Consider the following 72,089-nt stretch of genomic DNA (forward strand, 5'->3'; position numbering starts at 1 on the left):
ATAGGTTACAAGTTTAGGTTAAGGCTATAGGTTATAGGTCTAGGTTAAGGATTAGGTTCAGGTTTAGATTTAGGTTTTAGGTTTATGTTTAGGCTATAGGTTATAGGTTTAGGTTTAGGTTTAGGTTAAGGTATAGGTTTTGGTTTCGGTTTAGGTTATAAGCAATAGGTTTAGGGAATTGAGTATAGGTTAAGGTTTAGGTTTAGGAAATCGGGTTTGGGTTCAGGATCGGGTTTAGGTTTGGGTTATTAAGTTTAGGTTTAGGTTAAGGTTAGGGAGTTTAGATTAAGATTAGGTGTAGGTTTAGGTTTAGGGATTTGAGAATACATTAGGTTTTAAGTTTTGGTTTAGGTTATAGGTTATAGGTTTAGGTTTAGGTTTAGGTTTGGTTTTGGTTTTGATTTAGGTTATAGATTATAGGTTTAGGTTAAGGTTTAAGGAAAGGTGGTTTTGATTTAGGTTATATGTTATAGGTTTAGGTTAAGGTATAAGTTTAGCTTTCGGTTTAGGTTATAAGCAATTGGTCTAGGGAATTGAGAATAGGTTAAGGTTTAGGTTTAGGAAATCGGGTTCGGGTTCGGGATCGGGTTTAGGTTTTGGTTTTCAAGTTTAGGTTTAGGTTTAGGTGAGGGAGTTGAGATTAGGATTAGGTGTAGGTTTAGGTTTAATGATTTGAGAATACATTTAGGTTTTAGGTTTAGATTATAAGTGCAGGTAATAGGTTTAGGTTTAGGTTAGGTTATAGGTTAAGGTTTAGGTTTTAGGCTTAGGTTTTAGGTTTATGTTTAGGTTATAGGTTATAGGTTTAGGTTTAGGTTTAGGTTAAGGTATAGGTTTTGGTTTCGGTTTAGGTTATAAGCAATAGGTTTAGGGAATTGAGAATAGGTTAAGGTTTAGGTTTAGGAAATCGGGTTTGGGTTTAGGATCGGGTTTAGGTTTGGGTTATCAAGTTTAGGTTTAGGTTAAGGTTAGGGAGTTTAGATTAGGATTAGGTGTAGGTTTAGGTTTAGGGATTTGAGAATACATTAGGTTTTAAGTTTAGGTTTAGGTTATAGGTTATAGGTTTAGGTTTAGATTTAGGTTTGGTTTTGGTTTTGATTTAGGTTATAGATTATAGGTTTAGGTTTAGGTTAAGGTTTAGGAAAAGGTGGTTTTGATTTAGGTTATAGGTTATAGGTTTAGGTTAAGGTATAAGTTTAGCTTTCGGTTTAGGTTATAAGCAATTGGTTTAGGAAATTGAGAATAGGTTAAGGTTTAGGTTTAGGAAATCGGGTTCGGGTTCGAGATAGGGTTTAGGTTTTGGTTTTCAAGTTTAGGTTTAGGTTTAGGTGAGGGAGTTGAGATTAGGATTAGGTGTAGGTTTAGGTTTAGGGATTTGAGAATACATTTAGGTTTTAGGTTTAGGTTTAGGCTTAGGTTTAGGTTATAGGTTAAGGCTATTATAGGTTTAGGTTAAGGTTTAGGTTAAGGTTTAGATTTAGGTTTTAGGTTTATGTTTAGGCTATAGGTTATAGGTTTAGGTTTAGGTTTAGGTTAAGGTATAGGTTTTGGTTTCGGTTTAGGTTATAAGCAATAGGTTTAGGGAATTGAGTATAGGTTAAGGTTTAGGTTTAGGAAATCGGGTTTGGGTTCAGGATCGGGTTTAGGTTTGGGTTATTAAGTTTAGGTTTAGGTTAAGGTTAGGGAGTTTAGATTAAGATTAGGTGTAGGTTTAGGTTTAGGGATTTGAGAATACATTAGGTTTTAAGTTTTGGTTTAGGTTATAGGTTATTGGTTTAGGTTTAGGTTTAGGTTTGGTTTTGGTTTTGATTTAGGTTATAGATTATAGGTTTAGGTTAAGGTTTAGGAAAATGTGGTTTTGATTTAGGTTATAGGTTATAGGTTTAGGTTAAGGTATAAGTTTAGCTTTCGGTTTAGGTTATAAGCAATTGGTTTAGGGAATTGAGAATAGGTTAAGGTTTAGGTTTTAGAAATTGTGTTCGGGTTCGGGATCGGGTTTAGGTTTTGGTTTTCAAGTTTAGGTTTAGGTTTAGGTGAGGAAGTTGAGATTAGGATTAGGTGTAGGTTTAGGTTTAGGGATTTGAGAATACATTTATGTTTTAGGTTTAGGTTAAGGCTATAGGTTACAGGTTTAGGTTAAGGCTATAGGTTATAGGTTCGATTTAGGTTTAAGGATTTAGGTTAAGGTTTAGATTTATGTTTTAGTTTTATGTTTAGGATATAGGTTATAGGTTTAGGTTTAGGTTTAGGTTAAGGTATAGGTTTTGGTTTCGGTTTAGGTTATAAGCTATAGGTTTAGGGAATTGAGAATAGGTTAAGGTTTAGGTTTAGGAAATCGGGTTTGGGTTCGGGATCGGGTTTAGGTTTGGGTTATCAAGTTTAGGTTTAGGTTTAGGTTAGGGAGTTTAGATTAGGATTAGGTGTAGGTTTAGGTTTAGGGATTTGAGAATACATTAGGTTTTAGGTTTAGGTTTAGGTTATAGGTTATAGGTTTAGGTTTAGGTTTAGGTTTGGTTTTGGTTTTGATTTAGGTTATAGGTTATAGGTTTAGGTTAAGGTTTAAGGAAAGGTGGTTTTGATTTACGTTATAGGTTATAGGTTTTAGTTAATGTATAAGTTTAGCTTTCGGTTTAGGTTATAAGCAATTGGTTTAGGGAATTGAGAATAGGTTAAGGTTTCGGTTTAGGAAATCGGGTTTGGGTTCGGGATCGGGTTTAGGTTTGGGTTATCAAGTTTAGGTTTAGGTTTAGGGATTTGAGAATACATTTAGGTTTTAGGCTTAGGTTTAGGTTATAGGTTACATGTTTAGGTTAAGGCTATAGGTTATAGGTTTAGGTTAAGGTTTAGGTTAAGGTTTAGATTTAGGTTTAAGGATTTGAGAATACATTTAGGTTTTAGATTTATGTTTAGGTTATAGGTTATAGGTTTAGTTTAGGTTTAGGTTAAGGTATAGGTTTTAGTTTCGGTTTAGGTTATAAGCTATAGGTTTAGAGAATTGAGAGTAGGTTAAGGTTTAGGTGTAGGAAACTGGGTTTGGGTTCAGGATCAGGTTTAGGTTTGGGTTATCAAGTTTAGGTCTAGGTTTAGGTTAGGGAGTTTAGATTAGGATTAGGTGTAGGTTTAGGTTTAGGGATTTGAGAATACATTAGGTTATAGGTTTAGGTTTAGGTTTAGGTTTGGTTTTGGTTTTAATTTAGGTTATAGGTTATAAGTTTAGGTTAACGTTTAGGGAAATGTGGTTTTGATTTAGGTTATAGGTTATAAGTTTAGGTTTTAGGTTTAGGTTTAGGTTTTGATTTATGTTATAGGTTATAGGTTTAGGTTAAGGTTTAGGTTTAGGTTATAGGTTTTGGGATTTGAGAATGAGTTCGGGTTTAGGTTATAAGTTTTGGTTTGGGTTTAGGTTTAGGTTATAGGTTTTTGGATTTGAGAATGGGTTATGGTTTAGGTTTGAGAAATCGAGTTCAGGTTCGGGATTGGGTTTAAGTTTGAGTTTTCAAGTTTATGTTTAGGTTTAGGTTAGGGAGTTGAGATTAAGATTAAGTGTAGTCTTATCTTTAGGGAATTGAGTTTAGCTTATAGGTTTAGGGAAAGCTTAAGTTTAGGTTATAGGTTTTGGGATTTGGGAATAGTTTTAGGCTATAAGTATAGGTTTAGGTTAGGTTATAAGTTAAGGTTTAGGGATTTGAGTTTAGGCTATAGGTTTAGGTTTAGGTTTAGGTTAAGGTTGAGGTTTAGGTTATAGGTTAAGGTTTTAGGTCATAGGTTTTGGTTTAGGTTAAGGGTATGGTCCCTGCAAATACAGATATAAACACGGCCATCCGACACAAATTGCCAGGCCCTTCCAATGCTGTCCATAAAAAATGGACAGCTTCATCATGGTCATAATAGCGGTTCCCTCTTTCCAGGGAACCCCGCTCTTCCGGATAGCTCCGACGCACATCCGGGTCTGCTCCATCAATTTCGAGTTAATACATAAACATGGCCTGTCCAAATGGTCAGGCCACTCCAATGCTGTCCATAGGAAATGGACAGCTTCATCATGGTCATAACAGCGGTTCCCACCTTCCAGGGACCCCCGCTCAACATCCGGATAGCTCCGACGCACATCCAGGTCTGCTCGATCAATTTGTATTAAATACATAAACATGGCCTGTCCAAATGGCCAAGCCACTCCAATGCTGTCCACAGGAAATGGATAGCTTTATCATGGTTATAACAGCGGTTCCCACCTTCCAGTGACCCCCGCTCAACATCTGGATAGCTCCGACGCACATCCGGGTCTGCTCCATCAATTTCAAGCTATTACATTTAAAAATAACATAATTATATCTAAAAGCATCTGAATACCTGGAGAAGGCCTTCCATATTCATATTATTGGTTACTCATCCCTTTGTCTATAAGCCACAATCGACCAACACTTTCTTTCGCTACTTGTACTCTGAAACCAACACAAATATAACTGGGAAACAATATAAGGAATAAGAAAAAATCAAGAAAACATTTACTAAATAAAAAATTTCCAATTTATCAGTAAGGTTCAATTTATTAGTCAGATACATCCAGCTAGACCAAATACTGCTTCTTTTTTTCTAGATTGAAACAGGGTAGATAGTTGATGATCTTTTCATATATAACCAATGTGACATATGGAGAGATTGCCTCACAATTATGCCATGTGCCTCACTCAGACATCTCCTAACAAATTTTCTTTCTAATACAACAAAAAAGCTCATCACTTGTCCATCCTCTGTTCATGAAACAAAATGAAGGTTCTTCTTGAAACAATGCTGGGTTTCAAAATCAATTTGAAAACACTATATATAAGCGTGTTTTGCATAAATGATAAAAGCCATATATATAAGATCTTGATGTCACCAAAAAATATATCAAAATCAATTTGAAGGCATTGTGGATAAGTGCATTTTGCAGATAAGTATGATAAAAGGGTGTGAAATACCTACAGAGACTGTCCAGACATCACACGAACATATCATGACAGTTTTACATTCAAATAAACCATTCCATTCATCCATCATATAGATGGATCTAGCAACTATAGCTAGTAATGAAGGCTTGCACATTCAGTTCCAAGTAATCATATACAACAAATGTATAGGAGACCATAGGTACCTGCATATAACATAGTGGTAAGAGTAATGGAAAAGAAGTAAAACTAGTAAGTAGCAATCCCATGAAATAGGACACCCTTCTACAACCTAAAAACTCACTTTCTTTTATAATAAAGTGTGTGTGAGATACAGAGATAGGATATACCCTAGAGAGCGAGAGAGAGATTTACCTTGACAACTGCTATAAACATCTCCCTTAAACTCTACTTCCTGAACCAACGGACACTCACACACCCTTCCACGGAATGTATCCTGAAGAAACAAAGCAACTATCAGCATACATGGAAACATCTTAACTTGTATGCTAGGCTAATTGTACCCTTTAATGTATAGTCTCTTGAATTAGTGCAAATCATAGCTAAATTATTGTACACATCATTTGATTTCCAACCTACCAAGGGAGTAGATTGATCAGATTGAACGGGCTGCTTCATTGCTTACTTCTTTCTCATCAACATCTGCACCTAGACATTCATTGCTTACTTCTTTTTCACTAGAAATAGTTCTTACCAAATGGACGAAATCATAGACATCATCCTAAAGGGTACAATCAAAGACCTATGGCATAAAAAAATAATCGTTGCATGGATTAACAATCAAAGAACAATGGTAAAGGGAAGAAAACTAACTTCTTTCTTGCTCCACATAATCTAGTTAGGGCGTCGTATTAGTTCATGTAAGATTCGCGGACACCATATGCATATAAATTAGTTCATGTAAGACCTGAGGACACCACATGCATATAAATACAATCATTAAAATCTAAAAAATATTAAAATCAATCAATGTGCATCAGATAACTAGAAAAAGCCTCTAATTACCTTAGTTCCAATCAAAACACCTGAAAACAAGTACCCGACATCCTCAACTCCCATTGATTTTCATCAAATAAACACAAACTTCAAAAACTAATAAACAGAAAAGTATCTACATGACCACTCCATTTTTTAGATAATCCAAGTATGAAGAACATTTGGGTCAATACATATGCATCAAATTGCTTGAGAACATCCCAAGTTCCCTTTATTTTGGTCCCAAAAAAAAAAAAAAAAATTCCCGGAAACAAGTACCCATCATCCTAAATTCCCATCAATTAATATAACATGATCATATAAACTTCAAAAACTGCCAAATGCAAAAGTACCCACATGAGCTTCGCTTACATGTAATATAAATGATGTGTACAACACTCCATTAATTATGCCAAGTCCAAATAACTTGAAAGTGTCACAAATTCCATTGGTTTCAGTCCAAGAACACCCAAAAGCAACTACTAATCATCAAAAACTCCCATTGATTCTCATCAAGTAATCCCACAAATTTTAAGAATTGATAAATGCAAAAGCACCCACACAAGATTCTATCATCTAAACCACAAAAAATTATAATAAATCTGCACAACACTTCATTTTTCAACCAATATGCATCAAACTGCTTAGGAACATCCCAAATTTCATTGGTTTTTCATCCCAAAACAATTGAAAACAGCCCACACATCATCCTAAAGTCACATTGATTTTCACCAAATCAAAGAAAGTTCAAAAGGAGAGATACCCATATGAGATTTCCTTCTTGACAATAGAAAAATTATTACAGTAGAATCCAAATGGATTCACATCAAATGATTACATAGACTTGAAGAACTGATAAATGCAAAAGCACTCAAATGAGATTCTGTTACATATAATAGAAAAAACCCACATAATACTCCTTTTTTAATCCAAATTTGATGAACATCGAAATCGAAAAATATGCATAAAATTGCTTCAAAACATCCCAAATTTCACTGATTTTCCAAAAAGGAAAAAAAAAACTACACATCTACTAAAATCAAATTGATTTTCACAAAAAAAAAAAAAAAATGGGCATGTAGAATTTTGTCAATCTTGTCTATACCCCTTGTAGGACCCTCAAAAGAGATGGAATATCAGTAGGCAAGTTGCTGCTACTCCAAAAAAGAAAATAAAAAAGGGAAGCAAGGAAGCAGATGGAGAATGCCACAGTTGAAGGGCACGTTTGGATGAACCTCCAAATCGGTATTGGATCAGCATCATTAGTGAAACCCATCCACTTTATGCTTGAGGTGACACAGAAAATGGAAACCGCATTAAGCAGGTTATCATCTCCAACGACTCCTAAATTAGTCCTACAAAGAAATGATGAACTATTCAATCCAGCAAACTGAGATGTGTAGAATCAAGATTTAGAAATGCATATGTTTAGGACTAATATCAGGAAAAATAAACAAATAAATAAACAAAAGAAAGAAAAATATAGAACCTCAAAAAAATCATGCTGGTCCACCCATATTTATCAGCATGATATCCCAGAAACCTTTTTAAAAAATACAAATCATTATAAAAACTATATAAAGAAGAAAGAAAAAGCTACTTGGAATCAATAGTAAAGCAACATAGGAAGGGAAAAATTAGCTTTGTTTCATGCATAAAACCTTTGTGATTGTCCAATTTCAGGCTTGGATATCATCTCCTGCAGTCAAATAGAACAAATGAAAATAAGGTTAAATAGATGTATCTAAAGAATCTCTTAGTTCCAACACAATTCAAAGCAAATAGGAAAAGGAGTAGATACCTCATGTATTGAGATTGAGAGATTGAGAGATCCCCAAATCCCTAAATCCCTAAATCCCCAAATCCCTAAATCCCCAAATCCCTAAATTCCCAAATCCCCAAATCCCTAAATCCCCAAATCGTTTCAATCGGTATTGAGATTGAGAGAGATTGAGAGAGAGAGAGAGATTGAGAGAGAGAGATACCTCGTGTGGATGCGTGAGAGAGAGAGAGCACCGAGAGAGACAGAGAAACAGAGAGAGGGCGCGGTGAAGAGAGGACCGAGAGAGAGAGAGAGAGAGAGAGAGAGAGAGAGAGAGAGAGAGAGAGAGAGGGCGGTGAGGGAGGGCAAGGGTGAGAGAGAGAGAGAGAGAGAGAGAGAGCAGAGGGAGGGCGGCGAGTGAGAGAATGGGGGGAGATTGGACGCGACTCTGTTTTGAGCGCGCACCCAATTTTGGACTGAGACTGTTGACGGTGCTCTGTGGGCCCTACCATGATGTATGTGTTTCATCCATTCCGTTCATCCATTTTTAAAGATCATTTTAAAGCTTTCTACCAAAAATTAGAGGAATATAAATCTCAGGTGGTCCACACCACATGAGAACAATAGTGATTGGATATCCATCATTAAAATACTCCAAAGGCCCACTGTACTGTTTATTTGACATCCAATCTGTTGATTTGGTCATACAGACCCAGATGAAGGGAAAAAACAAAAATCACCTTGATCCAAAACTTTTATGGCCACCAAAATATTTTTAATGGTTGACGCTCATTCAACACTGTTTCCTGTAATGTGGTCCACTTGAGATTGATATATATCTCATTTTTGGTCTCACTTTGTAAAATTATCTGGAAAAATATATGGACGGAATGGATGAAACACATACATCATGGTGGGGCCCACAGAGCACCCACCACCAGCCATTGGCTAGTGTATGGGGAGTAGCCAATCCGTTCCCAAGCATACTAAGTAAATCCTTTAGGGCCCACCATGATTTTTTCATTTTATCCACTCCATCCATCCATTTTAACATATAATTTTATTACATAAGCTCAAAAATGAAGCCTATAAAAATTTGAAGTGGACCACATCATAAAAAAATAATATAAACTAAACGTCTATCATTGAAAATTTTTGGGAGGCCACTGAAGTTTTGGATCAAGTTGATATTTTAGTTTTTCCCTTCATCTATGTATTTGTAAAAATACATCATGGTTGGGCCCACACACCACCAACCACAAGCCATTGGATGGTGTAGGGGAGGAGCCAATTCGTTCCCCTTATTTGTGATGTGGTCCATTTAATCTTTGGATATGATTCATTTTTTGGATAATTCTATAAAATGATCTCGAAAAATAGATGAACGGTGTGGGTTGATCCCAAAATTTCGGTAAATCCATAATTCAAGTGGACCATGCCACACAAAACGGTGTGGAATAATGATTTCCACCATTGATACCTTCCTTGGGCCCACGATAATGTTTATTTGTCATCCAACATGTTCATAATATCAAAAAAAATATGAATGAAGGGAAAACACAAACATCAACCTAAATGTGGGCCACACCACATAATATAATGGAGGGGTTTCCTTAGAACATTCATAATCATATATTGGGCCTACCTAAATGTGATTCACATATCCAACCCACTCATTATGTGTGTCCCACTTGGATGAGGGGTCAGACCAATTTTCAACTACATCCATGTCTGTATTAACTTATAAACAGGTTGGATCTCAAATAAACATCGCGGCGGGCCCTAAGAAGGTTTCAATAGTGGGTGTCACTATCCCACTCTTTTCTATGGTGGGTCCACTTGAACTTTGAATTTGTCCCGTCAGTCAGATGCACCATTCCATGGTGGCCACGACCTTAAAAATAAAGTCAATCCATGACTTGGGTGGGCCACACCACATACTATAGTTGAGAGGGTTACCCTCCCATTAAAACATTCATAATCATTTATTGGGCCCACCTAGATGTGGTTCATAGATCCAGCCCATTCATTATATACGTGTGTCCCACTTGGATAAGGAGTCAACCCAAGTTTCACACACATCCAAAACTCATGTGGGCCCCACCAATTGAATGTTTTTATATGTTTTAGTGATGTCTTCACATAGTTTTAGATGCTATGGCTCACCTGAGTTTTGTATACGACTGATTTTTGGACTTAAATGGGACACATCAAATGCATGGTGTTGATGTTCTACATACATCGTGGTGGGGCGCACATAGATTAACCTCATGGGAAGTTCCCAAGAGGTGACCTTATAGTACCATTTCACTATTTAGATAACTCCTTCATGGGTGTTATTCTAACCGTGTATGGCCCACCTTGATATATTTTATGTATATCGACATCGTCCATATATTTTTCCATCATATATTTAGGATGTGATTTCGAATCATAAGAACTCAATAATCTCAGGTGAGTCATGAAATCACTCTTATGATGATTTTTTCACCTTTGGATGTTGCTGTTTTGATGAGGCTGTATGTTGAATTATAGGGGTTGTAGGGTTTGATTTTGTTTTCTTGTTAAAGATTGTTCGATTCTACTAGTGGTGTTTGGAAACTAACCTCTGATATTAATTTGATTCCATTTGGGAAAAATTCTGTTTGTGTCATTGTCTTGTGTTTCTGCAAGTTCTAGGGTTTCTAGTGAGACTTATATATGTGTTGTGTTTTACTGTTTTGGAGTCCTTGGAGCTAATATGTGAGGGCCGATTGTGGATGGGTGGAGAGCAGGGAATGCCTTTCATGGAACAATCTCTGCAACCTGATTGGTGGACTTGGTACGATTGGATGGATGTCGGTCGTCTTTTTTTTTTTTTTTTTTGAAATTCCATTTGGCTTAAACTATATTTCAGTTCCTTTTTAATTAACAAGCAGCTTAAACTATATCTAAGCTGTGCAAGTTTACATCTCATTGCTTTTGAGACGAGTTAATAGCCGAAAAATGATAACATGAGAATGGCCTATACTAATGTATGCATTTGGTACCAATTCTTAATGTTGGCAACACCTGGCATACCTGTACCTCTCCAAAGGTCACACTGATTGGATGGTCTTAACTGTCTGAAATTGTCGTTGGATTAATTTGGACAATTTTCTTTTTGACTATCCTGATGAATAATATTGACTTGTACTATTCTTTTTAAACATCTATATGCTTCAATCTCCTTTGGTCTGCACTTGTTGAAGGGCACATCTATTCTGTTGGGTAGAACACTTATTTTAATATCACAATGATTGGATAATCTCAACCATCTGATATTACCGTTGAATTTAGGCCATTTTCTTTTTTACCAAGGTATTATATAAGGACCTTTGATTTGCACTCCTATTTTTTAAACATGTATATATATTTTTTTTTAACCTCAAGTTAACACTCTTTTTCTTCTTCTTCTTCTTCTTTTTTTTTTTTTTTCTTTTCATGTTTACATGTTTTTAATCCCACCTTGTGTATTGTAGGCCACATCCATTCAATTTGGTATAAATCCTTTTTTTTTTTTCAATTTTTCTTATCAAAATACAAAATCTAGTTTTCTTTTTTAAAATATATATATTTTTACATTTTTTTAATTTTTTCACAATTTTGTTTAATTTCGTATTTTTTTTTTCAAAATATCATTTTTTTATCAAAATCTTGTTATATAACTTTTTAATTTTTCTTTTCAAATTACAAAATCTAGTTTTCTTTATATATATATATATAATTTACAATTTGACAATTTTTTCACAAATTTGTTTAATTTTTTAAATTTTCTTTTTCAAAATATCACTTTTGTTATATAACGTTTTAATTTTTCTTGTCAAAATACAAAATCTACTTTTCTTTTTTTAAAATATATATTTTTTTACAATTTGTCAAAATTTTCACAATTTTGTTTAATTTTTTAAATTTTCTTTTTCAAAATATCATTTTTTAAATATCATTTTTGTTATATAACTTTTTAATTTTTCTTTTCAAAATACAAAATCAAGTTTTCCTTTTTAAAATATATATTTTTTTAGAATTTGTGAATTTTTTCACTATTTTGTTTAATGTTTTTAAATTTTCTTTTTTAAATATCACTTTTGTTATACAACTTTTTAATTTTTCTTTTCAAAATACAAAATTTAGTTTTTTTTTTTTTTAAATATATATATTTTTTTCAATTTGACAATTTTTTTACAATTTTGTTTAATTTTTAAAATTTTATTTTTTAAAATATCATTTTCTTATCGAATTTTTTTTTTTCAAAATTATCAACATTATTAAAAGTTCTTAATTTTTATTTCAAAATCTAGATTTTTATAAAATTACATTTTTTTTTTCAAAATCTAAATTTTTTTCTTAAATATTGTTAGTTATTTTTCTAAGTTATTTAACTTTTTTTTTTTTTCGTAATTCATAAATTTTTTTATTTTTAATGTTTTACTTGAGCATTAGAGATGGTTTACGACCGTCTCTAATAGAGACGGTCATTGACAGTCTCAAATAGAGACTGCTAACAGCAGTCCCTAACGTAGGCCTATTTTTACTGCTACAAAAAGACGGACATCAACCATCTATAATTGAGACGGTCCATGACAGTCTCTGATTACCAATATGAGACGGTCAATGACCGTCCCTAATAGAGACGGTCCTTGACAGTCTCAAACAGAGACAGCTAAGAACCGTCCCTAATACAGACTAAAGCTTAGCAGTCCCTGACTACAGGAAAAGACGGCCAACGACCGTCTCTAATTGAGACGGTCCTCGACAGTCTCAAATTACCAGTAAGAGATGGCCAATAACTCTCTAATAGGGATGGTCTTTAACCATCTCAAATTCTGGCATATAAGACGGTCCGGGACCGTCTCTTATTCCAGACGGTCAATGGCCGTCTTTTTTCTGCAGTTAACGACGGTTTTTGACCGTCTTAAATGATTTGTGGACGTTCAAATTTTTAAGACAATAATAAGGATGGCCAAGGGCCGTCTAAAAATTTAGAGACGGTTTACGGCCGTCTCTAAAGCGTCTTTAAACCAAGCAATTTTAGAGACGGTCCAAAACCGTCTCTAAATCCGTCATTTTTTCACATTTTTCACGTAACCTAAACCAAAACCAAAACTTATAACCTAAACCCAAACTCATTCTCAAATCCCAAAACCTATAACCTAAACTAAAACCAAAACCTATAACCTAAACCCGAACCCATTCTCAAATCCCAAAACCTATAACCTAAACCTAAACCTTAACCTAAACCTATAACCTATAACCAAAACCAAAACCTATAACCTAAACCAAAACCAAAACCTATAACCTAAGCCCGAACCCATTCTCAAATCCCAAAACCTATAACCTAAACCTAAACCTATAACCTAAACCAAAACCTATAACCCAAACCAAAACCAAAACCCAATACTTGAACTCATTCTCAAATCCCAAAACCTTTAACCTAAACCTAAACCTTAACATAAACCTATAACCTATAACCTAAATCAAAACTTATAACCTAAACCAAGACCAAAACCTATAACCTAAACCCAAACCCATTCTCAAATCTAAAAACATATAACTTAAACCAAAACCTATAACCTAAACCAAAACCAAAACCTATAACCTAAACCCGAACCCATTCTCAAATCCCAAAACCTATAACCTAAACCTAAACCGTAACCTAATCCTATAACCTAAACTCAAATCCCTAAACCTTAACCTATAACCTAACCTAAACCTATACTTATAACCTAAAACTATTCCTAAATCCCAAAACCTATAACCTAAACCTAACCTCTCCCTAAACCTATAACCTAAACTCAATTCCCTAAACCTAAACCTACACCTAATCCTAATATAAACCTAAACCTAAACTTGAAAACCCAAACTTAAACCCAATCCCGAACCTGAACCCGATTTCCTAAACCTAAACTATAACCCATTCTCAATTCCCTAAAGCTATAACCTATAACCTATAACCTAAACCTAACCTAAACTTATAACCTTTCCCTAAACCTTTAACTTAAACCTAAACTTAAAACCTAAATGTATTCTCAAATCCTTAAACCCAAACCTACACCTAATCCTAATCTCAACTCCTTAACCTAAACCTAAACTTGAAAACCCAAACCTAAACCCGATCCCGAACCCGAACCCGAACCCGATTTCCTAAACCTAAACCTTAACCTATAATCAAGTTCCCAAAAGCTATAACCTATAACCTAAACCTAAACCTATAACCTAAACCTAAACCTTAACCTAAACCTAAACCAAAATCTATAACCTAAACCTTAACCTATAACCTAAACTTAATTATAACCTATAGCCTAACCTTAACCTAAACCTATAACCTAAACCTAAACCAAAACTTATAATCATATGGTGAGACCATTTCTTTTGTGTCAATTTCATTCCTCTTTGAGTTTTTTTAATTCATTAAGAAAAAAAAAGTGGTTATACGTGATGCACTTCTTTCACTGTCTTTCTTTTCCCCAATGGCCATTCTAATTTATGAATGGCATGACTGTTTGTAGGATGATAGAATATATAAAGTTGTTGAAATTTCAGGGTGAAGTCGAGCACATTTCTCTAATGAAGCCAAAGATTTGTGTTTTCAGCATTATTGTAATTGTAACTGTAATTGATTGTAATTGAATGAATGAAGGATTGAATGATTGTAATTGAATGAATGAATGATTGTACAGGTGGTAATTGAATGAACAAATGATTTAATTTTTCAGTGTACAAAATAGCTACGGATATTGACCGTAGCCACTAATCAGACAGGTGTAGCCTTTTCAATTTTGGCATATTGCTACGGACTTTCAGCTACAAATAATATCCGTAGCTGTTTGAAGTTTTTGCTACAGATATAATTGCTACGGATTATATCTGTAGCTATTTAACCTATAGCTACGGATTAAATCCGTAGCCACTAATCAGATAGGTGTAGCCTTTTCAATTTTGGCCTATTGCTATGGACTTTCAGCTACAAATAATATCCGTAGTTGTTTGAAGTTTTTGCTATAGATATAATTGCTACGGATTATATCTGTAGCTATTTAACCTATAGCTACAGATTAAATCCTTAGCCACTAATCAGACGGTGTAGCAGCCCCTATGGCCCGAAGGAGCGACCTACAGCTTCTAAATTGGAGGGGTGTTCTCTCCTAACCATACGAGACTTTGTGGAGGAATCCAAAGAGACAGGACAAGTCTATGAATTGATTGTAAAGGGGAAAGAGGCAAAGTTGACTATCATTCTGGAGAAAGTAAAACCATTGCTGCTAGAATTTAAAGAATTTTGGCTTGATGCTCTTCCCGATAGGTTACCTCATATGCAGGATATTTAGTACCACATTAACGTTGTTGCAGCAGCTAGTTTGCCTAATCGGCCTCGTTATTGGATGAGCCTGAAGGAGTCGAGATTTTACAGGGACAAGTTGAGGAATTGATCCGTAAGAGTCTAGTACGAGAAATCATGAGTCCATGCGTTATTCCAGCCCTATTAACTCCTAAGAAAGATGGGAGTTGGCGCATGTGTATTGACAGCCGAGCAATCGACAAGATTACTATAAAGTACAAATTTGCCATATCACGGCTAGATGATATGTTGGACATGGTTGAGGGTGCAAAATTATTATCTAAGTTGGATTAAGGAGTGGCTACCATCAGATCAGAAAACAGTCGGGTGATGAGTGGAAGACAACTTTTAAGACTAATGAGGGGTTGTATGAATGGTTGGTCATGCCCTTCAGTCTTTCGAACGTGACCAGTACATTCATGAGGTTGATGAACCAAGTTATGAAACCATTCATTGGGCGGTTCGTGGTGGTCTACTTTGATGATATCCTTATATACAACCAAAATGAAGTAGACCATACGAAGCTTCTCAAACAGGTCATTCAAGTGTTCACTGAGAATAAGTCATATCAATTTCTAAAAATATAATTTTTTACTGATAGCCTGCTATTTTTGGGCTTTGTCGTGATGTCCACAGGCATCCGGGTGGATGACGAAAAGGTGAGAGCCATCAAAGAATGGACGGTTCTGAAAAACATATACGAAGTACGAAGTTTTCATAGGTTAATGACGTTCTATCGGCGGTTCGTGAAGAATTTCAGCACCATCATGGCATCGATTACAAATTGTATGAAGAATGGGTCACTTTAGTGGACTGATAAACCTGACTTGAGCTTTGCTGAAATCAAACATAAATTGTCCACGGCCCCAGTTCTTGTACTTCTCAGCTTTGATAAACTGTTTGAGGTCAAATGCGATGCTTCCTATGTCAGAATTGGGGGAGTTTTATCATAAGAAGGTAGGCCAATAGCCTTTTACAGCTATAAGCTCAGTGATGCCTGTAAAAAATGGTCAACGTATGAGCTCGAATTATACACAATAGTCAAAGCATTGCGACATTGGCGATATTACTTGATTCAATTGGAGTTTATTCTTTACACAAACCATTAAGCTCTTAAATTTATAAATAGACATGCTAATGTGAATCGTGTGCATACTAGGTGGATTTCAATCTTGTAGGTATTCACATTTGTGCTGAAGCATACGTTCGTGCAACAAAACAAGGTGGTTGATGTGCTTAGCTGACGTATAACCTTGTTGATCACCATGAGTAATGAGGTTGTTGGGTTCGATTGCCTCAAAAACCTATATGCCGATGATGATGACTTCAAGGGCGTGTGGATTAGATGCCAGGAAGTCAACCCAATGACCTCCATATTCATGATGGATTTCTTTTCAAAGGAAATCAATTGTGCATTCCATAGAGTTCGTTGTGAGATTGTATCATCCAAGAGCTACTTGGAGGTCACATCGACAGTCATCTAAGACGAGACAACATAATAGCTTTCCTAAAGGAACACTATTATTGGACACAACTGAAATGGGATGGAGGAAAACCGGTACAGCAGTGTCACACATGTCAGGCATTAAAGGGGCGATCACAACACAGTAAATTATACACTCTATTGCTTATCCTTGGCGGCCCTTGGTAGGATTTATCTATGAACTTCGTGATAGGTCTCTCATGGACCCAGTGTGGAGTGGATTCAGTATTCATTGTGGTCAACATATTCTCCAAGATAGCTCATCTCATACCATGCAAGAAGACTCATGACGCTACGCACATTACAAATCTATTTTTTCGAAAGGTTGTTGGACATGGGGTCCTAAAATCCATCACCTCTAATCATGACACTAAGTTCCTCAGTCACCTTTAGAGGACTTTGTGGCGAAAATTTAACACCAAGCTACAATTCAGTAGTGCATATCATCCACGGAGTGATGGGTAGACGGAGGTGGTGAATCGTATACTTGGGAACCTTATACGATGCATTTTGGGTGATAAGCCCAAACAGTGGGATTTGGCCTTGGCTCAGTCGGAATTCACATTCAATAAGATGCTGAACCGTTCCACTGGCAAGTCCCCGTTTGAAATTATATAAGGGCGAGTGCCCCGACATACTCTTGATTTGGTTCCTTTCCCAAACTTCTCGACATGAGCATTGCCGAAAAACATATGGTGAACCGAATCATGGACATTGACATTGATGTTCAAGCCAAGTGGTAAGCTTCAAATGGCAAATACAAGAGTTGGCTGACACATATCAGCGTCTGAAGGTCTTTGATGTGAGTGACAGAATGATGGTTCATCTGCACAAGGAAATATTTCTGAACGGGACGTATAATAAGCTGAAGAACAAGAATATTAGATTCGTACTCATCCTCCGTAAGATCAATGACATTGTTTATGTTGTTATCTTCCTGAAGACATAGAGATCTCACATACCTTCAACGTGGCGGACTTGTACGAGTATCATGAACTGAATCCAAAGAATGACTCGAGGACGAGTTCTTTTAAAGCGGAGGGGACTGATGTATAACAGGTCACAAATTTGTTCATGGTGATGATGGACCGAAGAAAAGAAGGTAAGAAGGATCGACAACAATCAACCTAGTTCGACCGGTCGATAGGTCAAAATTCTAATGGAATTACCAGAAATTCCAAAATTGTTGTTCAACGATTTCTGTTTGTTTCGACAGGTCGATAGATCTCATCGACCGTTCGAAATCCAATTCAACAAGTCGACAGATGTTATCGACCATTCGAAATCCAATTCAACAAGTCGAGTGATTAGGTCGATAGGTTAAAATTCACCAAATTTTCAATTTTATTCTTTGGAAGTTTTTTTACCATTTCAATTGATCGACTCGACCGATCGACGGGTGCATGAATTTGTGCATTTTTAAGTTTGTTTCCTTGTTTGAATATGACTGTTTTACTTACAATTTTAGGATTTATTTAGGGTTATTTAAGGCATGTTAAACTCATTTTTTAAGCATTCAATCAATTAAACTTTTTAGAAATTTATTTCTTTCTCATGGACTCGAGAGTTTTCTCTTGTGGATTCAAGAGTACCTTTTGGATTCAAGGTGTTTATTGATTGACGAAGACAGTGATCGACCTCATCACGACCTTCCCTTCGTCAAAGTTAAGTCCAATTGACCAAGTTGGCGTGCTGACTGGATGATCTTGCTGAGTAAAATATTGTCCAATCGAGTTAACTTAGTCAAATTTTAACAGGACTCATTGAGTTTTAAAACTATGATGTGGCCCACCTCACCTTATGTGATCTTATAATTGGTCACATGTCAAATGACCCTGATGTTTTCCAAAAGCAATATCGATTGTAATTACATTTTAGATTATTTTATAAAGAGATTTTTATTATTCTTAATAATTTTTTCTTTTTTTTTTAGAGTTTTTTTTTTTTTTTTTTTGTTACCATGTGGATTTTGGGCCTGTTTGGTTTTTCAATTACAACGGTAATTGACTACAAATGGATAATGATTAGTTATGGTGATATGATCACTAGCATTTAACTGTAATTATTACATTCTTCTATTGTTTATTTTGTAAAATAGTAATTTTATAATATAAAAATATAATGATTGCAATATCATTTGCCATTTATTTTATAAGGTGTAATTGACTTCACTTTTTGTGTCGTAATTCTCTCTTAAATAAACACTTGAAAGGATAATTATGGCTCATTTACTTTGAATTATACTGCAAATTAGAAAACCAAACACGCCCTTAAGATTTGAGGTTTACCAGGAAGAAGATAGTGATAACTTTCTCTTCCTTTCCACTACCCATCTGCAACATTATGTATAGTTTACGATAGCCTAAATTAGATCCATTTAAAAATTGAGCCGGGGTTGGGGTTTGGTTGGGTTGATTTTTAGAGGTTTCAATACTCAACCTATTTAGTAATTTAGATCAAAAGGAATCGGGCTCAATAGGCTTAAGCACCTTTCTTTAAGTTAAGATGGACTTAGGTTTGCCAAAAATTACTCCATTTTTCTCTATTTTATGTTGGTTGAATGTAGCCTACTTACTTAGGTGCACACTCTCCTCAAATGTATGAAGACCTACATAATCATATCATAGTGAGACCAAGACTCTCCATCTTTAAATAAGGGCTTTTGTTCTTAGGTGTAACATCCTGGATTTTCACTGTTTTGGATTTTCAAAAATCCTTAATTTTTTTTTTGTAATTAACTTATATTATCACTTACTGACCATTAACACTCAATGTTAGTTTATACACGGGTGATACCAGTAAAGAACCGCACAAGTCCGATTAATTAACCGTAGGAAGCCAACGAATCCACCCGATCATTCGAACATCAAGTTTAGCCCCATGATTTACTCACATAGGGCCCAAAATCTAACCAAACTATCACTAACTAATCAAGACAATCATAACTAAATTAAAGATCTAATTGAAGCCGAGTCAGATAAGGCCCGGATCTTGACTAATAGACCAAATCAACCCCGTTACTCTTTTAGCCTAAAACCAACGGTTTAGAGTAAACATGACCAAATCTCTACTTTCACAATTATAAATAGGCCACGCTATGAACATAATTAATCTAAACCCTAATCATTGCCCAAGAGAAATCTCAATACCTAATTTATTTTAGAAATACCCCGATTTTCTGAACAAGCTATAGACCGCTTGTTAGTGGGCTACTAGTTCCAAAAATATAGAATAATGTCTGTCTTACTGGGCTTGATGTCCATCGCGGGAGTCGGACCTGGGTACTGTCCAGAACTGCTCAACTTGAGCCAAAGGACGAGTGCATGAGAAGTGCAAATACCCTAAAGGAAGAAGCTGAAACTTAAGTGAATTGGGTCGTCCACTCTTATGCAAAGTTGAGGATTTCGGACCATCGGTTTACGACCAAACTTCACACGTGGAGTAAGATATATCCCTACTCATATCCATATAACCGCGGCCCTGATCGACTATCGCTGACCATTGAGCAAACTTCTAATCATATCTATCGATCGACGCATCCAAATGGCGGACCGATCATATCCATACGTAGATCATCGTTAGGGCTAACTATCCTACGGTGTATATCAATATGTATGCCCCATAGTGGGCCCTAGAGGTTAGAAAGACCCTCTCATAGGGCTAGTATAGTAAAAACCTAGCCCTTGGGGCCATTTACACCAAATCTGGCACTATATAAGGGTTTTATTTGGGCACCCCTCTCCCCATACGAATTTACCCTAGAAGAAAGAAAGGGAGAAAGGGAGAAGAGAAAGAGGAGAAAAGAGGAGAAAGAGAGAGGGAGAGCTTGGAAGCATGAGGGTTTGTGCACCTTCACCCTCTCATCTCCTCTATAGCAACATCGTCCTTCATTGGTGTCGATTCGGCGACGATTGAAGGTAAGTATGGAGTTATGTTTGTAGGTTTAGGTCTTGGGTTAAATTCCTTCCAATTCTTACAAGCTTGTATGCTTATTTAGACATTTCAACAATGATTTCCTAACACCATAACTCTACGAGTACTGTGGATTAAGCGGTTCGTCACAAGATGTGGACTATTATTCTTAGGTGGCCTAGCACCATTTTACTATGAGTTTAATGATTATCAATGTTAGGATGATGTGCTTAAGTAATCTAGAGAGAACCTAGCCAAGACCCTACATGATAGGTCCTCCTAAATTTCATGAAATGGTTAAGTATTATTTATTTGTTCTTCAACATGATTGGGTTTGATTTTGGTGTGGCATGTTCATCCCATATATGATTTTAATATAACTTTTAATGTGGCATGCACGATTGCGTTAATCTTTGTTGTATGTTTGTCTTATGAATGATGTATAGTTTTTGGTCTCTTTGGTAACCCTACTCAACACACACACATTAATGTCGTATTTTGTTAGTAGTTGCATTGTAGAAAAATCTAAATTTTTATGTTGGATGTATGAGTGCATGACTTTACTTGTGTTAGAAGACAAATCCGAAATTGTTGGAATATTATTAAATGTCATCAAACCCCTAGGTTGGCCAGGGAACTGAGGTGGGAGAAGGTGGTCCCGTTGGTAGGACCACCCTGGGCTAAACCAATGGATTTGGGCAGATGCGAATGGGTGACAGTAGTTGGACTACATGGGTCGCTTGTACTCGATGTCGTCCGTCACGTACTCGCCTGAACTCACACGGTCTAGTTCACTTACTGACCAACCATGTTTGTTAACCATGTCTGCTCACGCCTGTATGGAACCTGGAACACCCTTCAACCACTGAAGCCTATTAATAACCATTTGAAACCGATCTACTGACTTGAGAGTCAAGCATGATGGAATGGGACACTTTGTCTGACCTGTTGGCCTACGCTGGGGTGACGAGCCTCCCCGTAGTGACCGCGAGCGATCCCTCTTCTCAGCACTCCCCATGTGCTTGAAATCGGGGATGGGGAACCCGATGGGATCAAGGATCGCGGGGTCCTGGCCTCGCACGTTGAGGGGCCTTGGCCTCGCAACCAGTTGAGGGCAATGATACGTGGGGTGTACCAGTTTTCCCAATCTGCTGGATGAACGGAATTAATTAAAAACTCGGCTAACACGATCACGATCGCATCGCACTAGTTAGGTTGGCGACTCGGCAGTTGAGGTCGCAATGAGGGAGTGTTGGTCATGCGTGATCGTTAGACGAAGTCGCTCGAGGGAGTGTTGTTGTGAGGTCATGCATCATATCATAATACATGCATATGCATTAACAAGACTATTTAGGGATCTGTGAATGTATACATTTTATTAAATTCATCATATAATTAATGATTGTTGTAACTTAAGGTTAATAGTAACCACTGAATTAGCTACTCACTCCCACTCTGGGGTGGTGTTTTAAAACACCAACTAGACCCTTTAGTAGATTCAGGTGAGGAGGAGCTCGATGAGCCGAGCGATGTGAGCATGGATGAGGAAGAGGAGCTTCCTACTTCCAGCTTATGGGTAGATCACCATATACTGTGTGGGTTAATTATGGATTATTGAGCTGTGGATCTAACGCACCATTTCTTTTGGACATTTATTTTATAAATTTTTGAGCGATGCCTTGTGCGACCCGTTTGATATTCCTATAAACTTGTAGTTCTTAGTCGCATATATTTAAGTAGATTAGTTGCGGTCGTGGTTTATGTTCCAGCCGATTCCTTTATTGCTCATTTAAACTGATTTATGCACAAATCGCCATAATTAAGATATAAGCAACACCCAAAAATTTGGAGGCCGAGTTCCTACACGGCCCCCGAAAACCTAGAGTGTTACATTAGGTTTTTCACAACCTCAGAAAATTCTCTCCTCGTAATTTTCATTTCTGTTCTTTTCTCTAGGTGTGGGTAAACTCTCCACCTAGGATAACGCAACCAATCTATATATATGCCTTTGAATCCTGAATTCTAGCCCAAACCAAAATCCAAATCAAAATCCAATTCAAAGCTCAGTACAAGCCCAAACCAAGGCCCATGTAGCCTTAGGACCTTAATAAACCAGAGTGAGAAGCCTAGAGGACTACCTAGGTTTCACCATAAGCCTTCTGTGAAAACTGGGCCCCATCCACATGGCTAGTAGCGCATGATGTGTTGCCCGCCATGTGGAATATCATGAAATTTAATGATAGGGTATGTGAGGGAGAGAGAATTGTACCTCTTACCTGGAAAGTCCCGCTAGGATCGAAATGACCACTCTGCCCTAGTTTTTTTTATTCAAAATTACACTATTTACCACCCCTTGAACCAATAACAAGATGCCATATGGCATATCCATCATCTCAACCAATCACAACCTTCGTAGCCTTCTTTAGCTCCTAAACTTTCTAAAAACTATAAATGCCCCTTCTTTATTCACTTACCAAGACCACTCATCTTTAAGAAGAGAATGAGAGAAGGGGAGTGAGTTTAATTCATCCATCCACTAAGGAGAGAAGGAGAGTGCAAGAGAAGAGCTCTTCCAGCCCTAGGTTAGCCTAGCCAAGCCCAAATCCTAACCACCTAAGCCATCCGAAGGCCAATCCAAATTGCACTCCAATCATTGTGACAATTTGTCCACCCTTTTTCCCAGCTACAAATTAGTTGCATTCATCTTCATATGTACATTTTACATCATCATCACCCTTCTTAACCCCCTTCCTTTCTTGGTTTACCCAAGTGTATGCTCTATGGCTTGTCGGTCTCATAAATTCCACCCATCAAAAATTCGGATTGACTGGAATTTTCTAGTTATTTACCATCCCTTGTCAAGAAAACAGGTCATGTCGAATTACCTCGCCTATCCTTCACTCCCACTCCTAAGTTGTACATCGTACCACTCATTTACATTATAACAATATTTTAAGCATTTATGTCAGCATATCACCCCCCCCCCCCTCTATTACCCTAGTCTGTTTGAGTGTATGCACTATGACTCGCTGATTCCCTAGGATCATATCACACCAAAAACTCGGATCATCTGAAAAAAAAATTCCTTTCTTTATCATCTCTCTTTAAGTAAACAGGTCATGTTGGATTGCCTTTGTCAATCCCTCCCGCCCACTCCTGAGTTGGACATTATGCTATTACATCACAAACCGTCAATTTCATTGCATTGTTAGGATTCTAATCTACTTAAATCCTTTATAATTTATCGAGTCCTGTAAAGTAAGACAGCACGTTCGTGTGGGCAGAGAAGGTGCCTAACACCTTCCTTCTCTATTACCATGGTCCTTAATGTAGAATCCTTGGTTGAATATTAGGAATCATTTTAGAATAGAGAATCAACATATTCTCTTATTTAAAGATTTTACAAGGTCTAGCCAACTGTGGAAATCTAAGTTAATTGGTTAATGGTGACTTCAAGTCAAATATCTAATACCCCTTTGTCATAATCACACAAGTAAAGAAAAAGTCTAAAAAGGCCCCCCATGAGCGCAATCCGCGTGATTTTCAGCATTCACACAAAGTGGCAACTCCTTTGGGTACTTACTAGTTCCATTAGTCGTGACCCGACTTAAAAAAGTTGAACCCCATGAAATTTAAGGGATTATAGTTCTTACGTCTAGCATCTACATCTCTAGCATTCATTTCCACCCCAACCCCCACCAAATAAAAAAATAAAAAAAAAATCCAAAACCATTGTGCCTACTTGAGCAAGGTGCTCTCGATCAAATCTCGTAACACCCCATTGTATGCCAATCCGTACCGAGTCTCGAACGGATATGGCAACCCACAAAGAAGAAACTCTCCCTCTCCCAACTCTCGAGATGGTTGACCTCCCTCTCCCTCAAGCGAACCCAACAAAACTAATGCCAGTCCCTTACATCCAAGAACTAACACAAAGCATAAAGGTTAAGCAAGAATTGCTCTTATGTCTCATGTAAGACTGGAAGGAACAAAGCGCATAGGCCTTAGCATCCAACACTCAAGCAGAACCAACACCGCAACATCCGCAAGCCCTTGCACTCTTCCAACATCCAGTTCCATCCAATCTCAGCAATTGGGGTCCATATAAGACACTCAACACCCACCCAATGGAGGTTTCCAGCTAGCATAGCCCTTCACAACAAGGCATTTTTTTTTCAATACCAATAAATGGGAGTCAATTCCAGTCACATCCCGCAACCAGGATTTTTAATCAACTTCTAATGTTGGCTCCCCCGAAAGGAAGCTAGCGGAGGGTTTTGACAGATACCCTCAGCGGGGGCCAAATTCGAGTCCAACAAACTCCCCCTAATGGAAGCAATGAATAGGTAATGATGGATACTCACAATGGGGGTCACTTTCAAGTTTCTTAATCTCCCCATAACGGGAGCGTTAGCCAATTCCAATAATCTTCTACAACTAGGAGTCCATTTTCCTTTCAATAGCTTCCCCCTCACAAGAGTCATAGGGTCGAAGAAATAGACCATTATGGTAAAATATAGGTTAGGTCGTGCCACTAAGTGCGAAGCCCCCTTAAAAAAGTCGAATAAAAAAATGGAGAAGCTCTGAGAACAGCTCCAAGTGACGCAAAATCAATTGCAAAGGAAGTAGGGTGTGGACCTTTCATCCACTTTAAGGTGCCCAAGTTTAAAAGATACGATGGTAGTGGTTGTCCCACAACACATCTGAAAACTTTTTATGGAGAGTTTAAACGTATGCTCACTCAAAACAACTAATGCAGGACATGAAATTAAACATCCTTCTGACCCAACAATTTGAACGTGAGGGCATTTGATAACTCTCGGAGACAAGCAAAGGGAGAAATTGACATAAAAGAACAAATTTGTCTAGACATTTCAACCATCACCTTTCAGGTCCTGCACAACTTTACTTCTTTCAACCTCTTGATGGTAAGGCCATGACTCCACAAAGTCAGGGCCATTCCCTTCACCCTTCACCCTCCACCAAAGGGTTAAATATGTCTAAGGGAATCAAGTAATATCCATCCTAACTGAGCCAAAATTCATCCTCCCGACTAGTTTCACTGTTCCAGAGCAGAATATCCCAGTCATTGACATCCGGCATTCAGAGCAAGATATCCCATACCACAATTTCGTATTTGAAACTGTAAATTTCAATACCAATCCATCTCCTTTTAGTGCTAACTATGTCATCTCACCAGCCGAACATAGCGTGCTTCAATATCGCGCCAAGTTTCACACAAAATCACTAGTAATTGAGTTGCTTGTACACAAACGAAGGTGGGGGCTGGGATATCAACCATCATTTAACGAGTGAACAACCCACCACTAGAAAAAATAGAGGTTCAAGTGCTCGCCCAAACCCTTTGTCAAGTCGGGAACTCCTTGCAAAGACAAGGGTCCCATATTGGAGGAGCAGTTGAGGGAATTAATTGCAAAGAAATATTATAAACCTCCAATTCTGGCCTGAGAACCAATGTGGCCTCCAATTCAATAGGAGAAAATCCTAGGCCCATTAAAGGTCTCACAATGGGTAGAGATGACTGAGCCGACCACAAGAAAAGGAATGCCCCATAGGAGCAAGACTATGGGCAGATCTCATCTAAGTATGAGTCAATTAGGAGGTAGTGATATCCCTTACCCATACGATCCAAAGGCTAGGAGAGCTTAATATTGTCAAAGGTACTATGCGCTCCACCTCACGATAAACTCCCGTGAGGTCAAGCTGTGTGGGCCCCACCGTGATGCGTGTCGACCATCAACACCGTGCATTTGATGGGTCCCCTCTAAATTATGGGATATCCCAAAAATCAGCTGTATACGGAACTCAAGTGGGCCATACCATCTAAAATCATGTGAAGACACCGTTAAAACATATAAAAGCACTTGGTGGGGCCCACCTGAGTTTTGAATGCTGCTGAAACTTGGTCTGAACCCTCATCCAAGTGGGACACACATAATGGATGGGCTGGATTTGCAAACCACATCTCGGTGGGCCCAAAAATGATTATGAATGTTTTAATGGTGCACGACCCCTCCCCACTTCGTATGTGGTGTGGCCCACACAAGTCGCGGATTGACTTGATTTTTAGACCTAGGCCCATGATAGAATGGTGCATCTGATCTGATGGGGTAGATTTTCAAAACACATCACGGTGGGGCCCACACAGCTCAACCTCATGGGACGGACTCGTGAGGTCGAGCGCATAGTACCTTTTCCTATATATATATATATATATATATATATATATATATATATATATATATATATATTTTATGCATCAAATCAAGGTATGGCTATACAGGAAGCAAGACCAAATGGATGATGGTTGAGACTGTCTAATCACCTTGATGATGGCATGGTAGCCGATGAAATGTGTCCTACACACATAATGAACCGTTCGGATCAATTGATTGGACTGTGCAAGTGTTATCAAAGTACTGAAGCATTTAGTGGTAGACGGGGTGAAAGATATCTCGTTTTAGTCCTTGGAGGAGTAGCTATCAGCAAAGTGTGAATTGACAGTTGGTGTACTACTAACAAGCTAACAGAAATATATATATACTGAAGCATTATCAAAAATAAAACAAATACACCCTGTCTACTAAAATACCCATATCAGGCAATTAAAAACTGTATTTATCAAAGTACAATACCATGAAATCAAACCCAAATACACCCAACAAAACCATTAGAAAAAAAAAAATGCTCCACCAGCACAAAACCATACCACATCAGAAAATGGCCGTAACACCCTCAGTGGTGACTAAAAGCAGGGAAACATCCACTTAATTCTCTCTCAAAATCATCATCATTACCTTTAAGGCCCGTTTGGCCGGGTGGATTGGAAGGGATTGAATGGTAATAGGGTGGATGGCGTGGACTTCTAGGTAATGATGGCGTTGTCAGTGGATTGTCTGGAGATCCATGGGATTGCTATATCCCTGGATTGCTAAATCCGGTCTGTTTGGCACGCCCGGCTAATCCCGGGATTAAACCTTCTCATCCCTTCCAATCCCTCAAACCAAACACGTCCGGGGCAAATTTGAACGGTTTAGGGTGGATTGGATGGGATTTAAAGGTAATGATGGTGTTGTCAGTGGATTGTCTTAAGATCCATGGGATTGGGATCACACCACCGACTCTGTTTGGCACGCCCGGCCAATCCCGGGATTTAACTTCCAATCCCTTCCAATACCATCCAATCCCTTCCAATCCGACCGGCCAAACGGGCCCTTAGAGTTTTCGATAACTTTTTACTATTATTTTTTGCATATCTAGATATGAAATGGCACGCAGCATCCGCGACTAGAGATTGCGCGAACGATGGTAGAGGAATGGAGAACCATAATAGTATACGCCCTACAGCAGCCGATGCGATACGAGATGTGCAGCACGAGGTCAAAGAGCCTAAGCTCGGTAAGAGATTACCTACAAATGGAACGATAGCACGGAAAAAAGCCATATTGTTGCTCTATGTTGTTTGTAGCGGGTTCTGGGTGTATATGATTTGGGAACTCAGGATACAAAGGGGAGTTTGATTGGCTTAAATAGGAGAGCTTGTGAGGTTTAGAAGCGTGCAACTCATTTAATTAAGGGGCCTGCAATGAGAAGATTGTGGGGCCCAATGATGTGTTTGCAGAATCCACACCGTCCATATGATGGGTCATGCCTTTTGCCATCTAGATGCTACTTACTTGATTTGAAAGTAAATTCTATAGGCATCATTGATCTCACTCTGCCTTGGATTCTATATGTTTTTTGGTACGAAAAGCAACCTTCCATCATCCCACTGACATAAAAGTGTCTTTAAAGATCAAATCCTGATAACCATGCATGCGTAAAAAGGGTAGCGGATTGGATGGTGTACCACACACCACCGATGTGGCTGATGTGTTGACGTCACTAAGTTCTGTGGGTCCCATTATGAGGTATTTGTTATATCAAAACCGTCCGTACACTTGAAGATCTCTTCGTAGGCCTTGAACCGGAGAATAAGGCAGATTGAAAAATCAAGTGCACCACATTGCAAAAAGCAGTGGGAGATTGAACGCCTGCCATTGAAACGCTTTTGGGGCCACAGAAATTTTGGATCAATATGATATTTGTTTTTTTTATCTTCATCCAGGTCTGTTTAACCTTATAAACGGATTAGATGGAAAGTAAACATTAGGGTGGGCCCTACGAATATTTTAACGGTGAGAATCATTGTCGCCACTGGTATTTCTGGTGTGTTCCACTTGAGGATTAGAAATTACTCATTATTAGAGTTAAGATCTAAAATGATCTGGCTAAATGAATGAACGGTGTCGAAATGATAAAAACATCATCGTGGGCCCATGTAAGTTTTCATCTCATTTGAACCGTTAGTAAAACTTGGAGCTCGAGTAACCTCACCACCGATGGGCGCGGATTGGATAATGACAACGTCAGTAGCCAAGTCGCTACTGAAGTGACGTTACCAAGCTCTGTAGACCCTATCATGATGCATGTGAGGTCACCGATCGCATCTTCTCACGACACGTACCCACACAATCCTGGTCGGGTGGTGTACCACACACCACCTACCCAACGCGGATTTCCTGGGAACGGCTTTTGCTGGAAGTTCCTGCGCTGGGAACCTAGGTGGGGTCCATCGTGATGTTTGTGAAAAATCGAACCTGTCCATCCGTTTTTTTAACTCATTTTTAGGATACAAGAAGAAAAAATGAACCGTATCCAATACTCAAGTGAGCCTAAAACGTGAGGATTGAACTTCTACGGTTGAAATATTTGTGGGCTCATGGAAGTTTTGAATCAGGCTAATATTTGTGTGTTCAGTTCATCCCAATAGGAATGACGGTATTAACGGTGTGGATGGCATGAAAATATCACTGTCTATGCAGGGAGGTTTCAACGGTAGGAATTTCTTTATCCACCTTTTCCTTAATTGCGGCCCAGTTGAGTATTGGATCCTGTTCAATTTTCGATTCTAATCTAAATTGAGCTCATAAAACAGATGAACAGGGTGGATTTCTCGGGAAGGGATTGGCTACCCCCAGCCACCAGCCAATGGCTGGTGGTGGGTGCTCTGTGGGCCCCACAATGATGGATGTGTTTCATCCATGCCGTCCGTCTATTTTTCCATATCATTTTATGATATGAGACAAAAAATGAGGTATATCCCAATCTTAAGTGGACCACATTATAGGAAGTAGAGTTGAATGAGCGTCGACCATTAAAAACCTTTTTGGGGGCCATAAAAGTTTTGGATCAAGACGATTTTTGTTTTTTACCTTCATCTGGGCCTTCATGACCTAATCAACAGATTGGATGTCAATTAAACAGTACAGTGGGCTTTAGAAGGACTTTAATGATGGATATCCAATCACTATTGTTTTCCTGTGGTGTGGTCCATCTGAGATTTCTATCCATTTCATTTGTGGGATAAAGCCCTAAAATGATCTATAAAAATGGATTAACCGAATGGATGAAACATATACATCATGGTCAGGCCCACAAAGGACCGACCACCAGCCACCAGCCACATGGCTGGTAGCGGGGAGAGTAGCCAATTCGTTTCCGGATTTCTCACGGACATCACTTTGGGCACACCTAAATTTCCAGTGCTGGAGCTTTCTTCCAATGGCTTTTCGCAGGAAATCCGCGTCCCCACCTACCCGGCTAGTGTATTGTTGTCACCAAGTTCAGTGAGTCTCACCATGTGTTATATCTAAACCGTCCGTCCATTTGGAAAGCTCATCTTAAGGCTTTATCCAAAAAGTAACATAGATCCAAATATCAAGTAGACCACACTCAGAAAAGTAAGGGTATTCAACCTTTATCATTGAAAACCTTTTGGGGTAATATAAGTTTTAAAACATTATGAAATTTGTTTTTCCTTTTCATCAGGTGTGTGGTTTATGTGACCTTGTGAACAAATTGAATTGAAAATAAATATCATGGTGGGCGTTACAATGAAAATTGTTGTCCCTAATATTATTTGTGGTGTGGTCCACTTGAGCTTTGGATATAACTCATTTTTGTGCTCATACTCTAAAATATCTAGCCAAATAAATGAACAGCGTGGATATAATAAAACATCATTGTGCGGCCCAATGTAACTTTGATCTCCTTTGAACTGTTAGTACAAACTTGGTGCTTGAGGAGCGTCACCATTTGAAACGGATTGGCTACTCGCCCTGCGGACAGCCCATGGCTGATGGTCGGTGCTCTGTGGGTCTCACCATGATGTATGTGTTTTATCCATGCTGTCCATCTATTTTGCTAGATCATTTTAGGGTATTAGACAAAAAATTAGATATATCCCAATCTCAAGTGGACCACATTAGCGGAATAGTATTGAATGAATGTGGACTATTAAAAACCTTTTGAGGGCTATAAAAGTTTTGGATCAAGTTAATATTTGTTTCTTCCCTTCATCTGGGTCTTATGACCTACTCAACAAATTGGATGTCAAATAAACAGTACACTGGGCCTTAGGAGTATTTTAATGGTGGATATCCAATCACGATTGTTTTCTTGTGGTGTGGTCCACCTGATATTTATATCCCTCTCATTTTTGGGGATCAAGCCCAAAAATGATATGTAAAAATGGAAGAATGGAATGGATGAAACATATAGTGTTAGGGGGAGTAGCCAATCCGTTTCCGTCACAGTTAGTCTTCGCATGACATGTACCCAGACTGTCCAGGTCGGTGGTGTGTGGTACACCTAGGGCTGAAAGTTGGGTGGGTTCAACTCGACCGACCCATGACCGACTCGACATTGGGTTGGGCTTGGGCAGGATTTATTGGGTTTGGTCTCAGGCTTGGGCCATACAAACACCGTCCCATAAAACTTGGGTTGGGCTTGGGTTGAGATCTCGGGTTGCCCAACCCAACTTGAACCCAATCAATATATAAGTTCCTTATAAATTAGATATAATTGTGAGTGCGAGTTGTTTTTGTTGAAGGCACAGGAAATCCCAATCTCGTCGGGTTTCATTGGTCCACATCATTTTCGATGACTCAAGCTAACAAGATATGCTAGATTTCTCTATCCCAAATAGATTGCTTGATACACTATACCACTTTTAAACGAGTAGTTGTCCTATATTTTAGCTTTTTTGTTTAGAAAAATGAACTTCTTTACCATAAATAACTATATATATATAATTAATAAAATTATAGGTACAAAAAATAAGACGTGTATTGAAAATATAATAGACTAATGTAATCATGAAAATATTAGCATATATCTACCCGACCAAGCCCGCTTGGGTTGGGCTTGGGTTGAGAATTCCCAACCCGAGGTTGGGTTGGGTTGGGTTGGGTTGAGGTATAGGAACTTTGGGTTGGGCTTGGGTTGAGCACCAACTTGACCCAACCCGCCTGACTTTCAGCCCTAGGTACACTAGCCAATCCGCTTCGGTGGACCACAAAGTCATGGACTTCTAAGTCTTTCACATGAGTGTGTTTGTCCTATGAGAGAAACTTTCTAGAATAGATATGGTACATATCAATCCATGGGAGCATATGGTACACACATCTTTATATGGTATAATTAGCCAAGATATATCGCAATCGGGTCCATCTATCTGCTGCAATGTAATACTGAAAGATTATATGTTAAAAAGTTGACATATAACCTATTGATATGGTCAAACTAGCCTAGATGATGTTGAGACTCGCGGAATCATACATAATAGAATCAAGCAAAGTAATCACAATCGCACAAACAAACTCAACAAGAAGTCAATCCAAATTTTATGTTGAAAGATGGACGGGGTGTCTGTAGAAGAGACAAGGGAGAGTTCCTTTTTGCTTTCTCGGAAGGTTATGGGATTTGCTAAAAAATTCACGCTGAGCTTCAGGCGGTGCATGACAATCTGTCTATATGCTTCAATTTGGGATTATCCAAAGTGGTTGTGGAATCTAACTCCCAGCTCGTGGTTGGGTTTTTGAACGGGAGCGCCCTCCCGGGTTGGAAATGAGATTATTGGTTAGCTTGAATTAAGAGGTTTAAGCTCAGCGGTCAAGTGGATTTTGTTCATATCTTTAGGGAAGGAAATGCGCCTGCAGATGGTATGTCCCGCTTGGGTAGCGAGTCTCAATCTTCATCTATGGTTCGGCATGTCTCAGATCTCGCACTCCATGTCAGGGGTCTCCTCTTCCTGGATAAAGTGGGCCCGGGGGCTATCAGGCTTGTCTCTGGCAGAGACTATCAACGACCCAGGCTGGTGCCTAGGGAGATAGGCTTCAGCTGCATTTCCCTCATCTAGATGTTTTCTTTTTTAGTTTCTTTTCTTTTGTTTCCCTGCTTGCTTATGATAAGCTTCGCCCAGGTCCTTTTTTCCTGGGAAAGCCCAAATGTATATTGTCGTGTAAATTTTGCCCCAGGGATGAATGTAGGAAAGGTTTTTTTTTTTTTTTTAATTATGTTGAAAAACTCTTGTAAGAAAAAATCACAGTACAAAGCAACGAATAATGCACTATAAAAGAAAAACTACGAGAGATGGTAGATCTTACCCATTCGAACAACCCTCGAATCTCCTTTGAACCCTAGCTATATCCTTGAACCCTTTCAAAATCCTTAGAAAGCCTCAATTCTATCTCTAATCCTGATTATACTCACTATGATGGAAGACAGTTAGAGATGACGGCGGCAAAGGAATAATGAGGATTGAAGATTGAAGATATGGTGGAGATTATTGTCTAATTTCTTAAACCTCTCTGTAACAAGGTTTGTTGATGCCATCGACATACTACTCGAAGGAAGTTGCTATTCGATGGCATTGAAGGATCTCGATGTCATCGACTAGGCTTCGATGTTTGTCGATGCATTTGAAGGTTCCATCATTTGCGCACGTAGAGTTGCGTAAGTGCGTGATTTATTTCCTATTTTAGAGTTGCGTAAGTGCATAGAGTAACCAGAAGTCGTTCAAATGCCAAGATGTAGTCCTACGTACTTCGAATATATCGAAGTAATCATTTCACTTCATTCCAGTATTGCTTGCCAGGGTTAGACATGTATCTGTTAACAACACCCATCGCACGTGAAATACTTGGTCTCGTACAGACTATGACATACATCAAGGTACGAACTACACTCAAATAAGGCACATGAGATATAACTTGCTTTTCTTCATCTGTTTCAGAACAGTGTTCAGAAGAAAGCTTAAAATGAGCTGTGTGGGAAACACTAATTGACTTTTCCTTGTTCATTCTATACTTCACCAATACATTCTCAAAGTATTCTGCCTGAAATAATCATAGCTTGCTCCTTTTCATATTTTTGTGTATATCAATATCAAGAACCCTCTTTGCAACCCTTAAATCTTTCATATCAATAGATCTTTCATATCAAATATCCTTGATAGATGAGTCTTCATCATGTCGATCTCAGATATACTATAACTGGCGATAAGTATGTCATCAACATGCAATACTAAGATAATGAACTTTCCATTATGTAGTGTCTTGTAATAGACATAATAATCATACTCATTCCTCGTAAACCTCTGACTCACCATTAATGAATCAAATTTCATGTACCACTCCGTAGGCAACAATTTTAAGGCCCTAAAACGACCTCTTCAACCTACAAACCTTATTACTTGTCCATTATATTTCAAAATTTTCTTTTTTCTTTGTATAAATCTGCTCTTATAATTTCCCATGTAGGAAGGCAGTCTTTACATTCATGTAAATCTAATTACTTCTCAGTGAAGTCAACAGATTCTCTCTGAGTATATCTCTTAACTACCAGCCTTACCTTGTATCTATATTATTTCTTCTTGAAGATCCACTTGCACCTGATCGTTTTATGGCCAATGGAAAGTTACACCAGTTCTATCTTATTCTTATATAGAGAATCCATCTCATCATGCATTATTACTTTCCACTTTTCGGCATCTACATCATCAAGAGTCTCATAAAAAGTAGACGAATCCCCCTCATTTGTAATGAGGGTAAATGCAATATTTGAGTTGTCCCTGTATCTCGCCGGTAATGTATGATCCCTTAGCGGATTCCTTTTCACAGATGGTTACTCCACATGTTCTTGTACATCTGTCTACGTCTTAGTCTATGTCTCGTCTCTGTTTATCTGAACATCCATAATCTACTTTTCGTTCTCCTTATGTTCATCCTTACGGAACAAGGATCCTTCATCGAATATAACATCACAATTAAAGATGATTTTCTGTGTGAACCGGTCATATAACCTGTAACCCTTCACACCACTACCATAGTCGACAAATATATACTTTTTAAGCTTTTAGTCCAGCTTATCTCTTTCAATTGATGGTACATGAGAGTAAACAATGCAATCAAATACTCACAGTCATGAGTAGTCTACTTGGTAATCACTCCACACTTCTTCAGAAAATTTAAAATCTATAGCCATAGAATTGGATCGATTCACTAAATAACAAGTTGTGTTAACGACATCAGTGATCAACATTTCCTTACTTAACCTAACATTGTTCATCACACATCTGACCCTCTCTAAGAGAGTTCAATTCATCCGCTCAACACACCATTCTGATCAGATGTTTAGCATACTGTTGTGGCTCACAATCCCTTCATCCTTATAAAATCGATTGTATTCTCCGTAAGTGAAATCTCCACCATTATCTGTACAACACTTTAATTAATCTATCATCCTATCTATCTATTTTTGTTCGTACACTATCATTTAGGATTTTACTTTGTGCGGCCAATAATACAGTGATCCAAGCCATTAAAATGATGTAACCCACCGACAGTAAGTGCACCAAAATCTTAGCCATTAAAATAAGCCGGCCAAAAACTAGACAGGCAAGAAACACATCATCTCAATGGTTAGGCTCTTTGGTTAGGTGGGTTCCTTACCTCACTGTAGACTTCAAGGAGTTCCAAGAAGACGAGGTCCTGGGCTCGGTACCCATAGGTGGTGAAATCCCACTACGGGTGCGTGTGTTAAAATTAAAAAAAAATTAAAATGACGGTTTGGTCAGGTAAACCGTCAGCCCTGCATATGCAGACAGTTGTACAGTACAAAACCTCGGCCATAGTATTCTGTATGACGGTCTAGAGTCGTATGTTAGTATTGCACCTGATAAAAATGGCTCTGACTCTTCAAATGTACACAGAGTAGTTTTGCCGCAATCCAGACCGTCCAAAAGCTAACCCAACTGTGAAGAGGATGATATTAACGATCTGATCCAATTGCCTGTGTATCATCCAACACACCCTGCCAGAGTAACAAAGTATTTCTCTAAAACAAACCGTGGGCTGTGGCCCACCTGAGGCATGAATCGGCCTTTTTTTTTTTAGTGCAGAAGATCTAACCGGGCAGTGTAACATACCTGATGCCATGACCGATCTCGCACGTGTTACGTAAAGGCACGTGTGTCAGGACCTCCACCATCCATATAAACCACGAGGAAACACCAAACATATATATTGCAATCTTATTTATTACATTAAACGATGTCATCTAAAACTCAATCCATACACCATTACAAACCACACCATACATGCATACATAGAAATAACGATAAAAAAGTAGTATTATTAGAAACTGGTACGTATCGCCCGATACGTACCGGTATCGGGTGTATCGCCCCTATACGTATTCCATTCACTTCTTCTGCTTCTCATGCAGTCGACGGAAATAATCTGCTGGGTCGTCCTCGAAATCTTTCCTGGGTATTTCGACACCAGGCTGTCCCGGGGCTTTCATCATCGGACCCTGGTCCGACGATAAATGGCTGATGGCGCTGCATACTGCGAAGAGAGCCGTCCCCGCCGCGACTCCAACCGTCAGAGCCGTTTTCAACGTCTCGCTCCAACCCGTTTCGCTCCGTTTCGATTCTCTTTCGTCCGACATATCCTTTCGCTCGCGATATACCGAATTTCTATTCTTTGCTTGCAATGGGTGGAGGGTTTGGGGTTACATATAAGTCATTGATGCAGACTGGGATTCGCTAGTGACACCTACAGTACCGAAATCGGTACCGGTCAGTACTGAAAAAACTCTTCTCCCACGGCTATATACGTGTTTCATTCACGCGTCCATTATTTATTTATTTATTTTTTATTATTTTTTGGTTAAAGATCATTTTAAGGTATGAATCAAAAAATAAAGCAGATCTAAATATCAAGTGGAACATGCCGTTAAATAAAAGAAGAAGTGATGATTAAATGGCCACCGTTATAAACTTCTTAGGGGCTACAAGTTTTGGATTAAGTTGTTATTTATATTTTTCCTTTATACCGCTCTTTGTAACCTTCCTTTTTTTAAAATTTTTTTATTTTATTTTAATGCATGCACACACGCCCCCGCACACACTCGCACCGTGGTGGAATTTCACCATGGGTACTCAAACCCTTGACCCGGTCTACGTAACCTTATCAACAAATTAGATGAGAAATTAATATCAGACTGTAGTAAGTTTTTAAAGATGAGTATTCAATCACTAATTTTCTTGTGGTGTGGTCGACCTGACATTTCGGCATTATTTTTAGGCTGTTGCCCTAAAATGAGCTGTAAGTATGATGGGCGGTATTGATAAGACAAACTCATCATGATGAGCCCACGGAGCTTTTCCAGCATTGACCAGTACTGAGCTCGGTACTGGAGGGGTGACTACCGAAGCCGAGTACTGTTGATGCATGGGGAGTGCACTTTTTGAGGGAGAGAGAGCAAAACTTTAATACACTATGTAGAGTATGATGGAAGATACGCAGGCACTTAGAAAAGTCACACGTGGCATTCTAGTAATCGAATTAAACTGTTGAAATTATGTTATCGAGTGTAGATGTATCATGAACAAAAATATAAACTTATTTAAGTATCTGACCATCGGATTGATTGGCATAAACTGTACGGTTAAAATGGAAATTGGTCTTATTTCCAAGTACGAGTGTACGAGAATCAGAGGTTAGGATTGTCTCAACCAATCTGATCATGCGACTGTGACTCGTTCAAGAGGCATACGCGGCCTGAGTATCATAAGAAATGGAAGGTTGCCTGCGCGAGTAGCTACTTCATTTTTTAAAGTCTTGGACGAAGCCCGTGCCGAGTCGACTCAGACTCGGTCCGAATTAAACTCAGCCTAGTCGGGACTATTTACAGTTTTACACCCTACTGGAGTGAGTGGCGACTCAACTCGAGACTAGACGAGTCTTTTCTAACGAACTTGTTTGTACACTACGCTGTAACATGGGTCCACCACGTGTCTGGGTTATATCCACTCGGACTATCGGTTTCAATATTTCGTTTTAGTACCTGAGCTAAAACATGAGGGAAATCCAATACTCAAGTGGGCCACACCATATAAAAAAGTGGGGAAGAAAAAGCCCACCGTTGAAACCTTTGTGGGAATCAAAGTGGTGTTAATATGCTATCCAACGCGTTCACAAGGTGAGTCCACCTGTGTAAAAGGAATGGGCAAATAGCACCCGGATCGAATATTTCCTTGGCTTAAAATAAAATTTCGATGGCAGGCATTCCATCCTACTGTTTTTAGCTGTGTGGACCACTTGAGTTTAGGGAATTAAATGCCTATTGGTGAAACCTTCTTGAGTTCCACTTTAATGTTTATATGCTATCCTGGTCATTTTCACCTTGATGAAGTGAAAACACAGAAAATATTAGCTTTTATGGTCGTATGAATGTTTCAACTGTGCTTATCCAATTCCTACTGTTTTCTCTCATGAGGCCCACTTGAATTTTAGATCCAATTCATTTTTTTGTCACGCCTTAAAATAAGCTCGTAAAATGGATGGACTAGATGAATTTCTTACAAACATCACAGTGGGCCCCACATAGCATCCCAAGCAGGAACTTCCCGTAAATTTTGGTAGGAAATCTGCCTCTCAAGAAATAATCATTCATTTGAGGACATCCAATAATAAACAAACGCCAACTAAACCAATGATGGACTGGTCCAATCGATATGACTTATGGGTCGCGGATTGGTTAGTGACCCTGGCACTAGCTGATGGGTAGTGGTTGGTGCTCTGTGGGCCCCACTATAATATATGTATCTCATTAATGCTGTTAATCCATTTTTGCATATCATTTTATGGCATTAGTCTAAAAATAAGTTATATCAAAATATCAAGTGAACCGCATCATAGGAAAAAATGTTGACTGAACGCATACCATTAAAAACTTATTCAGGCCTAAGAAGTTTTTCAATGAAGTTCATATTTGATTTTTCACCTTTATCCTGGTTTGCATGACCTAATCAACAGTTTAGATGTCAAATAAACATTACAGTGGACCATAAGAGGATTTTAATAGTAGAAACTTGATCACTACTAATTTTCTATGGTGTGATATATCTACCAAATTTTTTAAATCAAGCACTAAAAAATATGATATAAAAAAAATTATATGGACAGTGTGAATAAACACATACAACATGATGGGCTCACAGACCAGTGACTACTAGCCACCTGGCTACCGGCCAGTAACTGTCTGCCACATATACAGATGATCTTACACCAGCATCTATGGCCGAATTGATGTACCCTCTCTATGACCTTAAGTCTTCATCCATCAATTTGCTTCACTGCTATTGCATTAACGTCCATTGATCTTATGGATAAGATCATATAATATGCATTATTTTTTAAATATAAGCTTTCTGGCCTATTAGATAGATGAATCTGATTGCCATACTATCCTACCTAAGTGTGCTAGGTAGAGATACATCTAATTAACGCTTTCACTCTTCAACAATACATGTACCGCATCTTCTTTGACTTGGTCAGGATCATCGGACAAACGAACGCACTCATGCTTGAGTGGGTTTGCTCCTTCTGTGATAGCGACTTAAAAAAAAAGGAAAAAGAAAGATGCGGTGCGCATGGCAGACGCACCAACATGGCTTCAAAAGGATGTATTTATTATATCCACCTTGTTCATCATTTGGAGAAATTATTTTAGGTCTTGATCCTAAAAAATGAGTCCTATCAAAAGCTTAAGTGGACCATACCATAGATAGGAGTGGGGACAATTATTCTCACCATTAAAACACTTGTCAGGCTCATCATAACATTTATTTTCCATCCAATATGTTTATTAGTCTCACAAACCTAGATAAAAAGGAAAAACAAATATAATCTTGATCCAAAACTCCGGTGACCCCAATGGGATTTCAATGGCAGATGTTTAATTTCCCACTGCCTTTTGCAATGTGGTCTACTTGATCTTTGCATCTGTCTAATTTTTGGCTAAAGCCTTACTACAAGCCCAATAAATGAATGGACAATTTAGATATAACACATACCTTATAATGGGACCCACGTAACTTAGTGACTTTAACACACTAGCCAAGTTGGTGGTGTGTGGTACACGCTAGCCAATCCACAATTCACTCTCGAAAACACTGGAATTGGACCGGCAGGTGTATCACACACCACCAATCAGCGATGAGCGCTAATGCTCATTGAGCTCCAAGTTGTACAAACAGTTTAAAGGAGATCAACCCAACAATTATGTTTTTATTATATCAACATTGTTCATCCATTTTTTGAGATTATTTTAAAGCATGAGCCCAAAACTAAATCATATCCAAAGCTCAATGGACCACACCACAAATAGCAGCGGCACAATGATTCTCATCGGTAAGAAATTCATAGGGTCCACCATAACCATCTAATTTACCCGTAATTAAGGTCACAAAGACCTGAGTAATTATATATATATATATATATCCAAAACTTTTGTGACCCTCAAAAGTGTTTCAATGGTAGATGTTCAATCCCCCACTACTTTTTGCAGTGTGGGTCACTGGATCTTTGGATCTGTCTTATTTTTCAACTCAAGCCTTATGACTAGTTGGCCAAATGGATGCACGTATTGGATATAACACATACTTTATGAAGGGACCCCCAAAATTTGGTGACGACAACACACTAGCTAAGTTGGTGGTGTGTGGTACACCAACCAAACCGTTTCAAAAAATACATGGTGTATTGACCATTAACATTTGAATAAAATTCTTTCTAATGGGAAAAACACTCTATCACATTAAGGTGTATTTGTTTTTCAATTCCTTTGTAAATGCATTTAAAGGGGTAATAATTAATTATCAATGTAATTCTCACTTTTTTCTATGTTCACCATAACAGCATGTTTTTATGGATGCTAAAATTGAAGAGGATGAGAATTTCATGAGTAACCCGCTGGTATATCCAAATCTCATGGGCTACATCATAGTAAATAATGTTGATTGAATGTGAGGCCAAAAGAATTTTGGATTAAGCTGATATTTGATTTTTACCTTTATCTAGGTTTGCATGACCTAATCAACATGGTTTTTGTGGCCCACAAGTTTAAATCAGTGATAACGGCTCTTAAGTATATGTCTTTATTCCTTTATCACAGGAATAGCAGCCACGCTCATCTTTCATGATTGGACCGAAATAAAGCATTCCGTAGCTTTTGACCAATGACTGCCATACAAGCATACATAAGTTATTATTTAATAGGAAATTTTAAAAATAACTACCTACTTGTTATAAATTTTACAAGGTATTTTGACCTAAGTATCCTTATGGAAATGCCAAATGCTCCAAAAATTGAGACTTAAAATAAAATAAAATAAAATAAACCCTAGATGGCCCCCTACAGTTTTTTAAACAAATTTGGGACGAAATTGCTCATACTTGTAGCCTAGTGTCCATATGGAACTTCTTCTTCCTTTGTTGTTTTCGAGTGACTCTTATTCTTTCTTTTCAATAGTAGGTTTTTGTGGCTCACAAGTTTAAATCAGTGATAACAGCTCTTAAGTTTGTCTTTATTCCTTTAGCATAGGAATAGCAGCCACACTCATCTTTCATGATTGGACCGAAATAAAGTATTCAGTAGCTTTTGACCGATGACTGCCACACACGCAGGCATAAGTTATTATTTAATATGAAATTTTAAAAATAACTATCTACTTGTTATAAATTTTACAAGGTATTTTGACCAAAGTATCCTTGTGGTAATGCCAAATGCTACAAAAATTGAGACTTCAAAAAAATAATTTTTTCTTTTTTTAAAAAAAAAAAACCTAGATGGCCCCCTAACAGTTTTTTAAACAAATTTGGGACGAAATTGCCCATACTTGCAGCCTAGTGTCCATATGGAACTTCTTCTTCCTTTGTTATTTTCCTGTGACTCTTATTCTTCCTTTTGAAAGATGTCTTTGGGAGTCCACCACCACCCCTTCCGACTGTATTTTTCAACGTATAGTTATCATCATCAACTTTTTTGGCGTATGGGCACCACCAACTTCTACGGCTCTAAAAACGAGTGTTGTTTTTGTTCCGACGACCACATTTCTTATAGATGGAAGCAACTGATAGGTAGACTACATTTTGAATGGAATTTTTATTTTATTATTTTGCATAATAACATTTTATTAGAGATGGAAGGCAGTTTTGGTTAGAGATAGAGAAGGATGGTTGTGGTTGTTGTCATGGAGAGAAGTGATTGTCGGAAGGAATTTGAGGTGGAGATAGATGGTTATGGTTGCCATATGAAAGACAATGAAAGATTTTAAGGTATTCGGATTTTATAATGTATTTCTTTAGAAGACAATGAACATATATCATTTGTAAAGAGTCGAAGTTGTCATGTATTAAGGGTTTGGGTCAAGGTTGTCATATGCTAAGGGTCGAAGTTGTCATGTGTTAAGGGTCCAAGTTGTGATTATCATGTGTTAAAGGTCGAGGTTGTCATGTGTTAAGGGTTTGAGTCATGCTTATCACGTGTTAAGGGTTCAGGTTTTCATATGTTAACGGTTGGGGGCCCACCATGGAATATGTCGAATCCATTTTGTCAATTGAATTCAGAATTTAATTTAATGTCATGAGCCAAAGAATGAGTTACATTAAAAAATTCTGTGGCTCCCAAGAAATTTTCAGTTGTAGGTTTTCAATCTCATTGTTTTCTATAGTGTGGTCCACGAGCCTTTTACACACCTCATTTTTTTTTTAATCTCATCCATTAAAATGATCTTTTAAAATGGATGGACAACATGGATCAAATATATACATCACAATGGGCCCCACAAGACCATTTGTCTTTAGATAGTTCTTGTTACCCAATCTACATCACGTTACATCATGTTGACATGGATTTTGAGCAAAAGCCTTTTGTTGAAAATTCTTGCCGTCAAAAGTTATGTTGGGCCCATCGTGATGTTTTTGGTAAATCCAATCTATCTATCCATTTTGAAAGATCATGTTAAGACATGAGACCAAATTTTATACATATCTGAAACTCAAGTGCGCCACACGATTAGAAATAATGGAAAGGAGTTACCTACCGTTCAAACCTTTCTAGGCTCCACCATGATGTTTATATGCAATCCAAACCCTACATAAAATGGCCCAAATGCTCATAGGGACCTTACCATAGGAATGAACTAAAAAAATAAAAATAATAGCCTAATCCAAAGCTTCTACAGCCCCATGAATGTTTCAACTGTGGACTTACGATCTCCAATGTTTTCTGTTGTGTGGCCCACTTGAGCCTTCGATCTACCTCATTTTTGGCATCATGTCATAAAATGAATTGGCAAAACATGTGAACCATGCGGATTTCTCATAAACACCATAGTGGGTCCCACAGTGTTTACCCCATCCCAATCACTCCCATCACCATGCCTTCATGGGCGTTGTGCTTAATGCAAAGGGCACTTATGTCCCTTTAAAATTTGAAAAAGGCTCTTGTATACACCCCACCCAAGCTAGCATCTTGAGAAGACAAAGACAACCGGGAATGTCACGCCCCAAAATTCAGGTACCCGAATAGGGTGTCCAGGACCTGAATTTCAGACCCGTGACCTATATATTAAAAAAATAAAAATAAAAAGATAAGGTATAATAATTTCATATGCATTTCATCTTCTTTTTTTTTTTTTTTCACATCATAGCCCAAAACTTTAAAATCCAAACACAAACTAAAATAACTAATTACATAATCTGTTATTACATCGATGCATAATTATTTAACTTAACTTGAAGTAAGAAAATCAAGTCAAACATTACTACATTCAGAGTTCTAAAATAAAATAAAATTTATCCTATGTAGAATAACATGCCACGTGCATCTAACCACATTCCATGCTCCACTACTAATAGTAGTACCTAGCATCTTCAAAATATTCATAACCTGAAATGGTTAAAACATAGTGAGTTGAGAACTCAATAGGATCACATCAATTCCGAGTTGAAAATCTCACAAATATTACCAAATTTAATCTCGACATATTAATCAAAATAAGACGAACATTAGATGTAAAATCATAGTAAATAATTTGACATTCATGAATATAAAATGAATAAATTGTTTAACATAGCTTTTCTAAAAATACTAAGATTTGGAGTGAGAAAAACACTCATGTGTGCTGATCCTTTTAGGGGATGACCCACGACAGAGCACCGGTGTTGATCCTTTCAGGGTATGACACTCGGCAGAACACCGGTATAACCTTTTAGGGATAAAAGCCCAGGGCAGTGCACCCGTGTGTACTGATCCTTTTAGGGACTCACCCAGGGCAGAGCACCCGTGCTGATCCTTTTGGGAATGACCCTGGGCAGAGCACCCGTGTCATGCTGATCATTTTGAGAATGACCCTGGGCAGAGCACCCGTAAGAATCATTGCATAAAAGAATAATTGTTCACATGTGATGCATCTAACTTATAAGGAAACATTGTAACAAATAATATCCGAGCACCCATAACAAATAATATGGTGATCCTTTTAAGGCAGAGCACCTGTGAGAATTATCGCATTTAAAAAAATTTGTTCACATAATAAATATTCATCATCACCACTAGATAATATTAAATGCAAATAATAATAATAATAATATTTGCATTGGTTCAGTAGTCAAATAAAGAATATCCTTCAATAGGGAATTACTTATGAATTTTTCAATGTCTAGATTATATAAGGCAATTTCTTATGAATCTTTCAATAGGGATTGATCACCTACCTGCTATGGAAAAATTATGTGATGGAAGGAAAATAATCTGAAGCGATGCTGATTTCTACATGTACTAACTTTGATTGATCAACTCTGAACTCGATGTGGAACCCTCACGGATACTCTCCCTTCTCCTGAGCTCTTTTTTTTCCTCACAGATTTTCTCTATGGTTTTCTCTCGATAACATGAGATGTCAGGTGAGTTGGTGGGTTTTGAGTTTAATGGGAGGTTTAGATTGAGGAGTGGGTCCCACCATGATGATATTATGCATGGTGGATGGGTTCACATCCGCAACCGTACCACGGAGAAGTGGGAAAGAGAGGGAGTTGTGGAGGAGAGGCCTGGTTTCATGGGGTGACGTGCGTCAGCATGTCACTTTGTGGTTTGATTTTTTTTTAGAGATTGGGCCCCACAAGTATCACATGATAAATCCACACCATTTATTAGTTTGGCCCATCAAAGTTAGGGCATGTGCCCAAAAATGAGGGTCATCCACAGTTCAGGTGGGCCACACTAAAGGCAATAGTGGAACCTACCGTTTAAAAAAATAGAGTATTATAGGGAAACCCTAATCAAACCCTAACCCTAGCCTGACCCCAGCCTGAACCTTAACCCTAGCCTAACCCCAGCCTGAACCCTAACTCTAGCCTAAACCTTAATCTAAACCCTGACCACCACCTAAGCTAGTGTTGACATGCAAATCAGTACAATTCCCAAAAATGCACCCAATTATTTTGAGCCAAAACTTCAAAAATAGACTTTGGACCGAACCAAAACATCGAAGGAAGCCCCTCGGCCAAAGCCCAAAGAGAACTCAGCCCGAGCGGTAATCAGACTAACGCAGGCGATAGTCGGACTATCACCAGCGGTAATTAGATTGTCGCTCCTTATACGACAGGTGTCCCCTCTGAGCACACAGTTGTCCCCCATCCAAAAGTCAACTTTCATATAGAATTACCCCTGAAGTTCAACCTATTTACCATTTTACCAAACCTCAAGAGCTTATAAGAGCATGCCATATGGCATTTCTCTCTCCTCAACCAATCACAAGCTGCTATGTTAGTTTTACCCTTCGCAAATCCAACAATTACCAAAATGCCAGCACAAAAGGCTATAAATAGCCTTCACCTCTCCTCATTTCACACAAAAACAATCACATTTTTCAAAATTTCTAAAGGGGAGAGTGAGAGAGAGAGAGAGAGGAAGAGAGTGAGGGTGAAAGGGAGCTCCAAGCCTTCAAGATCCGAGCTTTTAGCCACCCCTAACCTCCCCAAGCCATCCTCAATCCTACAATCCCAACCAGGTTGGTCATGGTACATTCCATGTCCTAACCATCTTAAGAGCAAGCCAAAGATCAACTCATTTTTCATTCAAGTATTCATCATATCATCTTCTCTCTTCTCAACCCCCTTGTTACTCTAGAACACTATTGAACGTATGTTTGTGACTTGCCGTATATCGGATCCTGTCACATTAGACACTCATGGTGATCTAGTCCGCTTTTTCTTTATTACTACATTAGCATCATTACATCCGTTTTTCTAGACACTCTTCAGACGTGTGCTTTGTAGCTTGCCAGAATCTCGGATCTTGCTACATCAAAAATTCGAGTGTGCCTAGTCCTACTCCGACTACATCATTTGTCCCTTAAGATTACTTACCACACAGAGTATAGACCATACACTTGTACGGGCAGAGAGGGTGCCTAACACCTTCTCTCTTTGTTACCGAGGTCCCTTACTTAGAATTCCGGATCGTAGACTAGGAGTCAACTTAAAGTAAGAGAGTCTTTGGATTCTATATCTTTACATATTCTGCAGGTTCTAGCTGTCTGTGAGATTTTGAGATCAAGTGGCTAGTGACAACTCCAAACCTATATTAATCAAGTCACCCCCACACACAAACACAAATCAAAAGAACACACCACATTCTTTCCAAATGCCAAAGCGTGGGCGCCGATTTCCCAGCGTTCATAGAATGACGACTCCACTGGGGAGTGCTAGAGCACACTAGCCGAGACTCGATTCAAAAACATGTGGTACTCCAATCTTAAGGGACATTCTTCATACATTACATCCATAAAATAAAAAAAATAATAAATCTTTGGCTTACACTTGTTTGGACGCCAATCCTAGTCATGATGACCCGATCTCGTGCAGCTATGGCTACCCAAGAACAAGAGCCGAAAGCTTTGCCAGCTCCCGAAGCACTGGCACCGGCACCCCCTACAACTTTCACAAACTCACTAGCTACTGCAACCATGAACAGGATGGCTTAAAATCTTAAAGTAATGCAGGAGCTACTACTTCGCCTCGTACCAGGCATCATACCAAGCACGCAGTTGGCACAACCTAGTGCTCAAAATAGTTCAATCCCATAACCTCCCTTTGCTTTCTCTCTTCCTCCACCAACAAATCTCGTTTTACCTTTCCTCATAAAATCAACACAAGATCACTAACATCCTCAGACAAATGGGAGCAATCCTCCCACACATCTTCCAATTCATTACTCAGCACATCTCTCCAGAAACGGGAACAACAACAATCAAATCACAACACACTAACGGGAGTCACAGACAAAAATTGGTGGATGCCCACGAAGGGGGTCAATTTCGAGTCCAACTTACTCCCCCTAACTAGAGTCACATTCCGGATTTGGTAGATACCTCGGGCGGGAGCCATTTCTAAACATCACACCCTCCCCCAAAAGGGAGTGGAGTTCAATTCCAGGTACCTCCCACAACTGGGAGTCCATATTCTTTCCAACAACCCCTCTTTCATGGAAATCAACGGGTCTACGAGATAGACCCTTACGATGAGGAAGCGGCCTAAGCTATGCAGCATGGGGCAAGATATCCACAGGCAAACAAGTCACAGATCGAGGATCTGCGAGAACAGCTCCAAATGATGCAAAATTAGCTGTAGAGGCAACAAGAAGTGGATCATCTATCCAGTAAATTCAGGGACTTGTGTCCCTTTCCAGATGACAGGGTACCTCAAAACTTTGAGGTACCAAAATTCAAAAGATACAATGGTAGTACGGGCCCCACAGCACACCTGAAAGCTTTTTATGAGGAACTCAATGCAATCACTGGGAATAATGGGGCCTTGATATGGCTCTTGTAAAAATCCCTCAAAGGTGATGCTTTAGACTGGTATACGTCACTTAATAGTCATCGGATTAGGACCTGGGAAAGACTTTCCCAGGCATTCATTGACGGATTCTCCTACAATCTGAACATGGCTCCAAGGAGAGCAGATTTGGCTACCTTGAGGCAGAAAACTGACAAATCATTATTTGCCTATGTGGGATAATGACGAGCCATGGCAGCTCGGATGAGAAATCCCATCGATGATGAGCAAATATCCATGATCATCCATTTAGTGAATCCGAACATCTCTGGATACCTGATCTCGTACCCATATGTGAACTTCTCCCTACTCATCCAGGCTGGAAAACAGGTAAAAGCCGGGATAAGGACCAGAAACATCTCCCCATGGCCACATCAGGCCCCCTCAATCAAAAGAAACAAAGACAAGGGGAAACCCATCAGATATGGGAATGGGAACGGCACTGCTCTCGTGCAACGTGCCACAGAAGTAAACAACATCGTTGCAGCCGCTTAAGGCAACTAGCATGCTCCACAATAGGGGCCACATCAAAACCGACAATACCAACCACAGCAAACTCAACAGGGATATCTGGCACAGCCACCTCAATAGCAACAACAACAGCCTAGGGGAAATCCGCAATACCCATATCCAAACAAGCAAGCAATGCTGGCTAGGAAATTCACTTCATTGGCACAAACATACACTCGAATCATGATAATGTTAGTGCAAAAATAACTTCTTACACCACTCCAACCTTAGCCTCCACTGAATCCTTTGCCCCCTAGCTACAATGAAAATGAGTACTACGCATGCCATTAATCTCGAGGCCATCCAACAGACCGTTGTTTCGCCTCGAAACACGTGGTCTAGGACTTGATCGAAAGCCAAAAGATCACGATCACCCACAAGCCAATGCTACGATTCAAGCCAACATTCTCCAGAATCCCCTACCACCACATCAAGCAGGGCCTAACACATCAGGCACCTCTACCATCAATAACATTGGGGAAGGACGTTCCTCGTACTCCTTTTCACATCACTCCATACAAGCAATCATGCCCGATATGGCAAATCAGTCATGAGAATACTTACAGGCACATCCGCCTAAACCATAGGTACTTCTCGAAGCAGCATCAGCAGTGCAACCTCTCATACTCCAAGGAGCATCTCCAGCATCAAACAGGTCAAACTCTCAGCCTCTCATTCTCCAAGGGGCACCTCCACCATCAACTCCCTCATATCCAAACAGGTCGAATTCTAAACCTCTCATCCTAGAAGCAGGACTTCCAGATCTTACCCCTTCAGTCTTACAAGGGGCACCTCTGGTCCAGGAATAATCTCCCAGCTTCCTTCTTTTACCCCATCAATTGGAATATCCCCTAAGGATCCCTCCCTCATAAAATACATCTCAAAGAAGGAAGAAGAGTCCCATCGTTAAACGACTGAAACTCTATGAGGATCCGGTCGTACTCCAAGGAAAACCCCCGTGTTTACCACAAACCATGCTGATAACAACTTCGCAATCTCAAGAACAGGTATATCTGGAAGGAAGAACAGTTCCTTCTTATAACACAAAGGCAATCCCATGGCACTACTTGGAATGTGCTAAGGTAGGTAACATGAACCCTAATGATCGTTACTTTAAGAGAGACAATTAGAACCAGAAAGAAACTCGATGAACTTTATCGGGAACGGCCAATAAGGCTGATACTGCCTACGATGTAACAGCTCAGCTCAAGACCATTCCTAAACAAATCTCCATCTGGGAACTCTTGTGCACATTGAAGTCGCATCAAGAAATCTTTGTAAAGACCTTGAACAACACACACATCTCTCCTGACATACCACCCGAAATGGTGGCACACATGATAGGATAGCTCCTCGCACCATAAGCAATCACATTTTCAAATGACGAGCTACCACCAGAGGGCCACAAACATGAGCACTCGCTCAACATAGCCGTCCGTTATAGGGATCTCAAGGTCCCTCTCGTCCTCATTGACAACGGATCAAGCTTAATGTTTGCCCCATGAGGACTGCCGAACGTCTAGGGATCTAACCATCTTCCATCAAGCCCAGTACCATGAGTGTCAGAGCCTTCGATAACTCTCGAAGGTAGGTAGAGGCAGAGATAGACATAGAGATATAGATCAGACTAGATATGTCCCTTGTCACATTCCAAATCCTTGATATCTCTGTCTCATTTAACCTTTTGTTGGGGCGACCTTGGTTCCATGCTGTTGGAGCGATCCCATCCACTCTCCATCAAAGGGTTAAATTTCCTTCTGGAAATTGAATTATCTCTGTACTGGCCAAACCTGAGATCATCCTACCAGTAGCTGTCAATACTTCAGAACCTAACATCCAGGTAATTGATATTCAACATGCAGAGGGTGATGTATCATATCACAGTTTTGAGTTCGAAATTGTGAACTCCATCACCAACCCTTACCCACTCGTTGCAGAATATGTCATCCCCCCGAACTCGGAAACCAGGTTCACAAAATTCCCAATCACCGAATCCGGTGCCGACAGCCTCCGTAGAACCCCATTCTCGGCTCACAGCGCCCATTCTCCAGGTTTCGATCCTGGGATGCTACGAGGAGGATTTTCAATATCAGTTTGATTCGTACTAAGCATAACCAAAGGCATAACCCACAAACAACAACCAAAAACTCCATCACATTTCCACTATAATCAAAAACTTTACAAGTACAATGAGCATAAGGGAAATACAATGAAGATAGACCAAAACTCCAAAAGAAGATCACCCACGCGCCTCAGCGCCGCTGCGATCCAACGTCACCTGCACGCAACGGTCGTGCATAAGCTTATAGAAAGCTTAGAGGGTGGTGAAAGTGTATGCTCAAGGTGATAATGTAGTCATGCAGTATCAGAGTAATGCGGAACATGCTGATGAATGCTAAGAATCCCATTAGCCGTTCAAGGCCATGCGGTGCAAAGAATGATGTCGGCCATACCAAGGCCATGCAATGCAAAATGCAAGTCAAGCATACAAATCCTCATCTAAGTCCACATGTCAATACGGCTCAAATCTGGGCACTGGGGTCTAGTACACTCCAAGCCGATTGCCGCCCCATCGCGCGCAATAAGGTGAGTGGAAAAGACCTCACTATCCGCCGCCAATATCGGGCTCGGCTCGTCAATAGCGGACCCATTCCTCGAGCCGGTCGAACCAACCTAGCATTGCCCCTACTCTCGGGCGGTAAGGCCGCACCCCCTTCCAACCGACCACGACACGGTGGAAAGCGCAACCGTCTGCTAATCGGCACCCCGCGCTCATGCACCCACTCGGTCTAGACGTTGGAGCAACCTCCTGGTACCATAAGGGTTTAGGGACTTTCACCCGGGATATCTATCGCACCCCATGTAGAACAGATTTCGGTATCCCACCTGCCAACCACGATGCGTCCGTGGAGGCTATGGCCCCGATGTCGCTAGGGTGTACGGTGACAATATCACACAATGCAAATGCATGAATCACACTATCCAGTCATACAGCAATCCTGCGCGTATCGTGCGCTCATGTAGGGCAACACCCCCTGTACTGGAGCCCCTAAACAATCTGCCCGAAGGCTATGCTATGATTAGTCATTCCTCATATCAAGCATACGTATGATGCATATGATCATGAATCATGGAATTAAATATGTTATATGGGGTGGATGATGCTCATAATGAAGACGGGCCTAGACGGCCTACATATTACACATATGGGCCTACCAGTGGGCCCAAGGGAAAGTCATAATGCGGACATTTAACCACACTACACTTACAATGTGGACGTCAAACCAACATTGCTCCCAAGGCACGACTGCCACAAATATCATTTCATAAGTTATTTTGGGATCACACATTGCAATGGACCTTAGGTACATCCATTGGGCCCTTAAATACATCAAATTAGCCAAGTCATATGGGCCTTACATTCATTAAGTGGGCCACACCAATGGGCCTTATGCACATTGCAATGGCTATAACCCGGGGGCTTCAGAACATATCAAATAGGCCTAAGCTTATGGGCCTTACACGTGTCAAATGGGCCTCGACAGTTGGGCTCCATATGTACATCAAATGGGTCTACTCACCTGGGCCTTATATGTATCAAATGGGCCTCACCAATTGGGCCCCATGTGCACATCAAATGGGCCTCAACTCATTGGCCCCATTACATCAAATGGGCCTCGACAGTTGGGCCTTACATCTATATCAAGGTGGGCCTCAATCACAGGCCACAACAAACTAAGGTGGGCCTCCCACCAATATTATATCAAACATGATATAATATAATATATATATATATATAATACATATGATATTATATATAATATAATATTATATATATATATAGATATATATATATATATATATAAATATACACACATGCATACACCACACGCACGCACACACACGCATGCACCCACCCACAGACGCACGCGCACACACACAGTGGGCTCCACCGTCCAGGCGGACGGTGGAGGTAAAACACATACATCACTGTGGGCTCCATGTGGGGCCCACCATAATGTTTATATGTCATCCAAACCCTTAATAAGGTCAAGCAGACCTAGATGAAGGGTGATAAAAAGTTTCACCTTGATCCAAGACTTCTGTGGGCCCAAAAAGGGTTTCAAAGGTAAATGTTCAATCCCACGGTTTCATACGGTGTGGGCCACCTGCGTCTTGGATCAAGCTGATTTTTGGGGTGGGCCCACGTCAGGTAGGGGCCCACCATATGAACGGTTTAGATAGCATATAATCATCAAGGTGGGGCCCACGGCTACAGCCGTGAGAAGCTGTCCGGTCGCCCGCTCGCCCGAGCGCAGGTGCGCAGGCAGCGCCTGACACAGCAGCAATAGCTGCTGTGATCCCTTTTTTTTTTTTTTTGATTTCTATTTTATTGAGGATTTTACTGGTGGGGTCCATATCCAAGCCATCCACTCCATCCAATGGCCTTCCATGGCCCTAGACAAGTTAAACGAGCCCAATATTGGACCTGTTTCGGTGCATAAAAACAATAGGGAAGGTTTTAATGGTAAAGACCACCATTTGCTACGGTATGGCCCGCCTGAAAGTCTGATGGATCCCATCTTTCAGGTCAACGGCTAAAAAGAGCTTGGGAAGGGAATGGATGGTGTGGATTTAATACATGCATCAAGGTGGGGTCTACACAAGTGAACCACCCCAAACCTAGCTAAAATTTAGCTTTCCCATGTAACGTCCAGCGTCCCTGGACGCTGGACTCTGCAAATATACTAGAGGTGGGCCTTGCTTATGTGGGCCACCTCATGGAGGATGGTGTGTATACTACACACAAGGTGGGCCCCACTCGTAGGTGAGTTGGATGGAATACATACCCTATGGTGGGGTCCATTCAAGTGGGCCACATAACCTCATTAACATAAAAATAAAAATAAAAATAAAACAATTAAAATAAAAAGGGAGAGAGATAGAGAGTGAGACCGTGTGATGGAGGGACCCCGGCACTATGGGCCCTCCCTTGCACTAAATCATACATCAAGTGGGCCCCATTACACATGGGTCTATAAAAATTAGATCCAACGGTGGAGATCCCTTCTCCACTAAATTAAATGGTCTAGATGACCCTAAGGTATGCAAAGAAGTAAACATCATGATGGGGTCCATGGAGAATGGCCCCATCATGGAATGATCATGATGATCCAAGTGGGCCATCGGCCACATCTTAGGGTCCAAAGTGAGATCCAAACCATTGATCGGTTGGCCTCACTTGGCCCAACTTAAAAGCATCAAAATCTATCCTATCCAAACACCCACCACTTGATCTTCTTGCTCCCTTGGCTTCCTTAGTTCCTTGAGCTCCTCTTTGATGGTGGAAGATGAGAAATGGATGGTTGAGATGAGAGATCAAGGGGTGGGAGATGGGCCACACTTGAAACTTGGGAGAGAATGGGAGAGGGTCTCATACGTATGGTGCTCTCTCTTGGATTTGGATTTTTGAAAAAAATGAATAAGGGAGATAGTTGTAAAGGGAGGGAGAGAGAGAGAAAGAGATGGGTGATGGAGTGATGGGGGATGGTTTGGGTTGAAAATTGTGAAAAGGTGTATGGTTGTTGTTGAAATTTGGAAAAGAGGAGTGGTGAGGTGGAAAGAATGGTGGACTTTTGAAAAAGGTGGGGATGGGTTGATGTACTTGAGGTATGGGATGCTTTAATGGTTGATTGATGGGACTAATAGTAGAGATTCCTCGAAATCGCAACGCGCGGTGTTTCTTCGGAATAAACGCTGATCGGCATCTTCTTGCTCGGTATCGGTTCGGTGCGCAAGTCACAACTTGAGATCATCCTACCAGTAGCTGTCAATACTTCAGAACCTAACATCTAGGTAATTGATATTCAACATGCAGAGGGTGATGTATCATATCACAGTTTTGAGTTCGAAATTGTGAACTCCATCACCAACCCTTACCCACTCGTTGCAGAATATGTCATCCCCCCTGTTGAACATCAAATCCTGAACTACCGCACCGAGTTCCATAAAAAAGGTACAACAGTAAGGCAAGCTTTGGCAAATGAGCAAAGATAGGGATTGGGGTATTAGCCTTCCCTAGATGATCAGGCCGCAAGGCCTAAAAAGAGAACTATTCTAGTACACACCCATCCAGTTTATCAAATTCGGGGTGGTTTGCGGAGACATGGAGATTTCTCTCGAAGATCATTTCCATAGGCTAAAGCTGTCAGAATATTTTAGTCAGGAGTCCATCTGGTCGCCAATACGATGGGACAAGATCCTCAGAGCCTCAGAAGCATATCTAATGCTAGAGGCAAAAACCCCGGACCCATCAGATGAAGCCAGGGGCACGGGAACGGGATCACCTACAAAGGATCCAGGGTAAGAGGGGCCCTCTACAAGACCGACAGATAAGGACAAGGTGTCACTCATCCCCATCAATGGTCAGGGAGAAACACCCCTACCAACTACTCAAAATCACAAAGGGCTAAAGCAACCCCTCCATTGGATCGAAAAAGGGAAGTAACCTTCCCTTGACTGGACACACATCAAGATCTCATAGAAATATGGATCTGAGGAGCCCAAAGAGCTCCAACTCCTTAATGAAAAAATTGGGTCAGACACAGATTTTGAACCCAGCCCAACTGACATCATGGTCATCAGGACGGATGACCCACCAGCACAGCCAGTTCAAGCTCACAGAATTAGAAGGGGGAAAGAACCAAGCTAGTCAACTATCTCCCTGACCGTCGAATTAACCGATAAGCCATCCAAGGGTACCGGTTTTCAAAAAAATGTCAATGTAAATAGCAGTTAGTATCCCGAACTAGGTTAAGATTAGTCATGGTTTGCAACACCATCTTGTTCGGGATCCCTTAGAGCAAAAATAAAAAATAAAAAACCTTCAAAATACAAAAACAATAGATATTCCAGAAATCACAAAAAAATCAGATATTTCTCAAAATCACAAAAAAACCAGAAACTCTTTAAAAATAAAAAATAATAAAAAACTTCACAAACAACAATGTGCCAAATGCACCAATCACAGCACCAGAGTTCAAGGTTGACTCATACGATTTCGATCTAGAGCTAGATTTTAAACTCATGGTTTTGTATGAAGCCCAAATGAGGGAAATGATGATCCGACTCTCAAACTAGAGAATTCCCTCAAAAAGTTTGAAACAAAGGCCAATGTTGTGGCAGACGATTTCGAAATTGTAAACTTAGGATTGTCGGAACTCCCTAGAGAAGTGCGCATCTGTAAATCTTTACCTCCAGAATACAAGCAAAGGATGATGGAATCTTTGAAGCTGAGGTTATCTAACTTTACTTTCTCTTATGAAGACATGCCAGGGCTCGATGAAAACTAGTGGTACACCACTTGCCAACGAAGCCTGAAATGAAGCCTGTCAAGCAAAAGCTCCAAAGAATGAAGCCAGAATGGGCTCTAAAGTTCCGTGATGAAGTTATCAAGCAATACAATCTAGGTTTCTTGGTAGTCTTCAACTACCCGGAATGACTCACAAATATCGTACCAGTTTCAAAGAAGGACGACAAAGTTAGGACGTATATCAACTTCCAGGACATCAATAAAGCAAGTCCTAAAGATGATTTTTCTTTGCCTCACATCGACACACTGGTAGATAACACTGTAGGACATAATATCTTCTCATTCATGGACGATTTCTCCAGCTATAATCAAAACAAAATGGCCGTTGAGGACTGTGAGAAGACATTCTTCATCACACCATGCAGAACTTTCTACTATTGAGTTATGCCCTTTGGGCTGAAGAACGCGGTAGCTACATATCGGTGAGCCATGACTGTATTGTTCAAAGACATGATAAACAAGGAAATGGAAGTCTATGTGGACGACATGATTGTCAAATCTCACACGATCAAAGGACATTTTGAAGATCTTGAGAAGCTTTTCGACAGGCTGGAAAAGTTCAAGCTCTGCGTCAACCTGCAAAAATGCGTCTTTGGTGCAACCGGGGGCAAACTGCTAGGCTTCATTATCAGTGAAGATGGCATCTAGGTGGACAAGACCAAGACTAAAGTGATCATTGAGATGTCGTCTCCAAGAACTGAAAAGAAAATTTGAGGTTTCCTTAGGCGAATCCAATACATCAGCCGATTCATCGCACAACTCACACCCATTTTTGAGCCCATATTCAAGCTTTTAAGGAAGAACTCGCTAAAGGAATGGAATGACGACTGTTAAGCAGCCTTTGACAAGATCAAGAAGTACCTGTTAACCCTCCAGTGCTCATGCCACTTACACCAGGTAGGCCATTGCTGCTATACATTTCTGTCGCAGCAAAAGCAATCGGATGTGTCCTCGACCAACATGACGCCATAGGAAGAAATGAGCAAGCGATCTACTATTTAAGCTGAAGATTCATTAGTTATAAATCCAAATATTCTATCTTAGAGAAAACATGCCTCACCCTAGTCTGGACGACGCAACAACTTCGACAATACATGATCGCCCATCCAATCCTTCTACTCGCTCGCATGGACCCGTTAAAATACTTATTCGAAAAACCAGCACTAACGGGTAGGATCGCGAAATGGCAACTGCTACTTTCTGAGTTTAACATCACTTATGTCACTCAGAAAGCAATTAAGGGGCAAGCACCGACCGGCCATTTACTAGCACACTCTCTGCCTGATTATCAACCATTGAAGACCTTCCCTGAAGAAGACATTCTCCTTATCAAGGAAGAAGAAGAAAGGAAGGCAAGAGAGTGGACGCTCTTCTTCGACAGAGCCACCAATTTAAAAGGAAGTTGGGTAGGAGCAATACTCTACTCTCTCGACGACATCCCAATCCCCATCTCCAAGCGGTTGGCATTCCACCGCAGCAACAAGGTAGCTAAATATGAAGCTTGTATTGTTGGTTTAAGAGAAGCCATCATCCTCAACGCGAAAAGGTTGTGGGTCTTCAGAGATTCGTAACTCATCATCAATCAGACGAATGACGATTGGAAAACCAAAGATGAAACATTGATCCCTTATTATGTCTATTTGGAGAATCTGATCGAGGAATTCGAAGAAATCTCATTCTCATACATGCCCTGAGCCAAGAATCAATTTGCGGACATCGTGGCTACCCTTGCCTCGATGCTGGAGATCCCTAGAGGAATTGCTGAGTGGGAACTTAATGTAGAGCTCCAGGAAGAACCTGCATTCTGCCTGTAGATCGACGAATCTGAGACCTCCCCGAACAATCAGCCATGGTACGCAGACATCAAAGAATACCTCGACCATCAAAGGTACTCGGAAGGAGCGGTGGCAATCGATCGTCGCCCTATTCAACGGCAGGCAGCCCAATTCACGATCACTGGGGCACCTTTACAAGTGATCTTTCAATCAAGTCCTCCGCTACGTGGATGAAACACAAGCAGCTCAAATCATGACAAAAATCTATGGAGGACTATGTGGCCCACACATGAACAGATATATGATGGCAAAGAAGGTCTTACGACTTGGTTATTATTGGCTACTGATGGAGACAGATTGCTGCAAACATGTCAGCAAATGCTTTAAATGTTAGGAGTGCCCAATCCAAATCCATGCACCTACTTCTGAACTATATAATCTGACAACACCATAGCCCTTCTCTATACGGGGACTCGACATCATCAGAAAAGTCAACCCCAAAGCTTCAAACGGGCATGAATATATCCTGGTGGCAGTAGATTACTTCACCAAATGGATAGAGGCAACATCTTATACTACCATCATAGCATTTTACGTGGTAAAGTTCATGAAGAACAATATCATCAGCCGATACAGGATTCCTCAGGCCATTATCACAGACAATGGGACTCCATTCGTCAATAAAAGGATGGGCGATTTTCTCGACAAGTTCAAGATCACGTGCCAACGGTCAAGCCCCTACCACCCTCAAATGAATGGTGAGGTCGAAGCCACAAACAAGACTATCAGTCGAATACTGGAGAAAACGGTCAAGATGTATCGCGACTGGTCGAAAATGCTCTTATACGCACTTTGGGCTTATCGGACGTTTGTACGGTCTACTACAAGCACAACTCCTTACGAACTCGCGTATGGAATGAAAGCAGTATTACTAGTCGAAATCAAAATCTCATCACTCCGAGTATTGCTGGAAAGCGAAATCGAGGAAGGCGAGTGGCAATAAGCAAGATTTGATCAACTGCATCTGCCAAATGAAAAACACATGCGCGCACTAAGCCACTCACAATGCTATCAAAGAAGGATCACACGGGCCTACAACAAGAGGGTTCAGAAGAGGAGCTTTAAAGTTGGTGACATGGTCATGAAGCGTATCTTACCACCGCACTTACCAAACTCCAAAGGAAAGTTCAAACCCTCATGGGATGGACCGCTAATCATTCGAGAGGTACTCCTAAGAGGCGCCCTTCGGCTCACCAATCTGAGAGGAGAGGATCTTCTCGAACACATCAACGCCAACAATGTGAAAATCTATTACGGGTAATCACACCTAACTTCGTCAATGATTACAATCGCAAAGCTAAGATCAACAAAAAAGTGTAACGACCTTGGAATTTTTGTGCTAATCTTTCCTTAAGTAGTTATTTTTGGGGTAATTAGCGTTCTACTTGATTGCTTGTGAAATTCGCATCAATCACTTTAAATTGTATCCGCATGGCTCTAAACATGTAGATTAGTGAGCGCTACGTGACTCTGACATCTGCGATCCATCGCCACATCCCGTTGTTCTGGGAAATTTTTGGTAGATCTGGATCGGACCTAGAGCGCGCGTCGAAAGTCCGATGGCGATGTTCTTAGGCTGTTGTGGTCACTGAGTTGGGCTTGGTCTTCACCTCAAAAATTAAGTCGATCTGATGTTCTCGGTCGATTTGGTTGAGTTCGGAGTGAAGAGTGTGAGAACGGTTGGAATTTAATAAGCTTTTTATGAAATTGAGTCGTGTCTTTGCGACGATTTTAAGCATTCGACCGTTGGATTCGACCCAATTTCACCCTCCGATCGGGATGGTTGGCCCAGGCATATCCTAGTGCTTGTGGACTTGATTGAGTTTCGTGACCATTGAATTGAGTGTGGTCCGCCACGGGTGATCTGAAGAGCCGGTCGGAAACTCGGCGACCTAGATCCATGGTCGGTGAGCTTAAGTCCGACCTTTCGTGGTTATAGGCCCACCGAAGTGCTTCGTTGGATCGAGAAAGGCGTACTTTGGTTATAACCTAAGTATACCTTGACCCTGGGGTTATTTCCATCATTTTAAGGCCTATATATAGTCCTTAAACCCTAGCTCTCATTTCCATACGAATTTTCTCTAACCCTAGCTTGGAAAGAGAGTGGAAAAGAGAGAGGTAGTGAGAGAGATTGGTTGGTGAATCACCTTGATTCTTCCTTGTTCTTCTTCACCTTTGAATCTTCACTTTGAATCGTTCCTCTGACGATTCTGAGTTCTTTTGGGGTAAGTTAACCTAACCCTAACCTGTGTTAGAGCTTAGATTAGACTTGGTGTTGTTGTATCTCATTTCTATCCTTATTTTAGGGTATTCTTGCGCCGTTGATGAAGGCAACTCGTCTAAATCAGTTCGGCGGTTCTTTCTTTGCTTAAGGTGCGGACTTTAAGTGTATAGGTTATGGTTTTCAAGGCTTTCAATCCCGATTAGTGATTTATTCTTGTTATGGATGAGATTTCACATGTCAAATGTTATGTTTACATTGCTTTCCGATATGCATGTGCTATATTGAGATTTGTGTATTCTAAGTGTATTTATAAAGTACCGTATACGTATAAAATACGCACTTATGTTTGCCATGATTTTTGGTCATGTATGTATGCTAGATGCATGTATGACAACTCCTTGGAAGAAGGAATTGTCTAAGTGCACGTATTTCAACATGCGTCATGTATGTTGTTCCATGAATGCTAAGTGTTTGTAGAAATGCATGAATGATCTACGTGTAACTGATTACACTAAATGCAGGCGTTGAGAAGTGATTCTCAATACTTCTATGGATGCGCATGATTTCCCTTATGCATTTACATTCCAAGTTATTTAAATTCAAGCATTCCTATGCTTACATTTATGTTAAGTTGATATTCTTCAGATGTGTATGCACCATGATTTGAGTGGTTGTTCCATTAATGTTTTACATTCCATATGAATATCTGTCGTAGTGTAGGATGTTTGGGACTATGCCTTAGTCCAGAAATCGGTAATTGACCCTTTGGTCGTGGTTGAGATTGCTTTCGCCACGTGAGACGCATTAGACGAACCCGAGTCGTATTAGAGTTGGCGGCAGTGGTTTGGCCACGCGGAGTGTTTGCGCGCCGGTTCGGCGAGGGATCGCCGGTCCGCGGGCCGGGCGGGCCGGGCCGACGCGGGCCGATCGTCCATGAGGCTTGTGTGGCCCACCCCTCCACGGTTTTCATTTTAAAACCCTTCCTTCCATCTATTTCCTTCACAACACCCACCTCCAAGCTTTCCTTTTCTTCCAAAACCTCTCCAAACTCTCTCAAATCTCTCCCAAATCTTCATCTTCCTTCCATTTTCGTGCAAACCCATCACCCCATTCTCAAATCTTCTATTCCATTGCTGATTTCTCCATTTTTCCCTCTCATTTGAGCCCTTTCATTCCCTTTTTGGCTCATAGTTGTGTGGAAGCTTCACCATCTTCCTATTTCTCTCTTTCTCTCATTTCTCATGGCCCTCTTTGAGATTGTGACGGCCATATTTTTCATTTCTTCCCTTCTTTCCTTGATGGGGAAGAAGAGAGCGCCCGTGGATGAAGCCGGGCCTAGCCGTCCAACCCGTGCACGGAGGCCGAGAGGTACCGCCGCTAGCACGTCCGCCACGCGCGAGTTCCAGACGAAGCGAGACCTCGATCCTCGAGCTCCTGTCAGTAGGACCGTGGGGGCGGAATTGTCGCATGGAGTCTATGAGGGGCGTCGAGTCCTTTTGAAGGCTCAGGTTGATCCGCGGCTCTTTGGTGAGTTCTTCTTGTTGGAGCGCCTAGAAGGGGCTGGTTGGGGTCCCTTGTTCGAAGGCGAGTATCGCGCGAATGCTAGCACTGCTCGGGCCTTCTATGCCAACATTCTGGAGCCTTCCCTGGATCCTCTGCAGTTCAAGATTCCCTGTGGTAGCGGTCGAGTTGGAATTGTCAATGTTGCTTTGATATCCCGACTCTTGAAGGTGCCACTTGGGAAGTGCATGCCAGAGAAGAATGAAGACAGGGTGCGCGAGAGGGATCGTCGCACCCGATCCTTGTGTGGTCGACTGGTTGAATGGCGCCGAATAGGAGTCTTCTTGGCTTCTTTCATGACGGACGACTTCCGCTTTGCTTCACCACATCTTTACGTTCAATGTGTATCCCAAGGTGGAGCAACCGCAATGAGTGTACCTCCGATGGTAGATTTTCTATATCGGGTGGGGGGGGCAAGTTGTGTGTGCCGACGTACGCCCTGCGCCCGATTATTCTCATCGCTCGTTCGAGTAGACGGACCGAGTCTCTTCCCTTTGCCGCCTCATTTGCAAGATCGCACATGAGTTTGGCTATAGGCTTGGAGCTGAGAAGCCGGTCCCTGTTCGCTATATCAACTTGAGGACCCTTAAGCTGATGGAGGTTGGTTCTGGTCGGCTTGCCTCTGAGGGTGAGGCCGGGTCTGAGAGTGGTGATGATGAGAGTTATGCTGAACGTGGTGCGGAGTCTGAGGAAGAAGAAGAGCAAGACGAGGAAGAGATTGAGGTACAGGATTCGAGTGATCGCTCTCCTCCTGTGGTGCCAGAGCAGGGCGCAGAGCAGATTGCGAGAGATGCCCGTCTTACACGGCTTGAAGAAGGGCAAGCCTGCTTTACTCCAGGAGATGGTTGATCTTCGAGGCTTGGTTAAGCACAAGTTCAAGAAGATGTCCCGGACTTTGAAGTCTATCCTGTGTTGCTTGCAGGATAAGGGTGCTCCGCCTCCGTCTCCTGACTCCGACGAGTAGCATCGTCGTGGCCGTCTTTGCTTTGTTGTGTTTTTCTTTCCGTGTGTAGCCGTTGTTGGCTTGTAGTTGGAGTTGTTGTAGTGTGGTAGCTGTTAGTGGTTGTAGTAGTTGTGGTTGTTTGTAGTGTTAGATGTTGTTGTTTTCATGCTTTCCTAGTCGTGATTCATGTATTTCTGCACTACTTGTATTGCGACGATTTTGATTAATGGAATGCATGTGGTTTGTTTTTGGTGTTGTGCTGTGTTGTTGTTGTGTGGATGGATTATGTGACTTAGAATCTGACAGGTTGCCTCCTTTGATTTAATGTAGGGATGCCTCCTAAGGGTTCGAAGACTTCGGCCCATCTTTCTCTGATTGAGTCGCTTGGGGTTCCTCCCTTGAGCGATAGCCAGTCAGATCCACAGGCGGGTCCATCTCGTGTTGGTGTTGGGTCGACACCTATGGCTCCTCCGGTCACACCCTCGGTTCCCGAGCCGAGCCATGCACCTTCTTATGCTTACCGTCTGATATGTTTGAAGAGATGATGTTGTTGATGCAGGAGCAGCAGATTCAGCTAAGCAGCAGCAGCAGCGGGAGTTCCTCTCCTCCATGGTTGGCATCTTTGCTCAGTAGGGGCGACTCCCCCTGTTTCACCTATGCCTCCATCCGGGAGTGCCAGTGTCAGTGTTAGCGGCACATTCGAGCGATTCCAGCGCTTGCGACCTCCTACTTTGCGGGTTCTCATGACCCGAGGAGGCCGAGTATTGGGTTGACCGCATCTCTAAGATGCCGAGGCCGTTGCACTCTCTGAGGTCGAGCAGTTGAGCTTGCCACCTTCATGTTTGAGAAGGAGGCCGGTTTGTGGTGGGACAGTGTGCTTCGTACTGTCGAAGAGGACTTCGTGTGGTCGTGGCGGGCGTTTGAGGCGCGCTTCCACGAGAAGTATTTCCGGGACGGACCGACATGAGAAGGAGAGTGAGTTCCTTCGCCTCCGCCGGGGAGGGTTGTCGGTTACGGTATGAGAACCGGTTTATTGAGTTGGGGCGGTATGTTCCTTTGATCTGGGCGTCAACCGATGAGGATGCGGCGTTTTTCGGAGGGGCTGCGACCTGAGACGATCGAAGATTTGCTGTGGCAGCATTTCTTCATATGCGGAGCTAGTGAGCATGTCCTTGCGAGCAGAGAGCAAGACGGAGATAGAGCGTCCCGCATGCGAGCACCGATGCCTCCTAGGCCGAGACCGGATTTCCATGGTGCACCTTTCCTTGGCAAGAGGCCGCGTGTTGATTCTCCTCCTGGGCGTTCAGCGCCGCCCGCTCAGCAGATGAGAGCTGATCTTAGATGTTCCTATTGTGGGAAGGTGGGGCACTTGGACCGTTTCTGCTTTTCCTGTATGCGAGCAGGTGGTTTTACTCCACCGCAGAGGGTTAGCCGTCCGATGCCTCAGGTTATTTCTCCTCCTCCTCTTCGATCGGCGCCAGCTCATCCATCCTTCGGACTGCAGTCCTAGCTTCAGGCCACCTCAGCGCCCCATGGTTCCTCCGCCGAATCGTCGGCAGCAGACTCGAGTTCATGCGCTTTCAGCTGAAGCCCTATGTCTGACTTGGTGCCGAGGTCCTTTGAGGTGACAGCGCATATAGAAGGTATTCCCGTTTGTGCTAGTGGATACAGGGTCCACTACTTCTCTTATTTCTTATGCGGCAATTAGGCGTTTGGGTTTGAGATCTGTTCCTATGCAGGAGTGACGCTTACTACCGCTACGGGGATGTCCTCTGCCTTGGGCAAGCGTTGTATGGATTGTTTGGTCGATCCTGGGAAGTGGATCGATCCGTGTTGATTTGCTAGTCGCACCGCTTTATCACTACGATGTTATTATGGGTATGGATTGGCTCACGAGGATGCGAGCCGAGATTGATTGTGAAGCGAGATCAGTGACGATCCATGGACCTGAGGCGAGATTGTTACTTTCCCAGTTCAGGTCCGTTACCCTATTCGTATTGATTTTTATTCTTCTCTGTTGGAGAGTTCGGCCGAGTCGGCGTTGGTTAGTACGCCGTTAGTTCAGGAGTTTGAAGATGTGTTTGAGTCGATTCCTGGATTACCTCCTCAGCGTGAGATTGATTTTGCTATCGATCTTATGCCTAGTGCGGCGCCCATTTCTTTACCCACCTATCGGATGCCTCCGAGTGAAATGGAGGAGTTGAGGAAGCAGATAGATGGTTTGCTAGAATTGGGTTTTATTCGGCCCAAGTGTGTCTCCTTGGGGAGCACTGCTTTTGTTTGTGAAGAAGAAGGATGGTTCCTTGCGATTGTGTATTGATTATCGCAGTTGAACTTGGTAATCGTGAAGAATAAGTACCCCTTGCCCGGGATTGATGATCTGTTTTGATCAGTTGAAGAGGGCACGGTACTTTTCGAAGGTTGATCGGCAGTCAGGGTCATCAGTTGTGCGTCAAGGATGGGGACGCGCAGAAGACCGCCAGGACTAGCTCCGGTCATTATGAGTTCCTTGTGATGTCGTCGGTCTTATACTAACGCACCGGCCGTGTTCATGGATCCGATGAACAGGGTATTTCGGCCTTTCTGTTTCGATTCGTCATTGTATTTATCGATGACATCTTGATTTATTCGCGCGCAGAGCACGAGGAGCACTTAAGAGCGGTTTTGGGTACTCTTAGGGAGCATCAGCTTTTCGCACAGTTCAAGAAGTGTGATTTCCGGAAAGAGGAAGTCAAGTTCCCGGGACATGTGGTGTCCAAGGAAGGTATAGCCGTCGACCTTGCCAAGGTAGCGGCAGTGCAGGACCCTGGTTCGGTTATCGAGGTGAGGAGTTTTCTTGGCCTTGCAGGCTAGTCTCGACGCTGTATTCAGAACTTCTCGAAGATTGCAGACCGTTGTCGCAGGTGACACGGAAGGATTTGAAGTTTGCTTGGAGTGAGCAGCGGAGTTAGCTTTTCAGAGCTCGAAGGACAAGTTGACGTCCGCCCTGTGCTAGTATTGCAGAGCAAGGGGTTAAGTATATTATATATACTGACGCCTCTCGCGTTGGTCTGGGTTGTGTCCTTATGCAGAAGGACAAGGTGATTGCCTATGCTTCGCGTCAGTTAAGAAAACACGAAGAGAATTACCCTACGCACGACCTGGAATTGGCAGCCGTCATCTTCGCATTAAAGCTTTGGAGACATTACCTCTATGGTGAGGAGTTCGAGCTCTTTTGCGACCACAAGAGCCTTAAGTATATTTTCACGCAGCGTGATTTGAATATGAGGCAGCGCAGATGGATGGAAACATTGAAGGACTTCAAGTTCGATGTTTCTTACCATCCTGGTAAGGCGAACCTTGTGGCAGATGCGTTGAGTCGCAAGAAGGCTTTGGAGTTTGCGGCTCCGCTGATGATAGCAGAGTGGGCGATGTTGGAGTTCGTGCGCGATTTTGAGCAGAAGCTTACCGTGGTTGAGCCGTATGAGGTTATCGCACACATTCGTGTACAGCCCGTTATCGACGAGAGGATCGTTGCAGCTCAGGCAGATGATGAGCTTTTGGTGAAGATGAGGCAGGGGTGGGTACAGATGGGAACTCCGACCGGAGTGTTAGTTCTGATGGGTACGTTTGCGTGGCCGGTTATGTGTTCCCGACATCCCTGACTTGAGACGTGAGGTTCTCGAGTTAGCCCATAGTTCTAAGCTTGCGATGCATCCAGTAGCACGAAGATGTATCAGGATATGAAGAGATCTTATTGGTGGGACAATATGAAGGTCCAGATTGCCGAATTTGTTTCTCGTTGTCTCACGTGCCAGCAGGTCAAGGCAGAGTCGCCGACCTCCTGAGTTGTTGCAGCCCATGCCCATAGCCGAATGGAAGTGGGATTTCATCTCTATGGATTTTATTTCGGGTTGCCGAGGACGAGAAGGGATTTGACTCTATTTGGGTGATCGTCGATCGATTAACGAAGTCGGCGCATTTCTTACCGATCGAGTCACTTACTCTGCAGACGAGTTGGCTAGGTTGTATATCAAGGAGATAGTGCGTCTGCATGGAGTTCCCCTGGAGATTGTGTCCGATAGAGACACGCGTTTTACATCTATCTTCTGGACTCGTATCCATGAAGCGATGGGTGTGAAACTGAAGTTCAGCACCGCGTTTCATCCGCAAGCAGATGGGCAGACGGAGCGCGTGAATCAAGTCCTGGAAGATATGTTGCGAGCTTGTGTTTTGGATTTCAAAGACGGTTGGGATGATTGTCTCCCTGATGCAGAGTTCGCGTATAATAATAGTTTCCAAAGTAGTATCGGTATGGCTCCCTTCGAGGCGTTGTATGGTCGCCGTGCGAGCACCACATTGTTGGGCGTAAATTGGTGAGCGTAGTTTGCTTGGCCCGAGTTGGTGCAGGTGACTTGAGAGAAGGTTGATATCATTCGACGTCGACTTCTAGCAGGGCAAGCAGAAGAGTTATGCCGATACGAGGCGTCGACCGCTTGAGTTCGTAGTGGGAGATCATGTTTTTCTCAAGGTCTCTCCTATGAAGGGAGTTTTGCGGTTCGATAAGAAGGGAAGCTGACGACGAGATTTATTGGTCCATTTCAAGTTCTGGATCGAGTGGGAGCGGTAGCTACCGCCTTGCTTAGCACACACCTCTTGCGGGCGTGAATAACGTATTTCACGTTTCTATGCTGAAGAAGTACGTTCCTGATCCTTCGCATATTATCAGTTGGGAGCAAGTGCAGTTAAGTGAGGATGCCACTTATATACTGCAACCGACACGTATTCTGGATAGAAAGGAGCAGGTACTGCGTAGCAAGGTTATCCCTCTCGTGAAGGTGTTATGGTCGCATCATGGCGTAGAAGAGGCTACTTGGGAATCTGAAGCTGAGGTCAGGAAGACCTACCCTCCGATCCTCGAGGATTATATGAAGGTATGAATTTCGAGGACGAAATTTTCTTTAAGGGGGTAGATTGTAACGACCTTGGAATTTTTGTGCTAATCTTTCCTTAAGTAGTTGTTTTTGGGGTAATTAGCGCTCTACTTGATTGCTTGTGAAATTCGCATCAATCACTTTAAATTGTATCCGCATGGCTCTAAACGTGTAGATTAGTGAGCGCTTACGTTACTCTGAATCCGGGATCCATCGCTAAATCCAGTTGTTCCGGGAAATTTTTGGAAGATCTTGGATCGGACTGGACCGCGCGTCGAAAGTCCGATGGCGATGATCTTAGTCTTGCGGTCACCGAGTTGGGCTTGGTCTTCACCTCGAAAATCAAGTCGATCCGATGTTCGGGTCGATTTGGTTGAGTTTGGAGTGAAGAGTGTGAGAACGGTTGGAATTTAATAAGCTTTTATGAAATTGAGTCGTGCCCTTGCGCGACGATTTTAAGCATTCTCACCGTTGGATTCTGACCCAATTTCACCCTCCGATCAGGATGTGGCCCATGCATATCCTAGTGCTTGTGGACTCGATCGAGTTTCCGTGACCGTTGAATTGAGTGTGGTCCGCCACGGCCGATCTGAAGAGCCGGCCGGTACGAAAACTCACTGACCTAGATCCATGGTCGGTGAGCTTAAGTCCGACCTTTCGTGGTTATAGGCCCACCAGAAGTGCTTCGTTGGATCGAGAAAGGCTTACTTTGGTTATAACCTAAGTATACCTTGACCCTGGGATTATTTCCATCATTTTAAGGCCTATATATAGTCCTTAAACCCTAGATCTCATTTCCATACGAATTTTCTCTAACCCTAGCTTGGAAAGAGAGTGGAAAAGAGAGAGGTAGTGAGAGAGATTGGTTGGTGAATCACCTTGATTCTTCCTTGTTCTTCTTCACCTTTGAATCTTCACTTTGAATCGTTCCTCTGACAATTCCTGAGTTCTTTTGGGGTAAGTTAACCTAACCCTAACCCGTGTTAGAGCTTAGATTAGACTTGGTGTTGTTGTATCTCATTTCTATCCTTATTTTAGGGTATTCTTGCGCCTTTGACGAAGACAACTCGTCTAAATCAGTTCTGTTCTTTCTTTGCTTAAGGTGCGGACTTTAAGTGTATAGGTTATGGTTTTCAAGGCTTTCAATCCCGGTTAGTGATTTATTCTTGTTATGGATGAGATTTCACATGTCAAATGTTATGTTTACATTGCTTTCCGATATGCATGTGCTATATTGAGATTTGTGTATTCTAAGTGTATTTATAAAGTACCGTATACGTATAAAATACGCACTTATGTTTGCCATGATTTTTGGTCATGTATGTATGCTAGATGCATGTATGACAACTCCTTGGAAGAAGGAATTGTCTAAGTGCACGTATTTCAACATGCGTCATGTATGTTGTTCCATGAATGCTAAGTGTTTGTAGAAATGCATGAATGATCTACGTGTAACTGATTACACTAAATGCAGGCATTGAGAAGTGATTCTCAATACTTCTATGGATGCGCATGATTTCCTTTATGCATTTACATTCCAAGTTATTTAAATTCTATCAGTCCTATGCTTACATTTATGTTAAGTTGATATTCTTCAGATGTGTATGCACCATGATTTGAGTGGTTGTTCCATTACTGTTTTACATTCCATATGAATATCTGTCGTAGTGTAGGATGTTTGGGACTATGCCTTAGTCCAGGAAATCGGTAATTGACCCTTTGGTCGTGGTTGAGATTGCTTTCGCCACGTGAGACGCATTAGACGAACCCGAGTCGTATTAGAGTTGGCGGCAGTGGTTTGGCCACGCGGAGTGTTTGCGCACTCTATGTCGCTCAATTCCCCGTGCGCTCGTGCTAGTCGAGTTCGTCAACTAACCCGATTGTCCGATGTATGTTAACCATGTATGGACGCTACTGCTTGAATCTAGGATACCGAACTTACCAGTGCAATCCTGTTAACTATGGTACTCGATCCGCTAAGACTCATGAGCCGGACATGGTGGTATGGGACACCGTGGTCGAGCCGTCGGCCTACGCTGGGGTGACGAGCCTCCCGTAGTGACCAGTGAGCAACTAAACTCGTGAGCCGATTATGGTGGTATGGGACACTATATTCGTGCCGTCGGCCTACATTGATTGGTGACGAGCCCTTTGTAGTGACCTCGAGCATACCGGATACCGCAAGGAGGTGACGAGCCGATCGTGGTAGTAAGGGCATGAAAGGAGTGCATTGATTGGTGACGAGCCCTTTGCTACGACCTCAACTATATGATCGTATGAGATGTCTAGGAATGACGACCCTAGTATGGATCACTGTTGGATGGTGATATGAGGAAGGTATCTTAGCTTCCCAATCTCTGCTGTATGAATTGGACTAATAACAACTTGGTAATCATATCCATGCACCACATTTGCATGTGCTTTGTAGATGTGGCGCACTTTGAGGCGATGTCATGCGTAACGTAAGATGAAGACGCCGAGGGTGTACGCGTGAGGGCACGCATCATATTGCATTCATACCGCATTAACAAGAGTACTTAGGATTTATTTAATTGTCCTCGCTTTATCATTACTGTTGATTGAATTGATAACATGTTAACCAGTGCCTTATTGTTCCACCGAGTTGATCACTCACTCCCACGCTTTGGGGCGGTGTTAAACCCACCAGACTCTGTCTTAGGCCCCGATGTTGCAGATGTGGATGCGATGTCCGAGGCAGAGCGGAGCCGGATGACGACGAGGCCGCCTTCTCCTATATGCAGTTTGACGGGTTCTAGCGAGCCTCGGCCTGAACGCGGGATCTATGGGATGATTATTTTGGGAACGAAATGATGTAACTTGTACTTATAATTTTGATAAATAACACTTTTACACGATCTCGGTTGTATATGTAATTCAGGACTTACACTTGTACACATATTTTACTATAAGTCTTCCGCTTGCTTTATTCACTTACCTGAATCATATCTGCGTTTTGGCTTAATCTATCCCATGTTTATGTGCTAATACAATCAACATACATCATCATTAATTATGTTGCATAAGTTATGTTTTGGAACTCGGGAGCCGAGTTATGCTCGACCCCCGAATTTCAGGGCAACAAAAAAAGAGAGCACCCATCATTTCTCCCACACAAAAAGAAAGAAAGAAAAAAGAAAAGACAAACTCAAAAAGAAAGCAAAAAGAGAGAAGAAAATAAGGTCATCCTACATTTCCAAATAATCTGACTAAAATAAAACAGCTTACGATTGTGATCAGAGACAAGGGCAGGAGGGCAACCAGTCGGCCGACTATGAAGGAAATCTCTCTGTCTCTCCCGGCACTCCAAAAAAATGCCTAAGGAAGAAGGGTGAGTTGAAAACCCGAAAGGGCGGCTCGAGTAAAAACAGCGGGTATGTAGTGGACTTGGTGAAAACCTGAAAAGGTGCTAAGGGTAAGAAAAGGTATGTAGCGGCTCGAGTAAAAACAGCAAGTACCATTTCGTCACCCGAGGATCCTCTAAAATGTGACTGTTTGATACTTATTCAAACTGTGCAAATAAAAATCGAACAACGATGCCCTCCCACGAGATCGAACGAATGTTTTAAAAAATCTCAAAAAATATCAAAATAAATCATGGTTAAGCCCTATTAACTCATTAGTGGAGGCAACGTGACTATTTGATGTTTATTTAAATTGCGTGAATAAAAACTGAACAACGACTCCCTCCTGCAAGATCGAACGGATCTTTTTAAAAAATCTCAAAATATTTACAGTAAAATCCCTAAGGAATGTGGGTCCGGAGAGGAGAGCTTTCAAACAAAAAATAATTTTAAAAACGTATTCGGCACGAAGTATACTGAGGAATCTTTCATATTTTCTCGTTGCGGCTGGTGCAAATAGCAAAATAAAATTCGATCCCTTCCGGTTTCTCCGGAGGACGATCGAATTCGTATAAGATACAAGTACAACTGGCCCAATCTCAATATATGGACAATTGTACGATACAAATGCAAGTGTTGATGATTTGATCTATCTCTGGTAAGAATAACCAAATTCAAAGTGAAGAAGATCCATTGTAACCACAATATCAGATCCAAAAGACTGAATGGCAAAAGTTTAATCGAGTCCAAATCGACGTAGTGAGTTCCCCGTAAGGCCATAGAACGTGCAGGGTAGCTAACTACTTTGACGATCAAACAGAACAAATACTCCTAAGGTGATTACATAGCAAAAGAAACAACAAGATCCAAATAGTACGGGAATCCCCGTAAAGCCGCACAAACGCGCAGGGACCCTACTTTTCAGACTTACCCTCTAATGTTATCAACAATCTGACGTGAAAGGGTTATGATTTGTGGCCTGTAATGCTACAGAACACGCAGAAACAATCACAACATTTTTCTTAACCCTCATGATATGTGCGAGTTATCTATTTTCCAAACAGTCAACTGATAACGATATAATGACAGGCAATAGATTCGAACCACTACCTGTTCTGACCAGAAGGGTGGGATGTCCACTTGCTTTGGTACTCGGTTGCTTCCAACCTCGGCCAAAGAGGGGCATCTGTAGACACCCCACCCATGCTAGCATCTTGAGAAGATAAAAACAACCAAGAAACCCTAATCAAACCCTAACCTTAGCCTAACCCCAGCCTGAACCCTAACCCTAGCCTAAACCTTAATCTAAACCCTAACCACCACCCAAGCCAGTGCCTACATGCAAATCAATACAATTCCCTAAAATGCATCCAATCATTTTGAGCTAAAACTCTGAAAACAAACTTTGGACTGAGCCAAAACACGTAAGCAAGCCCACCGACCAAAGCCCAGAGAGAACCCAGCCCAAGCAATAATCGGATTATCGCCGGTGGTAGTCAGATTACCGCCGGCAGTAATCAGATTGCCACTCATTATCCGACAGGTGTCCCCTCTGAGCACACAGTTGTCCCTAGTCCCAAAGTCAACTTTTATATGTAATTACCCCTGAAGTTCGCCCTATTTACCCATTTACCAAACCCCGAGAGCTTATAAGAGCATGCCACATGTCATTTCTCTCTCCTCAACCAATCACAAGCTATCATGTTAGCTTTTACCCTTCACAAACCTAACAATTACCAAAATGCCATCACAAAAGGCTATAAATAGCATTCACCTCTCCTCATTTCACACAACAACAATCCCATTTTCTAAATTTTTTAATGGGGAGAGTGAGAGA

At 40.9% G+C, this 72,089-nt stretch overlaps 1 long non-coding RNA gene across 1 annotated transcript; it reads right to left on the minus strand.

Moving 5' to 3' along the window:
- Positions 1-43,343: 43,343 nt before the first annotated feature.
- LOC131218464 (uncharacterized) lies at positions 43,344-44,567 on the minus strand. The gene is made up of 2 exons (XR_009157752.1): positions 44,411-44,567; positions 43,344-43,583 (listed from the first exon to the last, which is right to left on the minus strand). It is a non-coding gene; the product is annotated as an uncharacterized LOC131218464 (long non-coding RNA).
- Between the last annotated feature and the right edge of the window lie 27,522 nt (positions 44,568-72,089).

Source organism: Magnolia sinica, chromosome 11 (assembly GCF_029962835.1).
Source record: "Magnolia sinica isolate HGM2019 chromosome 11, MsV1, whole genome shotgun sequence".
NCBI lineage: Eukaryota > Viridiplantae > Streptophyta > Magnoliopsida > Magnoliales > Magnoliaceae > Magnolia > Magnolia sinica.